General features: G+C 46.6%; 1 pseudogene across 1 annotated transcript; it reads right to left on the bottom strand.

Annotated features, from left to right (window-relative positions):
• Positions 1–1,055: 1,055 nt before the first annotated feature.
• Positions 1,056–28,725, bottom strand: LOC149461152 (mitochondrial mRNA pseudouridine synthase RPUSD3-like; annotated as a pseudogene). Its single transcript, XR_016312942.1, has 9 exons — positions 28,547–28,725; positions 24,828–24,988; positions 22,951–22,995; positions 19,942–20,038; positions 17,788–17,895; positions 15,497–15,581; positions 11,357–11,481; positions 8,566–8,705; positions 1,056–5,203 (listed from the first exon to the last, which is right to left on the bottom strand). The product of XR_016312942.1 is annotated as a mitochondrial mRNA pseudouridine synthase RPUSD3-like (transcript).
• Between the last annotated feature and the right edge of the window lie 43,364 nt (positions 28,726–72,089).

A 72,089-nucleotide genomic window follows, 5' to 3' on the forward strand; every position in this document is an offset into this window, starting at 1 on the left:
GCTCCAGGCTGGTTCCTTCATCGTGGCCGGCCGCTTCCTGAGCCTCAGAGAACCTGCTCTCATCCGGACGCCCAGACTCGCTGTGCTGCATATCGGCTCCTGGATCCTTCAGGACCCCGTACGAGGGTGACATGCCTTTTAACAACTTATGTCTAGTGAGTTGCTAATATTTTTAACCTTGCAATAAATTACTTCTAATGCTGCACTTAGATTGGCGCCCCTATTTTCTCTTTCCTTGGGATTTCAGTGCAGCAGAGGCAGCGGTGTCAGTTCACTAAAAGAAGTCATGAGCACACTGGATTTCGGACAGGGTCAACAGGTATTTTTTGGTACTTTTTTAAAGAGAAAGAAAATATAGGGAACTGTGCACATATTGAAGAGATGTACTGAATACTTTTTTTTTTATAACTTTGACCAGACATACGCCCTCAGAGACTATATGACCCGTGCTGTTTGTGAGGCCCCCTACAGGCTAAACATGGTGCATACACTCTGCTTTACTATTGCATACATGAGACTGTGATATATACTTTTTCTGTACTGATTGATGTAAAACTGTTTGGAAAATGAACAATCACTGCAGAAAAATGCACTCTTCTCTCACTATCTACCTTTATCTCCCTGGAGAAATGTGATGGTGCTGGTTGTCCCAGCTCTGTGCAAATAAAGTTTTATAACTGCTTATCATGTGTTTTCTTCTGGCTATTTCATTCATATTCCCTGTAAGGCCTCTGTCCTGGTTCAGACTTGAGTCGCACAGAATTGCATGATGATGGAAATCACATTGTTCTCAATGATGTCTATTTACATGAATGCAACTCAGCATGGAGCAATTTTGGAACTTTGATGCGATTCCAGAACAATTTTGGCCCCATAGAGTTCAAAGGAATCACACAGAAATTGCACGTATATTCGATTCTGATGCGATCTGGAAAGTGATTTCATGTTTTTTAACCTTCAACTCTCCATCCAGGTAAAGCAGCAACACCTTGACTACTAGGGATGAAACTGCATGAAATCCACAGGAGTAAAATCATGTCAAAATCACTCACAAGTTGCACTTCAAATTTATTTATTTCAGGTACTTATATAGCGCTATCAATTTACGCAGCGCTTTACATATATATTGTACATTCACATCGGTCCCTAACCCTCAAGGGGTGTACAATCTAAGGTCCCTAACTCACATTCATTCATACACATACTAGGGCGAATTTAGACAGGAGCCAATTAACCTACCAGCATGTCTTTGGAGTGTGGGAAGAAACCAGAGTACCCGGAAAAAACCCACGCAGGCACAGGGAGAACATGCAAACTCCAGGCAGGTGGTGCCGAGGTTGGCATACGAACCAATGACCCTAGTTCTGCCAGGTGGAAGTGCTAACCATTTAGGCACAATCTCCTCAAAAACGCATTGCACTTGTTTGAACCAGGCCTTAGAGTCCAGGATCGGGATCCTTGATCCAGCTGGTTACAGTCAGATCAGGAAACTTCATGGGGTTGATTTACTAAAGGTAAAGAGGCTGTTCATTTTGCCCATCAGTTGAATCAGTGCCACCTAACAGTGCAGCCTCATCAGTGACTCCTCATCAGTGCAGCCTATCTGTGCCAATCAGTGAAGGAGACAAATTAATTTTTTAAAAACTTTATAACAAAACTAAAAAAGCTAAAAAACTAAAACAATGTTTGGTCTTTTTTGGTTTGTTTAGCAAAAAATAAAAACCCCACTGGTGATTAAATACCACCAAAAGAAAGCTCTATTTATCTAAAAAAAAAAAAAAAAAAAAAAAAAAAGATAAAAATTTAGTTTGGGTACAATGTTGCATGACCGCACAATTGTCATTCAAAGTATAAGACTGCTGAAAGCTGAACATTGGTCTGGACAGGAAGGGGGTAAAAGTGCCCGGTAGGTTAAACCGGATACAGTGAAGGAAATGCGTTCAGCAGGATTTCTGGCTACCAGATGTCTTTTATACAGGTAGCAAGTTGAGATTAGAAGCAGTCTCTTAAAGGGAGTTCTGCTAATCTCATTTAATTACCTGTATAAAAGACACCTGTCCACAGGAGCAATCAAACAATCAGATTCCAAACTCTCCACCATGGCAAAGACCAAAGAGCAGTCCAAGGATGTCAGGGACAAGATTGTAGACCTACACAAGGCTGGACTGGGCTACCAAACTAACACCAAGCAGTTGGTGTAATCATTTGTGAAATGGAAGAAACGCAAAACAACTGTAAGTCTCCCTAGGTCTGTTGCACCATGCAAGATCTCACCTCGTGGAGTGTCAATGATCATGAGAACAGTGAGGAATCATCCCAGAACTACATGTGAGGATCTTGTCAATGATCTTCAGCCACCAAGAAAACAATTGGTAACACACTATGCTGACAAGGATTGAAATCCTGCAGTGCCCACAAGGTCCCTCTGCTCAAGAAAGCACATGTCTGAAGTTTGCCACTAAACATCTGAATGATGCAGAGGAGGACTGGTTGAAAGTGTTGTGGTCAGATTAGACCAAAATCGAGCTCTTTGGCATCAACTCAACAAATTTGGAGGAAGAGGAATGCTGCCTATAACCCCAAGAACACCATCCCAACTGTCAAACATGGTGGTGGAAACATTCTGCTTTGGGGGTGTTTTTTTTGCTAAGGGGACAGGATAACTGCACTGCATCAAAGGGATGATGGACGGGGCAATGTACCATCAAATCTTGGGTGAGAACCTTCTTCCCTCAGCCAGGGCATTGAAAATGGGTCTTGGATTGGTGTTCCAGCATGACAATGACCCAAAACACACAGCCAAGGCAACAAAGGAGTGGCTCAAGAAGAGTGGTCTAGCCAGTCTCCACCCCTTAATCCCATTGAAAATCTGTAGAGGGAGCTGAAAGTTTGAGTTGACAAACGTCAGCCACCAAACCTTAAGGACTTGGAGAAGATCTGCCAGGAGGAGTGGGCCAAAATCCCTCCTGAGATGTGTGCAAACCTGGTGGCCAACTACAGGAAACGTCTGACCTCTGTGATTGCCAACAAGGGATTTGCCACCAAGCACTAAGTCGTGTTTTGTGAAGGGGATCAAATACTTATTTCCCTCGTGAACATGCAAATCAGTGCATCATTTGTTAGCCATGCATTTCTTTCGAATTTTTTGTTACTATTCTCTCTCTCTCAGTGTTACAATACACCATTTGATTTTTAGACTGATCATTTCTTTGTGAGTGGGCAAACATTCAAAATCAGCAGGGGATCAAATTTCTATTTCCTTCACTGTATAACCAAAAATGATCATTTATTTTAATTATGTATAATTTATTATTTTTTAATATTTTTATTATTTTTTTTTTTAAATATACTGCTTGATGAAGATTTTTTTTTAATACACCATAAAGGCTGTAAAAGCAATCATTTCTCCTACTGCGAGAGCTGCAATTGGTCACAGCTTGTCACATGGTACAAGGCTGTTGTGAATAGCCTTGTAGCGTGTGATCTCTGTGATCATTCACAGATTTCACTAGTAGTAAGCAATGATGTCAGGAAGTGACATCTTGCTTACTACTATTCATGTGATCACTGAGGTCCCATACAGCGATCAGTGTTCCGCTGTGTCCGGACGACAAAGCAGACACCGGATTGCGGTGCTGCGCGCTCCCATGGAGCACAGACAGGCTCAAAATGCGGGCGCCATTTATGAACGGCAACCCGCTCCTGCACTGCTCCCGCCCGGCCGTTTATGGACATGTGCTGGACGGGAAGTGGTTAAAATGGTGACAACACTGTTCATTCTGCAGTGAAATCACACATGTAGACAGGGGATGGATATTGTCCATACCTCTGTTATTGCATGGTCCACGGTTCAGATTTTAGGTCCTTCTCAGCCCTGACAAAGGGGGACTCTTACAGCACCTGAAACACGTTGACTTTCCTATGAAGATTTTTAAATAAAATCCCATTCTGAACTTTTAGTGGAGGAGTGGTACTTCTATTACTTTATCTATATGGTATTGCACATCTTTTTATTTTATTTTGCCCACAGTCACATCAACCTATGCTTGGAAGCCAACATTAGAAAAGGTGATGTTTTATCATTACATGTGTTTATGTGTTAAAAAAACAATGAAGTCATAATTAAGAGCATGAAGTGACACTGTCATTTTAAGTTGCATTACAGTTAAAAAAAACAAAACAAAACAAAACAAAAAAACTATTTTGTAAATCCAGAAACGAGGCTACTTATTGTATGTGTTTTGGGATCACTCAAATTGTCCCCAAAAAATATATTCTGCAGGGAGCTACAGTTAAAAGTCCACAGTGAAATCATGATACAGTTGGAAATGGCTTAGACCAGGGGTGGGCAAACTTTTTGACTTGAGGGCCGCAATGGGTTCATATATTGGACCCGGGGGCCGGACCAAGAGTAGATGAATGATGTGTATGTGTCATCCATAGTAAGTATAGTAATATTCCCCCATAGTAAGCATAGTAATTCATCCCCCATATAGTAATTCATTCCCCATAGTAATTCATCCCCCATAGTAATTCATCCCCCATAGTAATTCATCCCCCATATAGTAATTCATCCCCCATAGTAATTTATCCCCCATATTAAGTCCCCAAGTCCCCCCTGTGTCAATTCACTTACCTTTGCTCCGCGCGTTCCTATCGCCGTATTCCCACGCCGTTCCGGTGTAGCATGAAAATCTGTCTCCTATGAGGATCTGTCCTCCTCAACGTATCTGTGCATGTGCCAGTTTCAGGCATTAGCAGCCGATCGGCGATCTCCGGCACATGCGCAGATACGTCGAGGGGGACAGATCCTCATAGGAGACAGATTTTCATGCTACACCGGTCTTCAGGGCGGACTGTGAGAGGAGCCTAGCGGGAGCCTAGCTCCGCGGGCCGGATTAAAAGGTCCGCCGGGCCGTATACGGCCCGCGGGCCGTAGTTTACCCATTGCTGGCTTAGACAATCCTGAAATCCATCTGCAGATGAAACCATGCTTAATGCAAGCAGGTTAATTTTGCATCCTAAGTCCCAAGAGTTCCATTGTCCGCTGGAAGAAGGGCAGGGGTGGAGCCTGGATATGTGCAGGGTACCTCCCTCGAGGATCCTTTGGCATGAACAGCTGGTGAAGGTGGAGGTGAAGAGGCATCCGATGCATCAGCTGGCTTGAAAAATGCATCTTACGAAGAATCCTCTCTTCTACCCGCTGGAGAAAACCAAGACAAACATGAATCGGTTTGTTACCACAATGTTCAGTAAACTTCTCTGGTGTTGGATAAATACAATGGATAGGTTTTCCTATTGAGATGATTTATTAGGATGGGAAATGTCTCCAATAGGGACACAAACAACAATACAATTTAAGCCGTGAAGAGGGGTTAGAACATCTGAAATGGTTTACTATCTGCGCCTTTCTGTCACGGTGATAATCCCTTTTATTTGGTGAACAGGAATTAAGGGGGAAGTCTATCAAACAGGTTCACAGGCAGAAATAAAAGCCTGACAGAAATGCAATTCTTCCTCAAGCCATCTAAAGCTAGAGATACATTTTGGTTGGAGTTTAAAGCCCAGGCTCACCCCTGCAGCCCGAGTTGTTTTGTTTACTTTTGCCCTGACTGGGTGACCATTTGCCTAGAGTTGAGCTTTCATTTTGGCTGTCTGAAGTGAAATTATGTCTCCAAATGAGTCTGGAATGCCAACAGGGTCTAAATGATTATCATCACTTTTTCCTCTTCAATGCCGTAGTTATTAAATAAAAATAAATTTTCTTGTGTTTATTTTTTATTATAGGTCTCGTCATAAACATAATTTTAAACAAATATTAAAGCAGAACTCTAGGCATATACCTACAGCTACAATACAGATGAGATGGTATCAAAAGATTTGGCGACTACCACTGTTTACAAGAAAGTACTTTATCTACGTTCACACACTTCCACCTTCAACATAGTCCCCTTGCACAGCAATACAGCGCTCCCAGTGTTCCGGTCACTTCTGGAATGTGTCCTGGAGGTCTTCTTTTCAAAGCGCATCAAGCACCTTCTGCTATTCTTGGATCTCTTCTTTACAAAGAGGGTAAAGTCTGCAGGAGCTAGATTTGGTGAGTGCAGAAGTGAGATAATTGCAGCCTGGGGTCGAACTTGGCAGCAACATGTTGTTGGGAATGCAACAGCATGTACTATAATGTACTATATATAGTGTTGTATGTTAATATCACTTGACCAGTAGATGGCACTGTACACTAAGGTTATTAGTTGTGCATATGTGTAAAACTTGTTGGTTCTCTATTCTTCTCTCTCATCTCAAACCAAGATGTCTGCTGTCACAGTTTGCTGAAATGTGTTCTGTATGTTTGTAACTTAAGCCACACAAGTAAAGGCAGAGTTCTGCCTCATCACAAGCTACCAGTGTCTTCTCTAACACATAACCAACACATGTCACATGTTCAAATCACACGAGGATAGCCTGGACTGCCTTCATGTTTCTTCAGGGGTGCCTTGGCCAAATGCCTAAAAATTGCCCAAAACTTGTATACAAGCCTGCCTTTTAGTTACACAAAGCCACAGGGTTTTCATTGTGCAACATTATGACCTTCTAGGTGCCAGCATCCTGACAACCAATGACATCATCAGTTGAAAAGCAGGATGTCAGCTGCCTGCACAGCATCCTAGTTTGACCCTTCCCTGCCCCCCTCCATCAGTGCTGGGGTCACATTAGCTCAGTGATGGAGAAAAACTGAGGGAGAGGAGAAACATGGGAATACTAGTCAGTACCAGTGTGCAAAAGTGTATTTGCTTTGGAAGAATGAATCCCCTCTAATGTTGGGTGTCCTACATGTGTGGATGTTGCTGCGTTATATAAAACATTTCACTTTTAGAATGGGGTGCCTCAAGACTGTCCATTTTAAAAGGGTGCCTCGGGATTGTCCATCATTTTTAAGGGTGCCTTGGGACTGTCCATCATTTTTAAGGGTGCCTAAACTGAAAAAAAGGTTGAGAAACACTGCCGTATGATATACCGACAATGGCAGCAATGTTGTGGATTGTTCTCCAATGATCATCATGCACAAATTGCCGATTGGTTTCGACATTTTCGAGGGTTGAGCTTGTTGAAGGTCTTCCTGATCTCTCCTCGTCTTCCAGTGATGTTCTTCTGCTCTTGAAGCACATGTGCTACTCAAAACACTTCAACCAACTCATTGCAGTATTGCCATAAACTTTCTGAATCATGTCAAATGTCTCTGTGGCAGATTTGTCCAGTTTCAAACAGAATTTCACGTTTGCCCTTTGTTTTTTTTATTGCAGTAGTTAATACTTACAGACCTTATTCCCCTACACCCCCCGTGACTGAAAAGTGAATAGAAAAGCAGTAGGTTTGATAGGCTGAACTCTGGCACTTCACTCTCTCCTCCTATCGGGATACGCCACAGCAAAAGGAAATGCAGCAAACATTACTGCCTCCTTTATGCTGTTTCTCTTACTCCCAGTCTGAGCTCTGCTGTTTGAGGAACTACAAGATGCTGATACTGAGTCACATTCAGGCACTTACACTGCTTACATTAACCTCTTGCCGTTCACGTAATGCAAAATGAGTGGGCTTTAGAACCCACACATCTCATATATGCGTCCGTGGAAGGCAGAGCTTTATGAATTGAAGGCGTGCTCACGTCGTATACCCAGCACAGTGACCAAGCTGTCAAAGACAGCCTTTGGTCTCTATAAGGGCTCATGTACACGGGGTGTTTGGAAAACTCTTCTGAACTATGGAAACTGACTGCTGTAAAACGTAGGTTAAAAAAACGTCAGTTTAGCTGCGTTTGCATACCGTGTTTATGCACGTTTGTGTTTAGAAGCATTTTTAAAAGATAACCTCAGGAGACCTTCCCAAACGCCCAGAATGCACTGAAAAACAGTAAAAAAGTGAAAACACTTTGCATGCATTTCTGATGATGAAAAAAGGCTCTGGACAGCATCTGGATATGGACCAGTTAAAAAAATGCTTCTAAACGCAAATGCTTATAAACGCAGTTAACCACGTTTACAAGCGTTTGAAACGCTGGTAAAATCTACTCCAGTTTGGTGCGTTTAAAAAAACAACTGTAAACTCAACTGCCTGTAAATGACTGTAAACGACTCTGTGTACATGGACACATAGGAAAACATAAAGGAGAGTTCAGGGGCTGCAGAAAAAAATGCCGAATGGCTCCTGAACGTCAGTTTATCAGCTGCAGTGTACATGAGCCCTTAATGATTGGAAGCTGGCAGGACTGGCTCACAATCACATAACCACTGATAGGCAATTGCAATGATCACACGATCGGCTGGTCCTTCCCACCCACCAGGCATAAAGACCCTGATACAGAGACCCTGGGCTGGGCTGGAAGGGGTTACAAAATACACGGAATGATAACAGAGCTGCATTCAATTGTGTCTTATATCTGCCTGGAGTTCACATTTCGGCAAAGAGCAGCAACGCTTCACGTTGTAAGATTTTGTATACTGGCTCTAGAACATTATTTATACTGGAAATGTGACAGGTACTCTTTAAGAAAATCAGCCAAGCATCTACCTGAGTTTGTGGAAGAGCCACATCAAAGGGGATATAGATGTCCTTTCCCAAAATCTTTGCTACCCGCATGCTGTACGTGTGATCGCCAAGTACTGGACAAAACTTCAGGGTGCATTGAACCAGCAGCTGGTCTTTAAAGACTGCAAATAAAAAGTAGTAAAAAATATAAAATAATGATAAATGCAAATAATCCTCCCCAAAAGGAGCAATTCCATTTTTAGGTCACTTAAGACAGTGGTCTCCCAACTGCGGCCCGGGGGCCAGATGTGGCCTTTTTCTTGGCTTTATCCGGCCCTTGGGACACTATTTCCCTTCACTGTCAGGAACAGTGGGGGATACTGTAGTTCCTGACAGACAACGGGACACCCACATTCTCCTCACTGACACCAATGATGGGACACTATTCTTCTCATTAACAATGACAGGGCACTACTCCTCCCGCTGACACCAATGACGGGGCACTACTCCTCCCGCTGACACCAATGACGGGGCAATACCCTTCCCGCTGGCACCAATGACGGGGCACTACTCCTCCCGCTGACACCAAAGACGGGGCACTACTCCTCCCGCTGGCACCAAAGACGGGGCACTACTCCTCCCGCTGGCACCAAAGACTGGGCACTACTCCTCCCGCTGGCACCAAAGACGGGGCACTACTCCTCCCGCTGGCACCAAAGACGGGGCACTACTCCTCCCGCTGGCACCAAAGACGGGGCACTACTCCTCCCGCTGGCACCAAAGACGGGGCACTACTCCTCCCGCTGGCACCAAAGACGGGGCACTACTCCTCCCGCTGGCACCAAAGACGGGGCACTACTCCTCCCGCTGGCACCAAAGACGGGGCACTACTCCTCCCGCTGGCACCAAAGACGGGGCACTACTCCTCCCGCTGGCACCAAAGACGGGGCACTACTCCTCCCGCTGGCACCAAAGACGGGGCACTACTCCTCCCGCTGGCACCAAAGACGGGGCACTACTCCTCCCGCTGGCACCAAAGACGGGGCACTACTCCTCCCGCTGACACCAATGACGGGGCACCCTTCCTCTCGCTGACACCAATAACGGGGCACTATTCCTCTCGCTGACACCAATGACGGGGCACTATTACTCTCGCTGACACCAATAACGGGGCACTATGTCTCCCGCTGACACCAATGACGGGGCACTATGCCTCCTGCTGACACCAATGACGGGGCACTATGCCTCCTGCTGACACCAATGACGGGGCACTATGCCTCCCGCTGACACCAAAGATGGGGCACTATTCCTCCTGCTGACACCAAAGATGGGACACTATTCCTCCCATTGACACCAAAGATGGGACACTATTCCTCCCATTGACACCAATGATGGGGCACTATTCCTCCCACTGATACCAATGATGGGGCACTATTCCTCCCACTGACACCAATGATGGGGCACTATTCCTCTCACTGATACCAATGATGGAGCACTATTCCCCCCACTGATACCAATGATGGGGCACTATTCCTCTCACTGATACCAATGATGGAGCACTATTCCCCCCACTGACACCAATGATGGGGCACTATTCCTCCCACTGATACCAATGATGGGGCACTATTCCTCCCATTGACACCAATGATGGGGCACCATTCCTCTCACTGATACCTCCGATGGGGCACTATTTCTCTTACGAATACCAATAATGAGGCACTATTGCTTCAACTGACACCAATGAAGGACCACTATTACTCTCCCAATACTAACAGTGTAGCATTTACTCCACTGACACCAGGACGCCTGTTTCTCCTACCGGCTACAGTCTAGCCCCCCTAAAGTCTGAAGGACAGTAATCTTGCCCTTTATTTAGAAATTTTGGACACCGCTGCTGTAAATTATGTTCAACACATTGGGGGGGGAATAAAAAAAAAAAAACAAAAGAAATGCACATCTTTTACCTGCTAAATAATGTGCATTTACTATTTTTTTGTAAACGTTAGTAAACTGGATAAAACAATCTTTATGTATCCTTTGTTACTTCTGATCTCCTGCAGCTTCTTCCTGTCTACATGCACTCCAGTGATGGCTGCATAACATTTCTCAGGGTGGGTTTCCTGATGACAGCAGTAGACCATGCCTGTGTGATGTGGGTTCAAACAGCCACTTGTAATCTCTGTAAGAGGTCGTGTTACAGTGTGACAACATAGGAGCACAACTGGTAGACAAAGACAGAGCGTTGTCGCCCTGTAACAGGAAGTGCCTGCACAAGTACATTCATGGCAGGATCAGCAGGAATTATTAGAATGAAAAGTTGCAGATTTGAAAAGCTTGTATGTGATTTTAGCAATTGGATTTACATTTAACCTCTTCATGCCGGCCGAACCCAAATGTCCGGCCTGCCGGCGTTTGGGCCTAGACGCCGAGCGGCCACACATTTGCGTTCTATTAAAAAAGAACATATGTGCTGAGAGTGCACGCCCTGCACGCTCCCAGGACACATGTCTGGTACTCACGGAAATGTCCCGATCTCCACTTTCGATCGAGACCTTTCCCGATCATGTGACCGCCGTGACAACGTGTCACGGCGGTCACATGATCCTAAACCCCGCCTCCCAGTTTTCTGAAACCCTTAAAAGGGCCGGGAGGCGCCAGCACCAAGAGGTTAGAGCACTACGCACTCATTGAAAATATACTGTACATGGCCTTCAACCACAGGTGCGCTGCCTTTGTCCTCTGTCCTTGTTACATAGAGCAGTACAGGGGTTCCAGGACATGCAAACGTCTCACCACTGACTATCATTGAGCCTACAGAGCATTTATGATGTACCTTTCATGGGCTGCAGCTGTAACAAAGAACAACCATCCACAGAGTCCAGAACCTTATAGAATGTACGTCTCCTTCAATTCTCTTCTCTCCAGGCTCCCTTTGGATAGGTCAGTCACTAGAATGACCTGTACAAAAATCATAAACTGCATCTACACAGAAAAATAACTCAACACATCTGCTTATTTCATACCTCCTTCCCCCAGCAACATGCTAATGACATTTTTAAATAAAATCTTTTCATTGCATACCTTATTTTAGACCCAGTGACACGATCACTGGGTGTCTGTGCTTCTCTATGCAGTGCAGGCAGATCATGGCTATTGTGAGGGGCCAACAAGGTGCTGTACATACAGTAGTTTCCTAAATACACCACAGCCCCCTGCTTCAGTACTCCTCTCAAGAGCCTTCAGTGCCTAAGAAAACAATGAGCTGGTTCTTGGGAGGAGTTATGCAAATATTAAAGTGTATTGATTAGTGGGAGCAGTGGGCATTCCGAGTCAGGCTTTATTTGTATGCAGACCCCCCTAGGTAACACCCCCAAGTGATCCTGAGCCTGCATGATTGGAAAAAACTGAAATCCAATGAATGAAAGGGTTGCGCCAGGGACAGTCAGGCTGGGGAGGAAAGGCCTAGAGCAGTGGTTCTCAACCTTTCTAACGCCGCGACCCCTTAATACAGTTCCTCATGTTGTGGTGACCCCCAACCATAAAATTATTTTCGTTGCTACTTCATAACTGTAATTTTGCAGGAGGAATAGTGCCCCGTCATAGGTGTCAGTGGGAGGAATGGTGCCCCGTCATTGGTGTCAGTGGGAGGAATGGCGCCCCGTCATTGGTGTCAGTGGGAGGAATGGCGCCCCGTCATTGGTGTCAGTGGGAGGAATGGCGCCCCGTCATTGGTGTCAGTGGGAGGAATGGCGCCCCGTCATTGGTGTCAGTGGGAGGAATAGCGCCCCGTCATTGGTGTCAGTGGGAGGAATAGCGCCCCGTCATTGGTGTCAGTGGGAGGAATAGCGCCCCGTCATTGGTGTCAGTGGGAGGAATAGCGCCCCGTCATTGGTGTCAGTGGGAGGAATAGCGCCCCGTCATTGGTGTCAGTGGGAGGAATAGCGCCCCGTCATTGGTGTCAGTGGGAGGAATAGCGCCCCGTCATTGGTGTCAGTGGGAGGAATAGCGCCCCGTCATTGGTGTCAGTGGGAGGAATAGCGCCCCGTCATTGGTGTCAGTGGGAGGAATAGCGCCCCGTCATTGGTGTCAGTGGGAGGAATAGCGCCCCGTCATTGGTGTCAGTGGGAGGAATAGCGCCCCGTCATTGGTGTCAGTGGGAGGAATAGCGCCCCGTCATTGGTGTCAGTGGGAGGAATAGCGCCCCGTCATTGGTGTCAGTGGGAGGAATAGCGCCCCGTCATTGGTGTCAGTGGGAGGAATAGCGCCCCGTCATTGGTGTCAGTGGGAGGAATAGCGCCCCGTCATTGGTGTCAGTGGGAGGAATAGCGCCCCGTCATTGGTGTCAGTGGGAGGAATAGCGCCCCGTCATTGGTGTCAGTGGGAGGAATAGCGCCCCGTCATTGGTGTCAGTGGGAGGAATAGCGCCCCGTCATTGGTATCAGTGGGAGGAATAGCGCCCCATCATTGGTATCAGTGGGGGGAGGAATAGTGTCCCATCATTGGTGTCAGTGGGGGGAGGAATAGTGCCCCATCATAGGTGTCAGTGGGGGGAGGAATAGTGCCCCATCCTTGGTGTCAGTGGGGGGAGGAATAGTGCCCCATCCTTGGTGTCAGTGGGGGGAGGAATAGTGCCCCATCCTTGGTGTCAGTGGGGGGAGGAATAGTGCCCCATCCTTGGTGTCAGTGGGGGGAGGAATAGTGCCCCATCCTTGGTGTCAGTGGGGGGAGGAATAGTGCCCCATCCTTGGTGTCAGTGGGGGGAGGAATAGTGCCCCATCCTTGGTGTCAGTGGGGGGAGGAATAGTGCCCCATCCTTGGTGTCAGTGGGGGGAGGAATAGTGCCCCATCCTTGGTGTCAGTGGGGGGAGGAATAGTGCCCCATCCTTGGTGTCAGTGGGGGGAGGAATAGTGCCCCATCCTTGGTGTCAGTGGGGGGAGGAATAGTGCCCCATCCTTGGTGTCAGTGGGGGGAGGAATAGTGCCCCATCCTTGGTGTCAGTGGGGGGAGGAATAGTGCCCCATCCTTGGTGTCAGTGGGGGGAGGAATAGTGCCCCATCCTTGGTGTCAGTGGGGGGAGGAATAGTGCCCCATCCTTGGTGTCAGTGGGGGGAGGAATAGTGCCCCATCCTTGGTGTCAGTGGGGGGAGGAATAGTGCCACATCCTTGGTGTCAGTGGGGGGAGGAATAGTGCCACATCCTTGGTGTCAGTGGGGGGAGGAATAGTGCCCCATCCTTGGTGTCAGTGGGGGGAGGAATAGTGCCCCATCCTTGGTGTCAGTGGGGGGAGGAATAGTGCCCCATCCTTGGTGTCAGTGGGGGGAAGGAATTGTGCCCCATCCTTGGTGTCAGTGGGGGAGGAATTGTACCCCATCCTTGGTGTCAGTGGGGGGAGGAATAGTGCCCCATCCTTGGTGTCAGTGGGGGGAGGAATAGTGCCCCATCCTTGGTGTCAGTGGGGGGAAGGAATCGTGCCCCATCCTTGGTGTCAGTGGGGGGAAGGAATCGTGCCCCATCCTTGGTGTCAGTGGGGGGAGGAATCGTGCCCCATCCTTGGTGTCATTTGGGGGAGGAATCGTGCCTCATCGTTGGTGTCAGTGGGGGGAGGAATAGTGCCCCATCGTTGGTGTCAGTAGGAGGAATAGTGCCCCATCATTGATGTCAGTGGGAGGAATAGTGTCCCATCGTTGGTGTCAGTGGGAGGAATAGTGCCCCATCATTGGTATTAGTGACACCAATGACGGGGCACTATTCCCACTGACACCAATGATACTTACCTTGCTGACCCCTGCTCCAGCCTGGGCTCGCTCGCTCCCTCCCTCTCCCATGGTACCGACACTTACCTGTCAGCTGTCTTACTTCTCCGGCCGCTCTCCTCCTCTTCACTCGCTCGATCTTCGCGGTGCCGCTCGGCTCCTCCTCTCCAAGCTCCACCTCCTCGCCGGTGATTGGCCGCCTGTGTGCCTCTCCTGAGCTACAGTTCCGGCGGCCAATCACAGGCGAGGATTGATCCCGGGGTGTGTCCAGATGACAGGGGCGGCATGTCATCCCGCCCACACCTGGAGACGGCTAGAGGAGCGGTGTCTCGGTTCCTAAGACCATCGGAAATATGTGTTTTCTGATGGTCTTAGGCGACCCCTGTGGAAGCGTCGTTCGACCCCCAAAGGGGTCGCGACCCCCAGGTTGAGAACCGCTGGCCTAGAGGGTGCTGAATGTCCTCCAGCCAGAAAACGAGACAGGCCCCATGTGACCTGCTTCTAATGAACAATGGGAGAAGCCAGGGGCTGGTGTCACCCGGTGCGGTAACACTTGGTGAGACCCCCTCCGACGATCCCCGCAGAATAGATCGGATCTGCAGATTGAGCATAATGGATCGGAGTACAATCCATTATGCTCAATCCGCAGATCCAATCCATCCTGCGGGGATCGTCAGCTTTCTTTACAACTTACCTTTTCTTGGAGCGGGTCCGGTACAACTGCGCATGTCCCGGTTTCAGGCACTTTCAATAGATGATAGCAGTAGCCCTATCATCGATTGATCGTGCCTGAAATCAGGACATGCGCAGTTGCTTTAGGGGGACATATCTACATGGGAGACACATCTTGCCAATACACCGGTGTCACCCCGCAGGATCGTCCGCATGCAACCTATACGGGGTGACACCGGACCCGCTCCAAGAAAAGGTAAGTTGTAAAGAAAGCTGACAATTGTCGGCTTGTTTTACAACTTACCTTTTTGTGGAGCGGGTCCGGTGTCACCCCTTGCAGTCGGTGTCACCCGGTGCGGACCGCACCCCCCGCACCTGCCTCGGGATGCCACTAGGAGAAGCTCACAGTGTGCAGTGAAATCAGAGTAAGCAATTACAGTACAGGAGAGGAGCTGTACAACAAGACTGAAGGGAAGACTGGAGTTCAGCTTCAATCCCCAAAGGGCCACAAGCTGCTCAAATCCAATGAGACATCAAATCAACTTACCAGCCTTAGATCTTTAATACTTTCCTCCTTCAGAGATACTTTTACATCCCCTTCCGCTGGGTCTGGCACTCCCAAAGTGATCACACTGAAAAATAAGAGGCCATTATTCATAAGAAGTCTTTATTCAAATCCCAGCCACGACACTAACTACATGGAGTATGCATGTTCTCCCTGTGCCTGCGTGGGTTTCCTCCGGGTACTCTGGTTTCCTCCCACACTCCAAAGACATGCTGGTAGGTTAATTGGATCCTGTTTAAATTGTCCCTAGTATGTGTATGTATGAATGTGAGTTAGAGACCTTAGATTGTACACCCCTTGAGGGTTAGGGACTGATGTGAATGTACAATATATATGTAAAGTGCTGCATAAATTGATGGCGCTATATAAGTACCTGAAATAATGAGCAGGATGTGTTAAACGATAACGATATTGCGAACAAAACATTTTGTCGTTTTGCATACGAATGGCCGATTTTCTATGCGGTGGTATGACGGTCGTACGAAGCAAATCAATCAAACGCTATCACGCATGAGCGGAAACAGAAGATGACCCGGATGTTTATGTCCAAGGAATCTTCGTAAACACCAAGGAAAAATCCAAATGTTAAAAGTAGATTGTCCTAATGAAATAATGAAACCAGAATTCTGCAGATTATATATTATGTATCACTATTTATGTATGTAGGTCATGTAATAAACAATATTATACTCATTGCTGGTAATTGTTGTGTATATCGCTCGTTCTGTCCGGAAGGGCGTGGCTACAAGGTCACACGCACACCGCATCACTTCCACTTGTACAGAAGACGTCAACAGTACGCATTGCCCGACGAACGATTTTTTTTAGATAATTAATGTGGGCCACGATTTCGACCAACGAACAAACGCCTCTTGGTCGTCGGATGACCGATCGGTCGATTTTCTAATCGTGTATTCCCACCTTAAGGCTCATCCTTGCCATTAACAGCAGCGTTGTCAGCCTGCTGTGTTCACTCCTTCAGATGGTCATTGGGTTGTCTAACAGTTCTATCAGATAAGCAGCCTAATGGCCAACTAAAGCCCAGTACACATGTACCAAAAGTTGGCCAGTTCAGCAGGAACCGGTCAACTTTCAGCATGTGTATTGCTGTCTTCAACAGAATCTGGGCTAACAAGAGTACACAGCATGCGGACAATGCTTCTGCTAACTGTGAGGAACCAAAAAAAAAATCTAAAACCTTAAAGAGATCCCATGCAAAGCAAAGCAACAGCTTCATCTAGCTGCCCCCTCAACTGTTCTATTTGGCTGCCAGAAACAAAGAAATGAAGCCCTGTGTTTGAGTCTAGAGCTTACACAGGGCTTAGACTCTCTGTCTGCCTCCATGTGACATCATTGGTGGCTGTGCGACCAATCACCATTGCTGCAGGTCACATGCTCCCTGTATCTGGAAATATTATTATAATACAGGATTTATGGTGCCAACAGTTTGCTTGGCGCTTTACAATATAAAGGGAGACAATACAGCAACAATACAGTTCAATACAAGAGGGTCCTGGGAGCAGGGGCGGACTGACCATTTGGAACCTCGGGCACTGCCCGAGGGCCCGGGGTCAGTAGGGGGCCCCATGAGATGCCCCTGGTACCTTTTTCATAGGCTTTTTTCAGTTTGTCCAAGGACACAGGGGCCCCATGATCCCCTATTGCCCAGGGGCCCCATGAGTTGTCACTCTACCCCTGCCTGGGAGCTTACAATCTAAGAGGTAGGTGTTATTTATGCTTCTTCGCAGAACGGCAGTACAAGACGCTGAGTAGACTGGCACAAAAACCTTCATTCAAATATATTCCTCAGTAGCAATGGACTATATAAAACCACTATGTGTACTAAATGCCAGATATTACTTTGTAAAAGTAGCAGTGACATCATCACTGTGCTGTGCAAATCCTATGCATAGAGCAGAGCTGTGGGAAGGGTCCAGCAGGCTCCACCCATTACAGACTGCCTGCAATAAACTACAGGAGGAGGCGGAGACAAGACCAGCCACCCTGCACAAGGAGAGAGCAGCAGTGACAGGTCTTTATTACAGGAAGCCAACGTTTCACACTGGAATACTGCAGAGATCTTGAAGAAATGCACAAAGCGCGCCAAAATACAAGGAAAAATAAACATGACGAATGTATTTAGGCAATATTTACTTATGCCCGAGTTCAGTTGTTGCTTTGCCCTATACGGGCTCACTTGGATTCTTTTGGCATCGTACATAATGCTCACACATCTTGGGTATAACTTACAGGACTTGAAGACACAAACTCACCAGAACGCTGTAAATGGTTTCTTTGCTTTCCGACACCGAGAATAAAAATCTTCAAAGTGCTTGGTTGTCACATGGCAGGTGGAGAGGAGGACGAGCCCGGAGCTCTCCCTACAGGACAGACAAGGAGAACCAGGGTGGATTTGATTTAAATCAAACTGATTTAAATCACGATTTAAATCACTAGTCAGTAAGGCTTGATTTAAATCCTAGTTTTCTACATAAAGACTAATTCTTGCTGGTATAACTTTAATATGCAAGTAGATGAAGATTTTTAGAATAACAACTTTTCATATTAGTTTTTTTATCCCCAGTTTAATAGGTTAATCTTTCATATTTGGACAACTTTTCTGTTGTACTTAGGAAGGAGAAATCATTACCTTAATAACAATTTAAATAGATTTATTCAACTGAAACAATAACATTCCAGCATATGTTATTTGCTTAAACAGACATCCATGTTTGTTAACTAATTTGGCTAAACAAAATATATATATTTTAAGAAACTTAGACTGTCAGCCCTTCCTCCTCACACTTAGTTTCACTTTCTTCTTGTGCAGATCTATTCCATTCCAAACAATCAGAAAAATATTGTTTCTATTCTATTCACTGAACTTCTTGAAACTTAGCACTGCAGGGGTTGATTCTGTATTCATAGGTTTGTAGAAGTTAGGATTGAGGTCTTTTTCTTAACTCTGTTCATGTTATAACATTTTTGCTGTGAAGAAGAGGCATGTGATCTCCGCTGAGTCAAATTCAGTTTTGAGAACTGCAAAAGTAAACCAAGCATCTGTGATAATATCTTGTAGGCAGAGAAACTGCCCAATAATCTTACAAAAACCTCTGGAAGAGCATGACATTGTGAATGGATTCATGGAATTTATTTACCAAAAAAATTAAACATATACAGCCTTATTCTACATAAATTAAAAACTAATCTTTATTTCATGATGGAATAACCTTTGGATGGTAATATATTTTCCTCAAAAAGCATTTTATTCAAAAAAATCCGATTCAAATCAAAAAAATCCAATTCAAATCAAAAAAATCCAATTCAAATCAAAAAAATCCAATTCAAATCAAAAAAATCTGATTTAAATAAAAAAAAAAAAAGCAGATTTTTTTTGATTTTTTAAAAAAAATCATTGATTTTTATCCACCCTGAGGAGAACAGATGACAGCCATCCTACAGAAGTGCACTCATATGGGTTACGTCTGGTGGGGTGGGACATAAAGATGGCCATACATCACTAGAATGCCTTTTGAAAATGTTATTTCTTTGGCACATTTGTTTCATTTTCTAATGGTTAGTGGAGTCAAGTCGATGTTCGTTTGTGACATTACTGATGAGAAACTTTGAAGGAGGCTCTTGGGAGGAGTTATGCAAATGTCAAAATACCTTGATGGGTGTTGCTAGGTGGGCTGTGTTTGCATGCAGATCGCCCTAGGTAATGCCTACATGTAATGCTGAGGCTCCATGATTGTAAAAACTGAATTCCTGAGATTGAAGGGGTGGGCCAGGAACAGTCAGGCTGGGGAGAAAAGTGCTAGATGATGCTGGATGTCCTCCACTCAGAAAATGAGGCAGGCTCTATTTGAATTGCTGCAGCTTCTAATGCACATTGTGAGACGCTCACAGTGTGCAGTGAAATCAGAAGAAGCGATTTCAGTCCAGACGAGGAGGTAATCTGGAGCCTAGGGCAGGGGTGTCAAACTGGCGGCCCTCCAGCTGTTGAGAAACTAAAAGTCCCATCATGCCTCTGCCTTTGGGAGTTATTCTTGTAATTGTCAATATTGCAATGCCTCCTGGGACTTGTAGTTTGGCAACAGCTGGAGGGCCACCAGTTTGACACCCGTCAAAAAAACATGGCAGGTGAAACATGCCAAACTGCACCCCCCCTCCAAGATGTATAACCATTATGTGTCAGCAAGAATCCCCCCCCCCAAAAAAAAAGTTAAAAAAAAAAAACTGAGCACTAATCTGCATGCTTACTAGCTATGCATGACCACAGTTCCCAGGGCAGCTGCCCCTCCTGCCCACCCCTTGTCCCGGCCCTGTATACAACTGTGCAAGACTGCATGGAAAGCCGGAGTTCTGGCTGGAGGCTGTAAGAATGTGACTACCATACACAGAAAATAATAATATCGCATATGTACTTAGGTGCTGCTTTCACAACATGCAGTTCAGGTTTGACCTCCAACAACTGCTGTAGATCCGGTAGTAGAGACACCAGAGAGATCTCCTCTGAAGTTCCTGCAGATAAAGGAAACATTGTTAACAGGAAATGAAACTAGATGACACCACCGCCATACAGGGAAGGATCTGATTGGCCAATACAGACACTGCTCTAACCCCAGTCTAACACTACAGAGCGAAATAAAAACGAGAAGCGCACAAACCTTGCGCATTACCTCAGTAAACACAAATTTATTAATCAGAAAGGTACTCACAAACAGCGAATAAAATCAGGCATGTCAGTCCTCACAGGGACTTCAGAGATAGAGAGCCAGCGCGAGTCCCATCGTGGGGGTAAGCACTCAGTTCAGCTGACGCGTTTCGAAGGCCAAACCTTCTTCATCAGAGCTCTCTATCTCTGAAGTCCCTGTGAGGACTGACATGCCTGATTTTATTCGCTGTTTGTGAGTACCTTTCTGATTAATAAATTTGTGTTTACTGAGGTAATGCGCAAGGTTTGTGCGCTTCTCGTTTTTATTTCGCTCTGTAGTGTTGGTCGGGCTTCCCCAGCCTTGTTTGGAGCTGCACAACCTTTGAAGCACTGGTGGTCGTTGTTTTTCCAGTTCTGGTTCCATCTATGTGCCACCCGTCTGGGTCCTAGAGCGCAGAAGAATTCGTGTTTGGTCTAACCCCAGTCTAATACATTGCTACATGCTGGATGACAGCTGACATCACACACGTCCCTTTGGGGAGATTTCTCTTCACTTCCTGTCCCAAGGAGACAAAGGAAGTAAGAGGAAATCACCTGGTGTCCCCATTGGAAGATGTCTTCACTATTCCTGTTTCGGTGACAGCTGTAAAAATTTCCCATTACTTTCTGTCCAAGTGTAGATGGTCATCAGGACAAATAGAGAGGGTGAATTTCCCCAGTATTCTGCACTCCATCTAAAAAAGGAAAACAAAACAAAAAAACCAAACAATTGGCTTTAGATCCTTTGAAGGTTTAGTTCAACTTCTCAGAAAAAAAAAAAAAGGGTGACCCAACACCCTACCTCCCGTTCCCCATTGTACTGATGAGCTGTCAGTACACACACAGCCGGTGTAGTGTTCCAGAGATTCTCCCTCTTCTCTCTGCAGGGCTTCCAGGATGGATGCTTTGTGCTGGTGCTGACCAATCAGAACCATTCTGATCCATCCTGGAAGTGATGCACAGAGAAGAGCAGAGATTTCAAATCACCAGACTGCTATACTGGCTGCCTGGGCACTGATGGCTCATCACACAAAGAGGTAAGTACAGAGGGGACCAGGGGGAAGGTGGGGAGGCTGTACGGTGTAAGTTCACCTTTTCATTGTCTCTTAAAAGGTTGAACTTACACTTTAGGCTCCGTTCACACTGGGAGTTTTGAGTCGCAGGCAGAATCAGCGTGATTCCGCCCATGATTTTCACAGCTCTCTGCTTAACTGACAATAACTATTCCCTTCGCACACATTCCTGGCAGTACGGCTCATCAATAGAGGGCGCTGTACTGACTGCCAGCTGGGACTGGAAACACCATAGGAAAACATACATATTCAGTGCATTATTGTTTAAAATAATTTATTAAAGAAACAAAAATAGGTATCATACTCACAAAGGTTGGCTCTGAGGAAGAGGTTGTGCCCTCGAAACACATTAGCCAGTTGGTCATCCAGGGCTCCATCGTGTTGTTTGGATCATACATCTTGTTCAGTTTGACATGCCTGTGTTATTATGTCCATTGTGAGTATGATACCTATTTTTGTTTCTTTAATAAATTATTTTAAACGATAATGCACTAGGTCGGTGCGCCCTTTTTCTGTTTCTCCATTTGTATCCAGTGTATTCGGACCCCGGTCTGTTGAGGGCAGCAAGCAGTGCATATTCCAGAAAATTCCAGAACATTCCTATTGGGTCTACTGAGTCCTTTCCCAGCGCAGGAGTAAAGTGTTTGCTGTGTTAAACGTACATATTCGCCAGCACAGCACGGATCTCGATATGGTCCAAAAAGGTTTTCATTCCAAAAAGATCACATCGCAAAGAAAAGTGCAACGTTTCGGAGTCGTTCAGGACCCCTTCGTCACCCCTTCAAATGCCTGATGAAGGGGTCCTGCTAGGCTCCGAAACGTTGCACTTCACTTTGTGACGTGATCTTTCTTTGTGATGCGATCTTTTAGATGCCATTCATTTTACTGGCACCCAAAAGCGTGGTGCGGTTCTGCCATAAATGTAGAGCAGAAATTCGCGCTACAATCACAGCGAAGCTTGTCGCCCAAAAGAAACTCCTTTTTGGGCAACGAGCTTTACGTGATGCAATTGCAGCACGATTTATTGCATGACAATCATCACAGAACCCCACTGCGTTTTTAGGTGCCTTTAAAATGAATGGCATCTGAAATTCGTGTTGTGCGATTTGTCATTTTAGCAGGGCGCTTTGAAATTGCAAAAACTCCCAGGCGTGAACGAAGCCTTAAAGTTGGCAGAAAAAATTTTTTTTTTTAATATATTCCTCAATAACCACATTGAATAAAAATCCATTTGTGTGCACCAAACGCCTTTAAAAACCGGGATATTACTGTGGAAATGTAGTGGTGACATCATCAGTGTGTTGTAGATAGCCCGTGTAGAGAGCAGAGCTGTGGGAGGGACCCAGAAAGCCCCATCCACTACAGGCTGCATGCAGAAAACAGGAGGGGGCGGAGTCGAGACCAGTCACCCTGCACAAGGAGAAAGAGCAGCAGTGACTGGTCTTTATTACAGGAAGCCAAAGTTTCACTCTGGAATACTGCACAAATGTGAAAAAAATACACAAAAGCACAGCAAGATTCCAGGAAGAATACACAGGGCGAACGTATTTAGACCATATTTGCTAATCCCGGAGTTCAGCTTTAAAGGTTCATGATCCGATCTCTGGTTTACATCAATGTGGAGTGGGGACAGGCTGTCATTACTGTTGTATACAATGGGTGTGTACCTGTGATCGACAGTCCTTGTGGTTTGTTAATGGCAAGGATCGGACCTAAAAAAACAGAATAATGCTGTAGTCAGTAAAATAAAAAGGGTATTCTAGATCTAAAATATTCAAAAGAGAAAAACTCAACACCTGGACTTTCAAAAAGGTGCCTCAAAGAGTAACACACAAGATGCCAATTGTAAAAATAGCAGGGGGGGGGGGGGGTTACCTCCCCAATTACTCTTTATTAATACTCTCCTAATCATTCTGCATCTTTATTCTAGATCTAAATAGAAGAACATTAAGGGCTGCTGGATCACACCAATCACGGTGTGGGAACATACGTGGAAGTGCGTGTTTTCCCACACTGCACAGGGACGTGCTGCTGGCTACAGATTTGCCCCCGTGCATCTTGGAAACGTGGGTGTATTCACAGCCACCAAAACACATGGTACCACAGTGATTTGGTGCGAAGCGATCTTAACCCCTTCCCGCCGGCACCTCCCGGCCCTTTAAGAGTTTCAGAAGACGGGAGGCGGGGCGTGTTTTAGGGATCATGTGACTGGCGTGACGCGTCGCCACGGCGGTCACATGATTAGGAAAGGTTCCGATCGAAAGAGCAGACCAGGACCTTTCCGTGAGTACCAGACGTGTGCTGAGAGCGTGCAGGGCTCACATTTGTGTGCGGCCGGAGTGAAGGGGTTAAAAGTCGCACCTGCCATACCTTTTTTTTTTTTTGCATGGAAACGTGCAGAACCATGGGAACCGGTCCTAAAGTCGAAGTTTAGTTAATCATTTGAGCACCGGAAGATTTTACCCCTTTCATGACCGGGCCATTTTTTTTTTCTGCTATTCAGCACTGTGCTAATTTAAACTGGCAATTGTGTCATCATGCAACACTGTACCCAGATAAAATTTATATAATTTTTGTTCACACAAATTGGGCTTTCTTTTGGTGGCATTTGATCACCACTGGGGTTTTTGATTATATAAACAAAAAAAGACAGACATTTAAGAAAAAAAAAAAAAAAAAAAAAAAAAAAAATAAATATATATATATATATATATATATATATACACACACACACACACACACACACACACAGTTGTGCTCAAAAGTTTGCATACCCTGGCAGAAATTGTGAAATTTTTGCATTGATATTGAAAATATGACTGATCATGCCAAAAAATGCCCTTTTACTGAAGGATGATGATCATATGAAGCTATTTATTATTGGCCTTGGTACAAACACACAAGGTGACACACACACGGGCTAAAATGCCAATTAGAGGTAATGTCCCACATCTGTGGCTTTTTAAATTGCAGTTAGTGTCAGTGTATAAATAGTCAATGAGTTTGTTAGCTCTTACGTGGAAGAACTGACTAGGCTAGATACTGAGCCATGGGGGATCAGAAAAGAACTGTTAAAAGTCCTGCGTAACAAGGTAATGGAACTTTATAAAGATGGAAAAGGACATATAAAAGATGTCTAAAGCCTTGACTATGCCAATCAGTACTGTTAAATCACCTATTAAGAAGGGGAAAGTTCGGGGATCTCTTGATACCAAGCTAAGGTCAGGTAGACCAAGAAAGATTGCAGCAATAACTGCCAGAAGAATTCTTCGGGATATAAAGAAAAACCCACAGGAAACCTCAAAGAAAAACAGGCTGCTCTGGAAAAATTAAAATTAAATTTAATCCTTAAAGCGGAACTTCCCCTTTTGGGTGGAGCTCCGCTTTAAGGCGGTTATCCTCCCACAGCGCTGGAAGTTCAGCAGCAGGAAGAGGACAGGGCAGCCCTGCACTGAAGACTTCGAAGGAATCCAGCAGCCTGCACATGGATGTCAGTGAGTGCTCCCAGGTCCGGTAGAGCGCCATCCTTTGTGGTTTGGTTTACCTTCCTTGTAGACAACATTCTGAGCCAGATGCTGGCACAGCTCCTCCTTGCTGTGTCTACTGACGGTGACGACCCCCGGGTTCCTCAGGATGCTTTGCCGGTCTCGGTCTTCCTTCTTAACCTTCTTTGTTTTATCCTGTGTTTGCAGAATCTCCTGGTATCTACCGCAAGGGAAACAACACCATGATACATATTTCCCAATGTAACCCTAGAACCTAATAGGGATGCACCAGTGCCGATACAGGTGTCAGTGCCGATACAGAGAACTCGTACTGGTGAAAATGCTCCCAATACCGGACACCAATACTTTGTGGCACAAAATTACTGAGTGCAAATCCCAATGCAAAGAACCGTATGCAATTTGAACAGGAATGCAATGCAATGCGATTCCTGTCCAAATCACATGCGGTTTCCCCACTGCTCCTGTGTGAAGCCAAGCTTGTCATAGTAACTTTGAGCTTGAGTTCACATAGGAGGGGTGGGGGAAACCTCCCTGCATGGCAGGTTCCACCAGCTCCTGATCTGACTGTTGACATCAGTGGCTGCGGCTTTGGCTTCTCCTGCCTCTCCCATGGCTCTCTCCCCAGCCTCCAACAGTTCCAGCCATCCACTGGACCTCCTCCTCATCCCCCCCCCCCCGGTCCGGCTGTACCAGATTGCCGATCCCTGCTGTCAGGAGCGGTGCGGGAAACCTCCCTGCACCGATCCCCGTTGTCACGCAACGAAAAGCTGCTTCACAGGTCTGGGGATTTGCAATCCCTGCAGCTTTCTCGCCTCTCCTTGCAGGGATGACTGTATGGGCTAGGTGGCTTCAGATTGGTCAGCACTGTCACATGGAGAGTGCTGACCAATCAGTAGCTGTCTAGCCTGTACTGTTATCCCTGCAAAGGGAGAAGAGAAACCCCCAAGGATAATCCCCAGACCTGTGAAGCAGCTTTTCGTTGAGTGATAGCGGGGATCAGTGCAGGGAGGTTTCCCCCACCCCTCCTATGTGAACTCAGGCTCAAAGTAACTATGACAAGCCTGGCTGTGTGGGAAACCGCATGCAGTTTGGACAAGGAATCGCACCACATTCCTGATCAAGTCACATGCGGTTCTTTGCAGTGCGATTTGCGCCCATTTATATTGTATGTATGCAAATCGCAGCGCAAAGTATCGGTATCTACCAATAAAAAAAAGAGGGTATCAGTGCGTCAATAGAACCTACCTGACCTATAGACGTCCTATGCAGTGATGGAGTCGGAGGGCCCGATGAGACCCCCGGGGCATAACAGGGATTCCAGGACAATCATCCATTTATAATTTCTTGTACACTTCCAGTTTCCAATAGGGTCAGTTGACGTTAATGTGATTTTGCAGTTGTAGGTGGAGCCTGGCGCTCAGAGTCATCCAATGGTTTCCTAAAGCTGACCATACACTGCACAATCTAATTGTACAATCTCCTTTACATTTACCATCAATTATGTAGTGCAATGGCCTGCCCGGATACAGAGCGATTGGTTTCATTCAGTGAGTGCTCATTATTCATGGTGTTGGGAAGTCTAATGACTGTATAGTCACATTGTAACCTGTATGGTGACCCTAAATGAGGTCATACAATCAGATTTCACAGTGCATGGCTAGCCTTTTACCTCCTGCATTGAGATCTCCCTACTATAGTGCCTAGCTTTGTCCCCGCCAACCTGGAACCCCTCATAATGGGCACAGCAGGTGTACAGACCCGGGAACTCAGCACAGGGATGGTGGGAACCCCTCATAATGGGCACAGCGGGTGTACAGACCCGGGAACTCAGCACAGAGACGGTGGGAACCCCTCATAATGGGCAGAGCAGGCGTACAGACCCGGGTACTCAGCACAGGGATGGTGGGAACCCCTCATAATGGGCACAGCGGGTGTACAGATCTGGGAACTCAGCACAGGGATGGTGGGAACCCCTCATAATGGGCACAGAGGGTGTACAGACCCGGGAACTCAGCACAGAGACGGTGGGAACCCCTCATAATGGGCACAGCAGGTGTACAGACCCGGGAACTCAGCACAGGGATGGTGGGAACCCCTCATAATGGGCACGGCGGGTGTACAGACCCGGGAACTCAGCACAGGGATGGTGGGAACCCCTCATAATGGGCACAGCAGGCATACAGACCCGAGAACTCCGCACAGGGATGGTGGGAACCCCTCATAATGGGCACAGAAGGTGTACAGACCCGGGAACTCAGCACAGAGACGGTGGGAACCCCTCATAATGGGCACAGCAGGTGTACAGACCTGGGAACTCAGCACAGGAGTGGTGTGAACCCCTTATAATGGGCACAGCAGGTGTACAGACCCGGGAACTCAGCACAGGGATGGTGGGAACTCCTCATAATGGGCACAGCGGGTGTACAGACCCGGGAACTCAGCACAGGGATGGTGGGAACCCCTCATAATGGGCACAGCGGGTGTACAGACCCGGGAACTCAGCACAGAGACGGTGGGAACCCCTCATAATGGACACAGCAGGTGTACAGACCCGGGAACTCAGCACAGGGGTGGTGGGAACCCCTCATAATGGGCACAGCGGGTGTACAGACCCGGGAACTCAGCACAGGGATGGTGGGAACCCCTCATAATGGGCAGAGCAGGCATACAGACCCGAGAACTCCGCACAGGGATGGTGGGAACCCCTCATAATGGGCACAAAAGGTGTACAGACCCGGGAACTCAGCACAGAGACGGTAGGAACCCCTCATAATGGGCACAGCAGGTGTACAGACCTGGGAACTCAGCACAGGAGTGGTGTGAACCCCTTATAATGGGCACAGCGGGTGTACAGACCCGGGAACTCAGCACAGGGATGGTGGGAACTCCTCATAATGGGCACAGCGGGTATACAGACCCGGGAACTCAGCACAGGGATGGTGGGAACCCCTCATAATGGGCACTGCGGGTGTACAGACCCGGGAACTCAGCACAGGGATGGTGGGAACCCCTCGTAATGGGCACAGCGGGTGTACAGAACCAGGAACTCAGCACAGGGATGGTGGGAACCCCTCATAATGGGCACAGCGGGTGTACAGACCCAGGAACTCAGCACAGGGATGGTGGGAACCCCTCATAATGGGCACAGCGGGTGTACAGACCCGGGAACTCAGCACGTAGATGGTGGGAACCCCTCATAATGGGCACAGCGGGTGTACAGACCCGGGAACTCAGCACGTAGATGGTGGGAACCCCTCATAATGGGCACAGCGGGTGTACAGACCCGGGAACTCAGCACGTGGATGGTGTGAACCCCTCATAATGGGCACAGCGGGTGTACAGACCCGGGAACTCAGCACGTGGATGGTGGGAACCCCTCATAATGGGCACAGCGGGTGTACAGACCCAGGAACTCAGCACAGGGATGGTGGGAACCCCTCATAATGGGCACAGCGGGTGTAGACCCAGGACCTCAGCACAGGGATGGTGGGAACCCCTCATAATGGGCACAGCGGGTGTACAGACCCAGGAACTCAGCACGTGAATGGTGTGAACCCCTCATAATGAGCACAGCAGGTGTACAGACCTGGGTACTCAACGTAGAGATCTCACTAATGTCTACCAAACTCTGAACTCTCAGTTTAGGGTGGAAGGACACATGCTTCACCTGCTATCCATGCAGGATTTACAGGCGGTGCACTCCCTGTCCTCTCATGTCACCTTCATGTCCCCATAATTATCTACATAAAGGACTCACCAGGGCACTGAGTGCCTCCTCCCTGCAGAGGGGATGTGGAGGCCAGTAATGTGACGGATCAGCCCACACACAGGCAGACAGGTCCTCTTCCAGGGCAGAGCCATCACCTCCCTCTACCCATCAGATGTCAGCACAGCCCTGCACATGCTGAGGGGGGTAGCTGCAGAACGGAACTCTGTTTTCTACAGGAAACACGTGACCTCCACTTTTTTTTTTTTTAAATGAACTTTAATGTAAACACTAGCAAAGTCTACAGCGTGGAGCTCCACTCGACAGAACACGGGTCCTCCACTTTTTTTGAATTTATTGAACTTTAATGTAACAAACAACTCATAGACACAAGGCAAGGAAGTGGAGGTCACGTGTTTCCTGTCACATCTTTCCTGTGTATATTTTTTAAAGGGGCCTAGCTGCAGACTGGAGCTCCACTCTGGACAGGAAACATGTGACCTCCACTCCAACTTTGTTTTAGTGGACTCCACCTTTATTCTTTATTTAATGAACTTTACCCACTTGCCCTGCAGATGATTTGCCCCCTTTCCTGACCAGGCCATTTATTGCGATACGGCGCTGCATTACTTTAACTGACAATTGTGCAGTCATGCAACGCTGCACCCAAATTAAATTTACGGCCTTTTTTCCCACAAATAGAGCTCTCTTTCGGTGGTATTTGATCTCCTCTGTGTTTTTTATTTTTTTGTGCTATAAACAAAGAAAGACCGTGAATTTTGAGAAAAAAGCAATATTTTTTACTTTTGGTTATTAACCGCTAGCCTACAGGGCACTTATACCCCCTTCCTGCCCAGGCCAATTTTCAGCTTTCAGCGGTGTCACACTTTGAATGTCAATTGCGCGGTCATGCAACACTGTACCCATATGAAATTTTTATAATTTTTTTGTGACAGAGCTTTATTTTGGTGACATTTAATCACCTCTGGGTTTTTTTTATTTTTTCTTAAACAAACCAAAAACCACTGAAAATTAAAAAAAAAAAGTTTTTCTTAGTTTTGTTATAAAATGTTGTAAATAAGTGATTTTTCTCCTTTACTGATGTGTGCTAATGAGGCTGCAGTGATGGGCACTGATAGGTGGCACTGACGGGGAGGCACTGGTAGGTGGCACTGATGGGCATTGACAGGCATCACTGATGGGCACTGAAAGGCAGCACTCATATAAGGCACTGATAGGCGGCACTGATAGGCGGCACTGACTGGCACTGTTAGGTGGCACTGACTGGCACTGTTAGGTGGCACTGATGCACACTGATAAGCGGCACTAACTGGCACTGATAGATGGCACTGATTGGCAGCACTTATAGGTGGCACTGATGCACTGATGGGTGACACTGAAAGGCAGCTCAGAATGGCACTGATATGTGGCATTGATGTGGCACTGACGGGCACTGGCAGGTGGCATGGATGAGCACTGACAGCTCACAGTGATGGACACTGACAGGTGGCACTGCTGGGGCTACACAGATCATCAGGGCACACTGATCATCAGTGCCTTGATGATCAGTGCACATGTCCCCTCCGAGGAATGCCGATTACCGGCTCTGTTCTCCTCTGGAGCTGTCAGCGTGACAGCTCGTGAGGAATGCCGATAACCGGCATTTCCCTATTTACATGCGATCAGCTGTGATTGGACACAGCTGATCACATGACCAAGCCGACATATACGGCTCTTTCCATTGATCGGTGATCTGCTGTGTCCGAAGGGACACAGCGCACCACCGATCGCCGCGCTGTGCGCTCCCAGAGCCGCGCATGCACAGTTAGAATGGGAGGACGTCATATGACGTCCTCCCTGAACGAGAGAACCGCCTTGCGCCCATCATTGTACTATATGGCAGGCGGGAGGCGGTTAAACATATCTAGTAAAACAAATTTAAAAATCAAATTTCGGCATAAATTTAGGCCAAAATGTATACTGCTCCATATTTTTGCTGGAGAAAAAATCCCATTACGTGTAAATTAATTGGTTTATGTGAAAGTTCTAGCGTTTAGATACAGGTCTCTCCCCAGTCAGTGTTCCTCAGCGATCGCTGGGTCCCGGCAGGGAATCACTGGCTGGGACCCAATGATCAACAGCTGTCAATGCACGTGTGCCCCCTACCCGGAAGTGCAAAATCATGTATATATACGTGATTTTGCACAGCCTTGCCGCCCTGTAGCTGTATTTCTACTATAGGGCGGCGGAAAAGTGCTTAATATAACAAACAACCAATAGACACAACTCAAGGAAGTGGAGGTCACGTTTCCTGTGTAAATGTTTACAAAAACACTGTGGTCTGTATTTTGGCAAACACCCAGAAGTGCGTTTCAATATACAGGACACTGCAAAGGTAAGTATAGTGCCTGTCCTATTACAGTGCTGTTTATTTTTTGCAAGCTAACCTGTGGTGACAGATCACTTTAATCGGCTCAATACCCTGCCGTATTGTAAAAAAAAAAATGGTGGGGAGATGGACGCTATTTTCTAATGGGCTGGAATAAATGGCTCTTCAAAAAACACACATGGGTGGCCAGCGCTTCCATAAATGGCTGCCATTGAACAGCTCAGATCACATGCACAATGTACAGAACCAATCAGAGTGGCTCAGTACCTTGTGATCACTGTGAACTAATCAAAGTCATCACAGGTGTAAATACTGCTAGTGTTTACAAACATTCAGCCAATTCACAGTTGCTGAAGGAGAGTAAAGGGAGCACTAAATATTTGTAAACACAGTAGGAAGAAGGATCAGCAGATGGAAGGTGAAGGTAGGGGGTCTTAAAGTGTTAAAGTGCTACTGACCACCAATGATGGTGGAATTTGTTTCTCCAGGGTCAGAGCTGGGGTTAAAGTGCTACTAATCGGCAACGATTTTGGGATTGTTTTGGGGGTTTAAAGCGCCATTGGCCACTGATGAATAGGGACCATGCTGCATGTTGCACACTAAATATACATGGTCTAAGGCAGGCCATACATTTACCATGGGTTGAAGGAAAGGAAATTGCTTGATTTCTCTATCAACACAGTCTGTGTTGGGGGAATCCCTCCCACTGTGCTATTGTATTCTGATGGCGGAAGGTTTCACCGCTGTCAGAATACATTGATCAATGCTGGTGCCTATAGTGATCGAACAACAGAAAAAAAAAAAAAAGAAAAAACACAGTCTGGTTGCACTGAAGTCAATCAATAGATAGCTCGACTTCAGTTCTACCAGTCTGATCATAGAAGGATTGAAATTCGTCCGGTTCCTGCTGAATCAGCCAGGTTTAGATTTGTCTATGGCTGGCTTAAATGCGGCCTATAAACTGTTCAGAGGTCATGACAGTGTCTCAGTCTATAATTATATAAATTTTAAAACTAAAAAAAAAACCCTTGTGTATGGACTTGTAACCGATACCAAAGTAAAAAAGAAAAACGACTGGGAATTTTAGGGACGGTTCACACCTGAATCGCACACATTCCTACGCCATTCAGAACGGTGCGAGTTTCAGCCCATTCATTTGAATAGGCTGCACTTGCACTAGATTGCACATAAAGTGGGTTTTGGATGCGGTGCGAGAAACGTGCACGGAACGAGAAAGCAAGGGGCTTTATGAGGAGAAAGAGGAAAACGGACAGCTAGGAGACCCAGATTATGGACCTGTCAGCATACCCATCAACTTGAGTGTATGGTTGTACCTACACTGTGTCAAACAAAACACCCAAGATTCTGGGTCAGAGCAGCTGACGTCTAGTAAATTCCTGCAAGCTAGAGGCGTAACTACAACCTTCAGGGCCCTGGTGCAAAAAACCATGAAGGATCCCCCTGATCCGAGCCTGGGGCCCTTTATTATGGTACTGCAGAGGGGCCCTCTCACATGTTCTGCAGCGTGCCCCCTTCCTGTCATTACATTAGAATCCCCTCATACATCAGAGTTCCCAGCCTTCCCAGAGACCCCTTTACATCAGAGTTCCCCTTTACAGTACATCAGAGTCTACAGGATTTGCCTTATAGTGCAAGGAGAAACTCTACGGACCCCGATGTAAAGGGAACTCTGCAGACCCTGATGTAAAGGGGAACTCTCTGGACCCTGATGTAAAGGGGAGCTCTCCGGACTCTGATGTAAAGGGGAACTCTCTGGACCCTGATGTAAAGAGGAGCTCTCCAGACCCTGATGTAAAGGGAACTCTCTGGACCCTGATGTAAAGGGGAACTCTCTGGACCCTGATGTAAAGGGGAACTCTCTGGACTCTGATGTAAAGGGGAACTCTGCAGACCCTGATGTAAAGGGGAACTCTCCGGACCCTGATGTAAAGGGGAACTCTCTGGACCCTGATGTAAAGGGGAACTCTCTGGACCCTGATGTAAAGGGGAACTCTCTGGACCCTGATGTAAAGGGGAACTCTACAGACCCTGATGTAAAGGGGAACTCTCCGGACCCTGATGTAAAGGGGAACTCTCCGGACCCTGATGTAAAGGGGAACTCTCTGGACCCTGATGTAAAGGGGAATGTTACTGACTTGGTGTAAAGGGGAACTCTGGTGTAAGAGGTTCCCTGGTCACTAGAGACCCCCCCTTACATAAGAGTTTGCAGAGTTCCTCCTTACCTCAGAGTCTGTAGGGCTCCCCTTTACATCAGTGTCCACAGATTTCCCCTAAAGCAGGGGTCTCCGAACCTTTCAGTATGATGGCTATATTGGTTATTTTACAAATATTTGTGGGCCAAAACAAAAAAAATTTAATAAAGAAATGAGTCCACTTTTACATCAGAATCCCCCCTTACATCACAGTCCCCCTTACATTAGAGTATCCACTTATATCAGGGTCCCCCTTTCATCTGGGTTCCCATCAGAGTCCCCTCTTACATCAAGTCAAAGCAGAGACCATAGGCAGCCTCTGTTGGGCTGAAACCCAGGTCTGTGCACATTAAGGATAAGTCACTGCCACTAGTCGTTGGCTGGAAAAAATCTTGCAGTAGGCCGGTTATGGTGACCCCATTCTAGACAAACATTTCTGGAAAAATAGAGGAAATGTTAACTACAACTCATGTCTCAATCTTTATTGCAATCTTGATTCAAATTGCAAAAAATCTTAATTTAGATATAAGATTCAGGCATGTAGATAGATCAGATAGGGAGCTGGGTTATCACTGAGAGAGAATGTGATGGGAAATCTTAGAAAAGGAAGGCCCAATCCTGTGAGCACCCAGGCAAATTGCTAAATGTAGTGTTCCCTCTAAAGCTGGGAGAACAATGCATCTAGTAGGGGTGGTGAGGAGATTACAGGAAGGTCTAAACCAGGCTTTTTCTATCGTAAATCCTCTAACAGTATAAAAAAAAAAATAATTTTCAGGTTTTCGGGAACCTTTACTTACGAGTTTAATCAGGGTCAATTGCAAAAGTGTCCCTCACATTGGTGGTCAGTAGGAAGAATGCACCCCTTACCTAATGTCATGCTGTAGTCTGGTGTCACACATGAAACTAACCAGGCACCATCAAATAGGAGGTCAATTAGAGGAAAATCTGGGGGTTCTCAAAAAACAAACATCCATACTCCCCGCCACAATGCAGCATCAGTCTGAGATGTATTGGGGTACTAAAAAAAACAAACATACTTACCCACTTCTATGCTGCAGCATCACTGTGATGCTGCAGCTGTCCGCAACCAACTCTAAGACAGAGAACTGAGTGATCACATGACTGTTGATTGCTTAGTTCTCGGTCTCCTCAAAGCAGACAGCAGTTTCAGCCGTGTGCTGAGAGCTGAAGCCAGCTGTCAATAGGCAGCTGGGCATTTCCCAACAATAAGGTTGGGATCCTTCCACAGCTTGGAGCAGCTCTGTGACATCAGCCCACGGAGGACCTTTAGCCCACTTTTGGCTGATTCTGGGTCACAGGGGAACACAAGTGCACTCTTGTGACCCAGAAGAGAAGTATGTCCAAAAGAGCTTCTGGTTCTTAAAGTGGTTGTAAAGACAGAAGGTTTATTACTTTGATGCATTCTCTGCATTAAGGTAAAAAATCTTCTGTGATCAGCTCCCCCCAGACCCCCCTAAATACTTACCTGCGCCTGATCTCGATCCAGCGCTGTGCCTGAGAGCAGCAGTGCTACTCTCTCTCTCCTCACTGGATATGGAAGCAGCAGCTGGAGCCATTGGCTCCTGTTTCTGTCACTCAAGGGAGCAGGGGCGAGGCTGAACTGCAGTGTGTGTATCAATAGACGCACACAGCTCAGCTCGGGATCAAACCCGTGCGAGTGCCCCCATAGCAAGCAGCTTGTTGTGGTGGCACTTGGAAGGGAGGAGGAGCCAGGAGTGCTGGCGGGGGACCCCAGAAGAGGAGGATCCTGGGCTGCTGTGCCAGAACAGGTAAGTATAACATGTTTATTATATGAAAAAAATAATCAAACCTTTATAATCACTTTAATTGTATCAGAGAAAAGCCCATCTAGACCGTGTTGTGCTGTGTGTGGGAGCTGTGTAACTATCACCAGTGTACGGACAGAAGCACAAATCCTTTGGCAGGTAAGACGGCTCCCTTGTATGGATCTCATTTGTGGATTTAGCCGTGTTCCTGTAGGTCACTTTTAAATAACTGAAGTAAATCCATGAGTAGCCCATCAATTCTTACCTCTGTGCAGTACGCTGGAATGTTGATTACAGATGAAGTATTATTCTGTAAAGGCGATTTATCGATCTGGCCCCTTACTATGTGCTCTGCTGGGAGCTTCACTGGGATACCTGTTTAAAAAATACTTTTAGTAACATTTTTCAAACACAATATATTGGTTAAAAAAGGCATCTTCATTTTTAGGTTTACAGCTGAACTCCGAGCACAAACACTTTAAAATATATAATTCCTAATAGCCACAAAGGATGTCCACTTTGGGAGCACCATATGCCTTTGCAAACCCAGATATTATCTTGTACACGTAGCAGTGACATCTTCACTGTTCTGTACATAGCCTGTGCAGAGAGCAGAGCTGTGGGCGGGACCAGGCAGGACCCATCCATCGCAAGCTGCCTTCAGAAAACCACCAGAGGGGCAGAGACAAGACCAGTCACCCTGTGCAAAGAGAGAGAGAGCAGCAGTGAGCGGTCTTTATTACAGGAAGCTCCTGCACAGAGGGAAAAGTTCACACTGGATTACTACGCAGATCTGGAAGAAATAAACCAAACACATTGAGATTCATGAAGAATACACAGGACTCTTGTATTTAGACAATATTTGCTTATCCTGGGATTCACCTCTAAACCTTCACAGAACAGCTGCCCCATCTGAGTACCCCCATAGATCAGGTGCTCCCATCTGAGTACCCCCATAGATCAGGTGCTCCCATCTGAGTACCCCCATAGATCAGGTGCTCCCATCTGAGTACCCCCATAGATCAGGTGCTCCCATCTGAGTACCCCAATAGATCAGGTGCTCTCATTAGAGTATCCCATAGATCAGAGTACCCCCACAGATCAGTTGCCCCCACCAGAGAACCCCCATAGATGAGGTGCCCAAATCAGAGTACTCCCATAGATCAGAGTACCCCCACAGATCAGGTACCTCAGAGTAACCCCATAGATTAGAGTGTCCCCATAGATTCAGTTGCCTTCATCAGAATACCATCATAGATCAGAGTGCCCCCATAGATCAGAGTACTCCCACAGATCAGGTGCCTGAGAGTACCCCCATAGATAAGAGTGCCCCCCATAGATTCAAGTACCCCCACAGATCAGTTGCTGTAATCAGAGTATACCCATAGATCAGAGTTCCCTCATAGATCAGAGTAGACCCACAGATCAGGTGCCCCAATCAGAGTACCCCCATAGATAAGAGTGCCTACATACATCACAGTAGAACTAAGTAAAAAGTGCAGCGCTAGAAAAAATAAAAAAATACAATAAAAAAAGGAAAATAAGTAGTCAATGTGCTTAATAGGTACTCCAAAGTCAATATAAAGTCCCAAAACGGAATGATGTGTATACTGTGGTAAAGGTGCAGTTGAAGATGGGTAGATGTGATCCCCGGATCAATGAAGATCCCCAGGTCTAAGAAGCATACGTTCCCGAGATAAATAAGGAAGCAGTCACAGCTACACCAGAGAGAACCACCACTCCTTCACTTTGCATCCTCGGTATCTAAGAGGAGAAACTCCTCACAAAGAGAAATGCCCATAGTAAGGTATAATATAAAACATTTATTTAGAGTAAAAGACAGGATGCATCCAGATTGGATAAAACGTATCAGTAACACCGCCAACAAATATTAGTATCAGCAGCCAAAGCAAACAGGACTAGTCCTCTAAATAAATGTTTTATATTATACCTTACTATGGGCATTTCTCTTTGTGAGGAGTTTCTCCTCTTAGATACCGAGGATGCAAAGTGAAGGAGTGGTGGTTCTCTCTGGTGTAGCTGTGACTGCTTCCTTATTTATCTCGGGAACGTATGCTTCTTAGACCTGGGGATCTTCATTGATCCGGGGATCACATCTACCCATCTTCAACTGCACCTTTACCACAGTATACACATCATTCCGTTTTGGGACTTTATATTGACTTTGGAGTACCTATTAAGCACATTGACTACTTATTTTCCTTTTTTTATTGTATTTTTTTATTTTTTCTAGCGCTGCACTTTTTACTTAGTTCTATGTGAGGATTTTTTGGTTGTCCTGTGTGTTCTAGCTGCTCGTTTTTAGAAAGCGCTCACTTTCATTTATTGTTTCATACATCACAGTACCCCCACAGATCAGTTGCAGTCATCAGAATACCCCTCATAGATCAGAGTTCCCTCATAGATCAGTAGAGCCCATCACAGTGCCCAGTGCCTATCCAATATGTCGTGAAGAATGGCAGACAGGAGACGGAAACGGGGAGGAGGTGTGCTACAGGGGACAAGGCATACACATGACATCATTGGTTGCTAAGAAGTTGCTAAGTACGCTGGCGTTCCTAGCAATCATTGACTGCTGCTCAGTGGGGATCCAGCACTGCACACTGGCGGGCTGACGATCCAGGTCTGCCATTTCCTGAAGAGCTTTCAGTAAGTTTGAAGGATTACAGAGCCTGAGTAAGAGGTGGAGCCAAGGATGAGAGGTGAAGCCAAGGATGAGAGGTGGAGCCAAGGATGGGAGGTGGAGCGAAGGATGGGAGGTGGAGCTGAGCACTCCAGCGGTCATCTTTTTTATGGTAAAGTGACCCTTTCACTCCAATGTCTGGTGTTGGCAGCAGGGAATGTAGTGCAGATCAGTAATAGCTGCAATACACCCCAGAGGGACCCCTGATGGCTGTTGCCATCATCCATACACATCCATACATCCATGAATAGCAGTTTTGGTACAAAGCTGTGATAATCTGCCAGCCCAGCACAATGTTGCGGGGTGGAGCCGAGCGCTCAGAGCTCTTTGTTCTGGTAAAAGAATGACTTCCTTTATCATCTTTTGTAAGCTATAAAGTACATTCCATGAACGCATGCAAAATCGCATTCATTTCAGTAGGCGGCCCTACACATGACACACGTGCCAAAGTAGCATTAAGCTTTGTGCGTTTTGACACGTCTGCCAAGTGGAACAACACATGTGTGCTTGCTGTGTTTGTGATGTCATTAACAATGAATGGCACCACAACGTTTCATAAATGCACATAAAAACTTACGATTTTGCTGCGCTCACGAAACAGTCAGGTGTTTTGGTACATCATTAAGGGGCCGCTGTCTCTCCCGAGTTCTTGTAGCCATCCCCCTGATGGCACGCATTGGCCAAAGTGCAGCATCATGGCTACAGCTGCAAGAATCAGGAAGAGACTGCCAGAGCCCTGATGATGCACAGCAGCGCATGCGTTGTACAGGACCCCGAGGCTTCCTGGGATGCATGACATCAGTATTCCAGGAGGATGTCGGAGAGTCCTGCCAGTGGTGGGAGGGGACAAGGAAAATGGTATTACAAAAATTAATAAAGAAATACAAAAAAGGCGAATAATCCATAAAAGAAATACAAAGAAATGTCCATCAGTGACAGTGAGGGGGAGGAGTGCAATGATACAAAGTGTGCAGGGGGGGGGGGGGGGGGAGGGTCACTTTAAAAGAAAACTGACAAACAAAAGTAGCAAAGTGTCCATAGAAAGCAGAGTATGATGTCATGATCACCTGTAAATGTGAGGGGACAAGAAAAAAAGATATTACAGCAATAAACAAATTTAAGTAAAAATGCCAAAAAAAGTAGAATAATAAATAGAATAATGAAATAAAATGTCCATCTGTGACAGCGGAGGGGGAGGAGTGCAATGATACAAAGTGTGGGGGGAGGGGGAAGGGTCACTTTATATAAAACCTCTGACAACAAAGTAGTGAAGTGTCCATAGAAAGCAGAGTGTGATGTCATGATCACCTGTACATGAGATGACAGACATTTCTATAGCAATGCTTGTGTATACAGAGCTAGATCCCCTCTGAGGTCCCCCATAGATCACAGTCCCCCTCCCCATAGCTCAATACAGCTCCTATCACAACCCCCATTATACCTGACAAGTTCCAGAAGTCAGCCAATCAGGGAGAGGGAAGTGGGAGGAGTCAGGCACAGCAGGGGGCGGAGCAAACCTCGGTTGCTAAGTACTCTGGAGTCCCTAGCAACTATTCATTTGCTGCCTTCTCGTCGAGAGGAGTGGACTGCTGGGCTGAAGCTCCACCTCCGTCAGTTATGAAGAGACCACAGACTGGGCCATATGAGAGGAGGAGCCAAGGAGAGGCGGAGACGAGTACTATGATGGCATCTTTGTTAAGGTACAGTGACCTGTTCTCCTCTATATACAGTGTGGGCAGCCGTGAATGTCATTCAGAGTAGTAATCACCACAGTACACTCTGGAGGGGCAGTTCATGCATTTTTTAATGTTTGTACATGTTTGAATGCCGATTTTGATTCAAGTTTCAAAGCCGTCATTAGTTGCTAACCCAACATCTGTGTTAGTGGAACTGAGGACTTCAACGGCCATCTTTGTTATGGTAAAAGAACTCATTCCTTTCTATGTACAGTGTGGGCAGCCGGGAATGTAATTCAGAGCAGAAATAGTACCCGCACACCCCAGAGTGACATCTCATGGCTTTTGGGCTGATTATTTATGTACCAATGCTGATTTTGTTTCCTGTTTTAAAGCTGTCATTACTTGCTAAGTAGCTAAATGGGGCGGAGCTGAGGACTACGGCGGCCATGTTTGTTACGGGGAAGGGACCTATTCCCTTCTAGGTGCAGTGTGGGCAGCTGGGGATGTAATTCAGAGCAGTAGTAGCCACAGAACAGCCCAGAGGGGCAGCCAATGGCTTCTGGGCTGATAATACATGTATGAATGGCGATTTTGGGTGCAGTTTCAAAACTGTCATTAGCAGCTAAGCCAGCATGTGAGTGGGCGGAGCTGAGCAGTCCACATCTCTTTATCCTGGTAAAGTGCCCCCTTCCTGCCATGTATGGTGTGGGCAGCTGGGACTGTAGTACAGACAAATAATGACACATACTACACCCCAAAGGCCACCACCATAATTGTAAAAGATTTTTTTCCTTTGTAATTTTTTTTATCCTGTATCTATAAACTGCATTTTGTGGACGCAGGTAAAAAGAGCACTTTTTTTGTGTGTATTTGTGTACTACACGCATAGGGCAGCCCATTCATTTCAATGGGCTTCCCTACGCACAACACACGCGCCAAAGTAGTGCATGTAGCTTTTTCAGCATTGAACTTTGTGCGTTTTGACACGATTTTTGTGCACTTTTCCACATGCAGAAACATGTCTGCTTACTGCGTTTGAGGTGCCATTACCAGTGAATGGCACCACAAGCGTCACATGCATGTTATGCGCATTTTGTAAATGCATGTACATACTTGGGATTTTCTGTGCGTTTACAAAACGCTCAGGTGTGAATGGGGCCTACTGAATATGCTGGATACTGAAGATCCTAATGGCTCTGTAACCCTGGAAGAGAGTGGTGATTCCACTCCATCATAAGTATAATACATAGATTTTAACCCCTTGCCTACCGGGCACTTATACCCCCTTCCTGCCCAGGCCAATTTTCAGCTTTCAGCGCTGTCGCACTTTGAATGACAACTGCGCAGTCATGCAACATTGTACCCATATGAAATTTGTATCATTTTTTTCACACAAATAGAGCTTTCTTTTGGTGGTATTTAATCACCACTGGGTGTTTTATTTTTTGTGCTATAAACAAAAAAAGAGTACAAATTTTGGAAAAAAAAGTTTTTCTTTGTTTCTATTATACAATTTTGCAAACAGGTAATTGTTCTCCTTCACTAATGTGCGTTGATGAGGCTGCACTGATAGGCAGCACTGATAGGTGGCACTGATAGGCAGCACTGATGGGCACTGATAAGCAGCACTGATATGCGGCACTGATGAGGCGGCACTGTTATGCAACAATGATGGGCACAGATAGGCGGCACTAATGAGCAGCACTGACTGGCAGCACTGATGGGCACATGTGGGTGGTACTGCTAGGCACAGGTGGGTGGCACTGCTAGGCACAGGTGGGTGGCACTGATGGACACTGATCATCAGGGCACTGATGATCAGTGCTGATCCATCCTCTGACAATTGCCAGTTATCGGCAGTACTTTCCTCACACAACTGCATTTACCGGTGATCTGCTGTGTCATTGGACACGGCTAATCTGGTAAAAGGCCACTGTGATTGACCTTTTACCACATCACGTGATCAGCTGTGTCCATAGGACGCCCTCCCAGAACTGGCCGGCCGCAGTGAAGCCATCATTTGGCTATCTGCGGTCGGCGAGTGGTTAAACAGAAACTTTCTGTGTGTTTCTGTGCGTCATATTTGGGCAGCCCATTCTGTATCGGCTGCCACGAGTGAATCTAGTTTGAGATTGTAGATCGCCGGGTGCGCGCCCCTGGGGGCGTGCGGGAGGGCACGTTCTGAGAGGACGTCATATGACGCCCTCCCAGAACTGGCCGGCCGCAGTCTGCATGTCATGTTTGGGCAGCCCATTCATTTCAATGGACTGCGCTATGCACAAGAAATGTACAAATTAATTCCCCGGCCTCTATTAAAAATCGCACCACATTAAAATGTAATAAAGTACCATATGTTTTGGCACACATGAATGTACACGCATTAGCGTGGCGCATGAAGGTGCCATTAAAAATTATTAGTAATGCTGTGCACCTGATAAAGGGCTGCAAAGTGCGCAATTGTGCACGTGTTCCCACAATGGACAAGTGAGAACAGAGCCTTTGGATATATGAACACATTTGGACTGCAGGCTTCCCATTTGCACTTGGGAGTAATACATAGATTTCTGTATCGGTTGCCATGAGTGAATCTGGTTTACCTATACAGAGAACTGACATTACTTGTTGAACCATAACTAACAGAGACCCAACCAGATTCGCTGCAATTATTGATGCATGCGATGGCTACTGCCCAGCCGCTGCAGCTCCAAGACACTTGATGCAGATTGCCATAGAGCCTGCTCTTTACACTGCAGAGGGGTTTTCTAATTATACCGCCTCTCCAGCTGCAATCCGCTGCAAGCTGTTCACCATGCCTCCATCTTGTTTACTTACATCGAGGGGCCGCTGTGTCTTCCGGATTCTTGTAGCCCTCCCCCTGATGGCATGCACGTGCCACAGTGTAACATAAGGGATACAGCTGCAAGAACCAGGAAGAGACAGCCAGAGCCCCGATGATGCACAGCAGCGCATGCGTTGTACAGGACCCCAAGGCTTCCTGGAATGCTCCTGGCAGTGGCGGGAAAGGACAAGAAAAAAGGTATTACCACAAAAAATTTTCATACAAAATGCCAAAAAAGTAGAATAAGAAATTAAAAAATATTCAATTGTGACAGTGGAGGGGGTAGGAGTGCAATTATACAAAGTGGGTGGGGAGGGTGAAGGTTCCCTTTAAACAGAACTTTTTTTAAAAAAACGTTACAAACTGTCCATAGAAAGCAGAGTTTATTATCATTATCACTTGTAAATGTACATTTCTATAGGAATGCTTGTGCATACAGAGCTAGATTCCCTCTGAGTTCCCCCATAGATCAGAGTCCCCCTCCCCATAGATCAGCACAGCTCCTATCACGGCACCCATTATACCTGACAAGTCCTTGTAGCCAGCCAGGCAGGGGCAGGAACTAGAGGAGAGAAGCATGCCGCAGGGGGTGGAGCAAATGGGGCTTCATCAATTGCTAAAGAAACCCCTAGCAACCATTCACTGCTGCTTAACGGGAATCCGGTGCTGCTGATTGGCAGGCTGACAGTCTAGGTCTGCCCTTTATTGAAGAATCTTCAGGAAATGTATTGGTCAACGGAGCCTGAGTGACAGGTGGAGCCAAGGACAACTTACGAGTTTAATCAGGGTCAATTGCAAAAGTGTCCCTCACATTGGTGGTCAGTAGGAAGAATGCACCCCTTACCTAATGTCATGCTGTAGTCTGGTGTCACACATGGAACTAACTAGGCACCATCAAGTAGGAGGTCAATTAAAGGAGAACTTTGGGGTTCTCAAAAAACAAACATTTATACTCCCCGCCACACTGCAGCATCAGTCTGAGATGTATGGGGGTACTAAAAAAAAACATACCCCCCTCTATGCTGCAGAATTGCAGGTGCCCCATTCAGAGCACCTCCATAGATCAGAGTACCCCCATAGATCAGGTGCCCCAATCAGAGTACCCCCACAGATCAGGTGCCCCAATCAGAGTACCGCCATAGAGTGCCTCTACAGATCAGAGTACCCCCACAAATCAGAGTACCCACAAAGATCAGTTGCCCTCATCAGAGTACCCCCATAGATCAGGTGCTCCAATCAGAGAACCCCATAGAGTGCATCTACAGATCAGAGTACCCCCACAAATCAGGTACCCCAGTCAGAGTATCCCCATAGATTAGAGTGCCCACATACATCAGAGTACCCCCACAGATCATTTGCATCATCAGAATACCCCCCATAGATCAGAGTTCCCTCATAGATCAAAGTAGCCCCATAGATCAGTAGAGCCCATCACAGTGCCCAGTGCCTGACCAATATGGCCCTGAAGAAGGGCAGACAGGAGACGGGAACTGGGAGGAAGTGTGCTGCAGGGGACAAGGCATATACAAGACACCATTGGTTGTTAAGAAGTTGCTAAGTACGCTGGCGTTCCTAGCAATCATTGACCGCTGCTCAGTGGGGATCCAGCGCTGCAGATTGGCGGGCTGACAGTCCAGGTCTGCCATTTTCTGAAGAGCTTTCAGTAAGTTTGAAGGATTATATAGCCTGAGTGAGAGGTGGAGCCAAGGATGAGAGGTGAAGCCAAGGATGAGAGGTGAAGCCAAGGATGAGAGGTGGAGCCAAGGATGGGAGGTGGAGCCAAGGATGGGAGGTGGAGCCAAGGATGGGAGGTGGAGCTGAGCACTCCAGCGGCCATCTCTTTTATGGTAAAGTGACCCTTTCACTCCAATGTCTGGTGTTGGCAGCAGGGAATGTGGTGCAGATCAGTAATAGCTGCAATACACCCCAGAGGGACCCCTGATGGCTGTTGCCATCATCCATACACATCCATACATCCATGAATAGCAGTTTTAGTACAAAGCTGTGATAATCTGCCAGCCCAGCACAATGTTGCGGGGTGGAGCCGAGCGCTCAGAGCTCTTTGTTCTGGTAAAAGAATGACTTCCTTTATCATTTTTTGTAAGCTATAAAGTACATTCCATGAACGCATGCAAAATCGCATTCATTTCAGTAGGCGGCCCTACACATGACACACGTGCCAAAGTAGCATGAAGCTTTGTGCGTTTTGACACGTCTGCCAAGTGGAACAACACGTGTGTGCTTGCTGTGTTTGTGATGTCATTAACAATGAATGGCACCACAACGTTTCATAAATACACATAAAAAGTTACAATTTTGCTGCGCTCATGAAACAGTCAGGTGTTTTGGTACATCATCAAGGGGCCGCTGTCTCTCCCGGGTTCTTGTAGCCGTCCCCCTGCTGGCACGCATTGGACAAAGTGCAGCATCATGGCTACAGCTGCAAGAATCAGGAAGAGACTGCCAGAGCCCTGATGATGCACAGCAGCGCATGCGTTGTACAGGACCCCGAGGCTTCCTGGGATGCATGACATCAGTATTCCAGGAGGATGTCGGAGAGTCCTGCCAGTGGTGGGAGGGGACAAGGAAAATGGTATTACAAAAATTAATAAAGAAATACAAAAAAGGCGAATAATCCATAAAAGAAATACAAAGAAATGTCCATCTGTGACAGTGAGGGGGAGGAGTACAATGATACAAAGTGTGCGGGGGGGGGGAGGGTCACTTTAAAAGAAAACTGACAAACAAAAGTAGCAAAGTGTCCATAGAAAGCAGAGTATGATGTCATGATCACCTGTAAATGTGAGGGGACAAGAAAAAAAGATATTACAGCAATAAACAAATTTAAGAAAAAATGCCAAAAAAAGTAGAATAATAAATAGAATAATGAAATAAAATGTCCATCTGTGACAGCGGAGGGGGAGGAGTGCAATGATACAAAGTGTGGGGGGAGGGGGAAGGGTCACTTTATATAAAACCTCTGACAACAAAGTAGTGAAGTGTCCATAGAACGCAGAGTGTGATGTCATGATCACCTGTACATGAGATGACAGACATTTCTATAGCAATGCTTGTGTATACAGAGCTAGATCCCCTCTGAGGTCCCCCATAGATCACAGTCCCCCTCCCCATAGCTCAATACAGCTCCTATCACAACCCCCATTACACCTGACAAGTTCCAGAAGTCAGCCAATCAGGGAGAGGGAAGTGGGAGGAGTCAGGCACAGCAGGGGGCGGAGCAAACCTCGGTTGCTAAGTACTCTGGAGTCCCTAGCAACTATTCATTTGCTGCCTTCTCATCGAGAGGAGTGGACTGCTGGGCTGAAGCTCCACCTCCGTCAGTTATGAAGACACCACAGACTGGGCCATATGAGAGGAGGAGCCAAGGAGAGGCGGAGACGAGTACTACGATGGCCATCTTTGTTAAGGTACAGTGACCTATTCTCCTCTATATACATATATACATATACATATGTGGGCAGCCGTGAATGTCATTCAGAGTAGTAATCGCCACAGTACACTCTGGAGGGGCAGTTCATGCATTTTGTAATGTTTGTACATGTTTGAATGCCACTTTTTATTCAAGTTTCAAAGCTGTCATTAGTTGCTAACCCAGCATCTGTGTGGTTTGAACTGAGGACTTCGGTGGCCATCTTTGTTATGGTAAAAGAACTCATTCCTTTCTATGTACAGTGTGGGCACACCCCAGTGGGACATCTCATGGCTTTTGGGCTGATTATTTATGTACCAATGTTGATTTTGTTTCCTTTTTTAAAGCTGTCATTACTTGCTAAGTAGCTAAATGGGGCGGAGCTGAGGACTCTGGCGGCCATGTTTGTTATGGGGAAGGGACCTATTCCCTTCTAGGTGCAGTGTGGGCAGCTGGGGATGTAATTCAGAGCAGTAGTAGCCACAGAACAGCCCAGAGGGGCAGCCAATGGCTTCTGGGCTGATAATACATGTATGAATGGCGATTTTGGGTGCAGTTTCAAAACTGTCATTAGCAGCTAAGCCAGCATGTGAGTGGGCGGAGCTGAGCAGTCCACATCTCTTTATCCTGGTAAAGTGCCCCCTTCCTGCCATGTATGGTGTGGGCAGCTGGGACTGTAGTACAGACAAATAATGACACATACTACACCCCAAAGGCCACCACCATAATTGTAAAAGATTTTTTTCCTTTGTAATTTTTTTTATCCTGTATCTATAAACTGCATTTTGTGGACGCATGTAAAAAGAGCACTTTTTTTGTGTGTATTTGTGTACTACACGCATAGGGCAGCCCATTCATTTCAATGGGCTTCCCTATGCACAACACACGCGCCAAAGTAGTGCATGTAGCTTTTTCAGCATTGAACTTTGTGCGTTTTGACACGATTTTTGTGCACTTTTCCACATGCAGAAACATGTCTGCTTACTGCGTTTGAGGTGCCATTACCAGTGAATGGCACCACAAGCGTCACATGCATGTTATGCGCATTTTGTAAATGCATGTACATACTTGGGATTTTCTGTGCGTTTACAAAACGCTCAGGTGTGAATGGGGCCTACTGAATATGCTGGATACTGAAGATCCTAATGGCTCTGTAACCCTGGAAGAGAGTGGTGATTCCACTCCATCATAAGTATAATACATAGATTTTAACCCCTTGCCTACCGGGCACTTATACCCCCTTCCTGCCCAGGCCAATTTTCAGCTTTCAGCGCTGTCGCACTTTGAATGACAACTGTGCTTTCTTTTGGTGGTATTTAATTGTCATTGGGTGTTTTATTTTTTGTGCTATAAACAAAAAAAGAGTAAATATTTTGGAAAAAAAAGTTTTTCTTTGTTTCTATTATACAATTTTGCAAACAGGTAATTGTTCTCCTTCACTAATGTGCATTGATGAGGCTGCACTAATAGGCAGCACTGATAGGTGGCACTGATAGGCAGCACTGATGGGCACTGATAAGCAGCACTGATATGCGGCACTGATGAGGCGGCACTGTTATGCAACAATGATGGGCACAGATAGGCGGCACTAATGAGCAGCACTGACTGGCAGCACTGATGGGCACAGGTGGGTGGCACTGCTAGGCACAGGTGGGTGGCACTGCTAGGCACAGGTGGGTGGCACTGATGGACACTGATCATCAGGGCACTGATGATCAGTGCTGATCCATCCTCTGACAATTGCCAGTTATCGGCAGTACTTTCCTCACACAACTGCATTTACCGGTGATCTGCTGTGTCATTGGACACGGCTAATCTGGTAAAAGGCCACTGTGATTGACCTTTTACCACATCACGTGATCAGCTGTGTCCATAGGACGCCCTCCCAGAACTGGCCGGCCGCAGTGAAGCCATCATTTGGCTATCTGCGGTCGGCGAGTGGTTAAACAGAAACTTTCTGTGTGTTTCTGTGCGTCATATTTGGGCAGCCCATTCTGTATCGGTTGCCACGAGTGAATCTAGTTTGAGATTGTAGATCGCTGGGTGCGCGCCCCTGGGGGCGTGCGGGAGGGCACGTTCTGAGAGGACGTCATATGACACCCTCCCAGAACTGGCCGGCCGCAGTCTGAGTGTCATGTTTGGGCAGCCCATTCATTTCAATGGACTGCGCTATGCACAAGAAATGTACAAAATAATTCCCAGGCCTCTATTAAAAATCGCACCACATTAAAATGTAATAAAGTACCATATGTTTTGGCGCACATGAATGTACACGCATTAGCGTGGCGCATGAAGGTGCCATTAAAAATTATTAGTAATGCTGTGCACCTGATAAAGGGCTGCAAAGTGCGCAATTGTGCATGTGTTCCCACAATGGACAAGTGAGAACAGAGCCTTTGGATATATGAACACATTTGGACTGCAGGCTTCCCATTTGCACTTGGGAGTAATACATAGATTTCTGTATCGGTTGCCATGAGTGAATCTGGTTTACCTATACAGAGAACTGACATTACTTGTTGAACCATAACTAACAGAGACCCAACCAGATTCGCTGCAATTATTGATGCATGCGATGGCTACTGCCCAGCCGCTGCAGCTCCAAGACACTTGATGCAGATTGCCATAGAGCCTGCTCTTTACACTGCAGAGGGGTTTTCTAATTATACCGCCTCTCCAGCTGCAATCCGCTGCAAGCTGTTCACCATGCCTCCATCTTGTTTACTTACATCGAGGGGCCGCTGTGTCTTCCGGATTCTTGTAGCCCTCCCCCTGATGGCATGCACGTGCCACAGTGTAACATAAGGGATACAGCTGCAAGAACCAGGAAGAGACAGCCAGAGCCCCGATGATGCACAGCAGCGCATGCGTTGTACAGGACCCCAAGGCTTCCTGGAATGCTCCTGGCAGTGGCGGGAAAGGACAAGAAAAAAGGTATTACCACAAAAAATTTTCATACAAAATGCCAAAAAAGTAGAATAAGAAATTAAAAAATATTCAATTGTGACAGTGGAGGGGGTAGGAGTGCAATTATACAAAGTGGGTGGGGAGGGTGAAGGTTCCCTTTAAACAGAACTTTTTTAAAAAAACGTTACAAACTGTCCATAGAAAGCAGAGTTTATTATCATTATCACTTGTAAATGTACATTTCTATAGGAATGCTTGTGCATACAGAGCTAGATTCCCTCTGAGTTCCCCCATAGATCAGAGTCCCCCTCCCCATAGATCAGCACAGCTCCTATCACGGCACCCATTATACCTGACAAGTCCTTGTAGCCAGCCAGGCAGGGGCAGGAACTAGAGGAGAGAAGCATGCCGCAGGGGGTGGAGCAAATGGGGCTTCATCAATTGCTAAAGAAACCCCTAGCAACCATTCACTGCTGCTTAACGGGAATCCGGTGCTGCTGATTGGCAGGCTGACAGTCTAGGTCTGCCCTTTATTGAAGAATCTTCAGGAAATGTATTGGTCAACGGAGCCTGAGTGACAGGTGGAGCCAAGGACAACTTACGAGTTTAATCAGGGTCAATTGCAAAAGTGTCCCTCACATTGGTGGTCAGTAGGAAGAATGCACCCCTTACCTAATGTCATGCTGTAGTCTGGTGTCACACATGGAACTAACTAGGCACCATCAAGTAGGAGGTCAATTAAAGGAGAACTTTGGGGTTCTCAAAAAACAAACATTTATACTCCCCGCCACACTGCAGCATCAGTCTGAGATGTATGGGGGTACTAAAAAAAAACATACCCCCCTCTATGCTGCAGAATTGCAGGTGCCCCATTCAGAGCACCTCCATAGATCAGAGTACCCCCATAGATCAGGTGCCCCAATCAGAGTACCCCCACAGATCAGGTGCCCCAATCAGAGTACCGCCATAGAGTGCCTCTACAGATCAGAGTACCCCCACAAATCAGAGTACCCACAAAGATCAGTTGCCCTCATCAGAGTACCCCCATAGATCAGGTGCTCCAATCAGAGAACCCCATAGAGTGCATCTACAGATCAGAGTACCCCCACAAATCAGGTACCCCAGTCAGAGTATCCCCATAGATTAGAGTGCCCACATACATCAGAGTACCCCCACAGATCATTTGCATCATCAGAATACCCCCCATAGATCAGAGTTCCCTCATAGATCAAAGTAGCCCCATAGATCAGTAGAGCCCATCACAGTGCCCAGTGCCTGACCAATATGGCCCTGAAGAAGGGCAGACAGGAGACGGGAACTGGGAGGAAGTGTGCTGCAGGGGACAAGGCATATACAAGACACCATTGGTTGTTAAGAAGTTGCTAAGTACGCTGGCGTTCCTAGCAATCATTGACCGCTGCTCAGTGGGGATCCAGCGCTGCAGATTGGCGGGCTGACAGTCCAGGTCTGCCATTTTCTGAAGAGCTTTCAGTAAGTTTGAAGGATTATATAGCCTGAGTGAGAGGTGGAGCCAAGGATGAGAGGTGAAGCCAAGGATGAGAGGTGAAGCCAAGGATGAGAGGTGGAGCCAAGGATGGGAGGTGGAGCCAAGGATGGGAGGTGGAGCCAAGGATGGGAGGTGGAGCTGAGCACTCCAGCGGCCATCTCTTTTATGGTAAAGTGACCCTTTCACTCCAATGTCTGGTGTTGGCAGCAGGGAATGTGGTGCAGATCAGTAATAGCTGCAATACACCCCAGAGGGACCCCTGATGGCTGTTGCCATCATCCATACACATCCATACATCCATGAATAGCAGTTTTAGTACAAAGCTGTGATAATCTGCCAGCCCAGCACAATGTTGCGGGGTGGAGCCGAGCGCTCAGAGCTCTTTGTTCTGGTAAAAGAATGACTTCCTTTATCATTTTTTGTAAGCTATAAAGTACATTCCATGAACGCATGCAAAATCGCATTCATTTCAGTAGGCGGCCCTACACATGACACACGTGCCAAAGTAGCATGAAGCTTTGTGCGTTTTGACACGTCTGCCAAGTGGAACAACACGTGTGTGCTTGCTGTGTTTGTGATGTCATTAACAATGAATGACACCACAACGTTTCATAAATACACATAAAAAGTTACAATTTTGCTGCGCTCATGAAACAGTCAGGTGTTTTGGTACATCATCAAGGGGCCGCTGTCTCTCCCGGGTTCTTGTAGCCGTCCCCCTGCTGGCACGCATTGGACAAAGTGCAGCATCATGGCTACAGCTGCAAGAATCAGGAAGAGACTGCCAGAGCCCTGATGATGCACAGCAGCGCATGCGTTGTACAGGACCCCGAGGCTTCCTGGGATGCATGACATCAGTATTCCAGGAGGATGTCGGAGAGTCCTGCCAGTGGTGGGAGGGGACAAGGAAAATGGTATTACAAAAATTAATAAAGAAATACAAAAAAGGCGAATAATCCATAAAAGAAATACAAAGAAATGTCCATCTGTGACAGTGAGGGGGAGGAGTACAATGATACAAAGTGTGCGGGGGGGGGGGAGGGTCACTTTAAAAGAAAACTGACAAACAAAAGTAGCAAAGTGTCCATAGAAAGCAGAGTATGATGTCATGATCACCTGTAAATGTGAGGGGACAAGAAAAAAAGATATTACAGCAATAAACAAATTTAAGAAAAAATGCCAAAAAAAGTAGAATAATAAATAGAATAATGAAATAAAATGTCCATCTGTGACAGCGGAGGGGGAGGAGTGCAATGATACAAAGTGTGGGGGGAGGGGGAAGGGTCACTTTATATAAAACCTCTGACAACAAAGTAGTGAAGTGTCCATAGAACGCAGAGTGTGATGTCATGATCACCTGTACATGAGATGACAGACATTTCTATAGCAATGCTTGTGTATACAGAGCTAGATCCCCTCTGAGGTCCCCCATAGATCACAGTCCCCCTCCCCATAGCTCAATACAGCTCCTATCACAACCCCCATTACACCTGACAAGTTCCAGAAGTCAGCCAATCAGGAAGAGGGAAGTGGGAGGAGTCAGGCACAGCAGGGGGCGGAGCAAACCTCGGTTGCTAAGTACTCTGGAGTCCCTAGCAACTATTCATTTGCTGCCTTCTCATCGAGAGGAGTGGACTGCTGGGCTGAAGCTCCACCTCCGTCAGTTATGAAGACACCACAGACTGGGCCATATGAGAGGAGGAGCCAAGGAGAGGCGGAGACGAGTACTACGATGGCCATCTTTGTTAAGGTACAGTGACCTATTCTCCTCTATATACATATATACATATACATATGTGGGCAGCCGTGAATGTCATTCAGAGTAGTAATCGCCACAGTACACTCTGGAGGGGCAGTTCATGCATTTTGTAATGTTTGTACATGTTTGAATGCCACTTTTTATTCAAGTTTCAAAGCTGTCATTAGTTGCTAACCCAGCATCTGTGTGGTTTGAACTGAGGACTTCGGTGGCCATCTTTGTTATGGTAAAAGAACTCATTCCTTTCTATGTACAGTGTGGGCACACCCCAGTGGGACATCTCATGGCTTTTGGGCTGATTATTTATGTACCAATGTTGATTTTGTTTCCTTTTTTAAAGCTGTCATTACTTGCTAAGTAGCTAAATGGGGCGGAGCTGAGGACTCTGGCGGCCATGTTTGTTATGGGGAAGGGACCTATTCCCTTCTAGGTGCAGTGTGGGCAGCTGGGGATGTAATTCAGAGCAGTAGTAGCCACAGAACAGCCCAGAGGGGCAGCCAATGGCTTCTGGGCTGATAATACATGTATGAATGGCGATTTTGGGTGCAGTTTCAAAACTGTCATTAGCAGCTAAGCCAGCATGTGAGTGGGCGGAGCTGAGCAGTCCACATCTCTTTATCCTGGTAAAGTGCCCCCTTCCTGCCATGTATGGTGTGGGCAGCTGGGACTGTAGTACAGACAAATAATGACACATACTACACCCCAAAGGCCACCACCATAATTGTAAAAGATTTTTTTCCTTTGTAATTTTTTTTATCCTGTATCTATAAACTGCATTTTGTGGACGCATGTAAAAAGAGCACTTTTTTTGTGTGTATTTGTGTACTACACGCATAGGGCAGCCCATTCATTTCAATGGGCTTCCCTATGCACAACACACGCGCCAAAGTAGTGCATGTAGCTTTTTCAGCATTGAACTTTGTGCGTTTTGACACGATTTTTGTGCACTTTTCCACATGCAGAAACATGTCTGCTTACTGCGTTTGAGGTGCCATTACCAGTGAATGGCACCACAAGCGTCACATGCATGTTATGCGCATTTTGTAAATGCATGTACATACTTGGGATTTTCTGTGCGTTTACAAAACGCTCAGGTGTGAATGGGGCCTACTGAATATGCTGGATACTGAAGATCCTAATGGCTCTGTAACCCTGGAAGAGAGTGGTGATTCCACTCCATCATAAGTATAATACATAGATTTTAACCCCTTGCCTACCGGGCACTTATACCCCCTTCCTGCCCAGGCCAATTTTCAGCTTTCAGCGCTGTCGCACTTTGAATGACAACTGCGCAGTCATGCAACATTGTACCCATATGAAATTTGTATCATTTTTTTCACACAAATAGAGCTTTCTTTTGGTGGTATTTAATCACCACTGGGTGTTTTATTTTTTGTGCTATAAACAAAAAAAGAGTACAAATTTTGGAAAAAAAAGTTTTTCTTTGTTTCTATTATACAATTTTGCAAACAGGTAATTGTTCTCCTTCACTAATGTGCGTTGATGAGGCTGCACTGATAGGCAGCACTGATAGGTGGCACTGATAGGCAGCACTGATGGGCACTGATAAGCAGCACTGATATGCGGCACTGATGAGGCGGCACTGTTATGCAACAATGATGGGCACAGATAGGCGGCACTAATGAGCAGCACTGACTGGCAGCACTGATGGGCACATGTGGGTGGTACTGCTAGGCACAGGTGGGTGGCACTGCTAGGCACAGGTGGGTGGCACTGATGGACACTGATCATCAGGGCACTGATGATCAGTGCTGATCCATCCTCTGACAATTGCCAGTTATCGGCAGTACTTTCCTCACACAACTGCATTTACCGGTGATCTGCTGTGTCATTGGACACGGCTAATCTGGTAAAAGGCCACTGTGATTGACCTTTTACCACATCACGTGATCAGCTGTGTCCATAGGACGCCCTCCCAGAACTGGCCGGCCGCAGTGAAGCCATCATTTGGCTATCTGCGGTCGGCGAGTGGTTAAACAGAAACTTTCTGTGTGTTTCTGTGCGTCATATTTGGGCAGCCCATTCTGTATCGGCTGCCACGAGTGAATCTAGTTTGAGATTGTAGATCGCCGGGTGCGCGCCCCTGGGGGCGTGCGGGAGGGCACGTTCTGAGAGGACGTCATATGACGCCCTCCCAGAACTGGCCGGCCGCAGTCTGCATGTCATGTTTGGGCAGCCCATTCATTTCAATGGACTGCGCTATGCACAAGAAATGTACAAATTAATTCCCCGGCCTCTATTAAAAATCGCACCACATTAAAATGTAATAAAGTACCATATGTTTTGGCACACATGAATGTACACGCATTAGCGTGGCGCATGAAGGTGCCATTAAAAATTATTAGTAATGCTGTGCACCTGATAAAGGGCTGCAAAGTGCGCAATTGTGCATGTGTTCCCACAATGGACAAGTGAGAACAGAGCCTTTGGATATATGAACACATTTGGACTGCAGGCTTCCCATTTGCACTTGGGAGTAATACATAGATTTCTGTATCGGTTGCCATGAGTGAATCTGGTTTACCTATACAGAGAACTGACATTACTTGTTGAACCATAACTAACAGAGACCCAACCAGATTCGCTGCAATTATTGATGCATGCGATGGCTACTGCCCAGCCGCTGCAGCTCCAAGACACTTGATGCAGATTGCCATAGAGCCTGCTCTTTACACTGCAGAGGGGTTTTCTAATTATACCGCCTCTCCAGCTGCAATCCGCTGCAAGCTGTTCACCATGCCTCCATCTTGTTTACTTACATCGAGGGGCCGCTGTGTCTTCCGGATTCTTGTAGCCCTCCCCCTGATGGCATGCACGTGCCACAGTGTAACATAAGGGATACAGCTGCAAGAACCAGGAAGAGACAGCCAGAGCCCCGATGATGCACAGCAGCGCATGCGTTGTACAGGACCCCAAGGCTTCCTGGAATGCTCCTGGCAGTGGCGGGAAAGGACAAGAAAAAAGGTATTACCACAAAAAATTTTCATACAAAATGCCAAAAAAGTAGAATAAGAAATTAAAAAATATTCAATTGTGACAGTGGAGGGGGTAGGAGTGCAATTATACAAAGTGGGTGGGGAGGGTGAAGGTTCCCTTTAAACAGAACTTTTTTTAAAAAAACGTTACAAACTGTCCATAGAAAGCAGAGTTTATTATCATTATCACTTGTAAATGTACATTTCTATAGGAATGCTTGTGCATACAGAGCTAGATTCCCTCTGAGTTCCCCCATAGATCAGAGTCCCCCTCCCCATAGATCAGCACAGCTCCTATCACGGCACCCATTATACCTGACAAGTCCTTGTAGCCAGCCAGGCAGGGGCAGGAACTAGAGGAGAGAAGCATGCCGCAGGGGGTGGAGCAAATGGGGCTTCATCAATTGCTAAAGAAACCCCTAGCAACCATTCACTGCTGCTTAACGGGAATCCGGTGCTGCTGATTGGCAGGCTGACAGTCTAGGTCTGCCCTTTATTGAAGAATCTTCAGGAAATGTATTGGTCAACGGAGCCTGAGTGACAGGTGGAGCCAAGGACAACTTACGAGTTTAATCAGGGTCAATTGCAAAAGTGTCCCTCACATTGGTGGTCAGTAGGAAGAATGCACCCCTTACCTAATGTCATGCTGTAGTCTGGTGTCACACATGGAACTAACTAGGCACCATCAAGTAGGAGGTCAATTAAAGGAGAACTTTGGGGTTCTCAAAAAACAAACATTTATACTCCCCGCCACACTGCAGCATCAGTCTGAGATGTATGGGGGTACTAAAAAAAAACATACCCCCCTCTATGCTGCAGAATTGCAGGTGCCCCATTCAGAGCACCTCCATAGATCAGAGTACCCCCATAGATCAGGTGCCCCAATCAGAGTACCCCCACAGATCAGGTGCCCCAATCAGAGTACCGCCATAGAGTGCCTCTACAGATCAGAGTACCCCCACAAATCAGAGTACCCACAAAGATCAGTTGCCCTCATCAGAGTACCCCCATAGATCAGGTGCTCCAATCAGAGAACCCCATAGAGTGCATCTACAGATCAGAGTACCCCCACAAATCAGGTACCCCAGTCAGAGTATCCCCATAGATTAGAGTGCCCACATACATCAGAGTACCCCCACAGATCATTTGCATCATCAGAATACCCCCCATAGATCAGAGTTCCCTCATAGATCAAAGTAGCCCCATAGATCAGTAGAGCCCATCACAGTGCCCAGTGCCTGACCAATATGGCCCTGAAGAAGGGCAGACAGGAGACGGGAACTGGGAGGAAGTGTGCTGCAGGGGACAAGGCATATACAAGACACCATTGGTTGTTAAGAAGTTGCTAAGTACGCTGGCGTTCCTAGCAATCATTGACCGCTGCTCAGTGGGGATCCAGCGCTGCAGATTGGCGGGCTGACAGTCCAGGTCTGCCATTTTCTGAAGAGCTTTCAGTAAGTTTGAAGGATTATATAGCCTGAGTGAGAGGTGGAGCCAAGGATGAGAGGTGAAGCCAAGGATGAGAGGTGAAGCCAAGGATGAGAGGTGGAGCCAAGGATGGGAGGTGGAGCCAAGGATGGGAGGTGGAGCCAAGGATGGGAGGTGGAGCTGAGCACTCCAGCGGCCATCTCTTTTATGGTAAAGTGACCCTTTCACTCCAATGTCTGGTGTTGGCAGCAGGGAATGTGGTGCAGATCAGTAATAGCTGCAATACACCCCAGAGGGACCCCTGATGGCTGTTGCCATCATCCATACACATCCATACATCCATGAATAGCAGTTTTAGTACAAAGCTGTGATAATCTGCCAGCCCAGCACAATGTTGCGGGGTGGAGCCGAGCGCTCAGAGCTCTTTGTTCTGGTAAAAGAATGACTTCCTTTATCATTTTTTGTAAGCTATAAAGTACATTCCATGAACGCATGCAAAATCGCATTCATTTCAGTAGGCGGCCCTACACATGACACACGTGCCAAAGTAGCATGAAGCTTTGTGCGTTTTGACACGTCTGCCAAGTGGAACAACACGTGTGTGCTTGCTGTGTTTGTGATGTCATTAACAATGAATGGCACCACAACGTTTCATAAATACACATAAAAAGTTACAATTTTGCTGCGCTCATGAAACAGTCAGGTGTTTTGGTACATCATCAAGGGGCCGCTGTCTCTCCCGGGTTCTTGTAGCCGTCCCCCTGCTGGCACGCATTGGACAAAGTGCAGCATCATGGCTACAGCTGCAAGAATCAGGAAGAGACTGCCAGAGCCCTGATGATGCACAGCAGCGCATGCGTTGTACAGGACCCCGAGGCTTCCTGGGATGCATGACATCAGTATTCCAGGAGGATGTCGGAGAGTCCTGCCAGTGGTGGGAGGGGACAAGGAAAATGGTATTACAAAAATTAATAAAGAAATACAAAAAAGGCGAATAATCCATAAAAGAAATACAAAGAAATGTCCATCTGTGACAGTGAGGGGGAGGAGTACAATGATACAAAGTGTGCGGGGGGGGGGAGGGTCACTTTAAAAGAAAACTGACAAACAAAAGTAGCAAAGTGTCCATAGAAAGCAGAGTATGATGTCATGATCACCTGTAAATGTGAGGGGACAAGAAAAAAAGATATTACAGCAATAAACAAATTTAAGAAAAAATGCCAAAAAAAGTAGAATAATAAATAGAATAATGAAATAAAATGTCCATCTGTGACAGCGGAGGGGGAGGAGTGCAATGATACAAAGTGTGGGGGGAGGGGGAAGGGTCACTTTATATAAAACCTCTGACAACAAAGTAGTGAAGTGTCCATAGAACGCAGAGTGTGATGTCATGATCACCTGTACATGAGATGACAGACATTTCTATAGCAATGCTTGTGTATACAGAGCTAGATCCCCTCTGAGGTCCCCCATAGATCACAGTCCCCCTCCCCATAGCTCAATACAGCTCCTATCACAACCCCCATTACACCTGACAAGTTCCAGAAGTCAGCCAATCAGGGAGAGGGAAGTGGGAGGAGTCAGGCACAGCAGGGGGCGGAGCAAACCTCGGTTGCTAAGTACTCTGGAGTCCCTAGCAACTATTCATTTGCTGCCTTCTCATCGAGAGGAGTGGACTGCTGGGCTGAAGCTCCACCTCCGTCAGTTATGAAGACACCACAGACTGGGCCATATGAGAGGAGGAGCCAAGGAGAGGCGGAGACGAGTACTACGATGGCCATCTTTGTTAAGGTACAGTGACCTATTCTCCTCTATATACATATATACATATACATATGTGGGCAGCCGTGAATGTCATTCAGAGTAGTAATCGCCACAGTACACTCTGGAGGGGCAGTTCATGCATTTTGTAATGTTTGTACATGTTTGAATGCCACTTTTTATTCAAGTTTCAAAGCTGTCATTAGTTGCTAACCCAGCATCTGTGTGGTTTGAACTGAGGACTTCGGTGGCCATCTTTGTTATGGTAAAAGAACTCATTCCTTTCTATGTACAGTGTGGGCACACCCCAGTGGGACATCTCATGGCTTTTGGGCTGATTATTTATGTACCAATGTTGATTTTGTTTCCTTTTTTAAAGCTGTCATTACTTGCTAAGTAGCTAAATGGGGCGGAGCTGAGGACTCTGGCGGCCATGTTTGTTATGGGGAAGGGACCTATTCCCTTCTAGGTGCAGTGTGGGCAGCTGGGGATGTAATTCAGAGCAGTAGTAGCCACAGAACAGCCCAGAGGGGCAGCCAATGGCTTCTGGGCTGATAATACATGTATGAATGGCGATTTTGGGTGCAGTTTCAAAACTGTCATTAGCAGCTAAGCCAGCATGTGAGTGGGCGGAGCTGAGCAGTCCACATCTCTTTATCCTGGTAAAGTGCCCCCTTCCTGCCATGTATGGTGTGGGCAGCTGGGACTGTAGTACAGACAAATAATGACACATACTACACCCCAAAGGCCACCACCATAATTGTAAAAGATTTTTTTCCTTTGTAATTTTTTTTATCCTGTATCTATAAACTGCATTTTGTGGACGCATGTAAAAAGAGCACTTTTTTTGTGTGTATTTGTGTACTACACGCATAGGGCAGCCCATTCATTTCAATGGGCTTCCCTATGCACAACACACGCGCCAAAGTAGTGCATGTAGCTTTTTCAGCATTGAACTTTGTGCGTTTTGACACGATTTTTGTGCACTTTTCCACATGCAGAAACATGTCTGCTTACTGCGTTTGAGGTGCCATTACCAGTGAATGGCACCACAAGCGTCACATGCATGTTATGCGCATTTTGTAAATGCATGTACATACTTGGGATTTTCTGTGCGTTTACAAAACGCTCAGGTGTGAATGGGGCCTACTGAATATGCTGGATACTGAAGATCCTAATGGCTCTGTAACCCTGGAAGAGAGTGGTGATTCCACTCCATCATAAGTATAATACATAGATTTTAACCCCTTGCCTACCGGGCACTTATACCCCCTTCCTGCCCAGGCCAATTTTCAGCTTTCAGCGCTGTCGCACTTTGAATGACAACTGTGCTTTCTTTTGGTGGTATTTAATTGTCATTGGGTGTTTTATTTTTTGTGCTATAAACAAAAAAAGAGTAAATATTTTGGAAAAAAAAGTTTTTCTTTGTTTCTATTATACAATTTTGCAAACAGGTAATTGTTCTCCTTCACTAATGTGCATTGATGAGGCTGCACTAATAGGCAGCACTGATAGGTGGCACTGATAGGCAGCACTGATGGGCACTGATAAGCAGCACTGATATGCGGCACTGATGAGGCGGCACTGTTATGCAACAATGATGGGCACAGATAGGCGGCACTAATGAGCAGCACTGACTGGCAGCACTGATGGGCACAGGTGGGTGGCACTGCTAGGCACAGGTGGGTGGCACTGCTAGGCACAGGTGGGTGGCACTGATGGACACTGATCATCAGGGCACTGATGATCAGTGCTGATCCATCCTCTGACAATTGCCAGTTATCGGCAGTACTTTCCTCACACAACTGCATTTACCGGTGATCTGCTGTGTCATTGGACACGGCTAATCTGGTAAAAGGCCACTGTGATTGACCTTTTACCACATCACGTGATCAGCTGTGTCCATAGGACGCCCTCCCAGAACTGGCCGGCCGCAGTGAAGCCATCATTTGGCTATCTGCGGTCGGCGAGTGGTTAAACAGAAACTTTCTGTGTGTTTCTGTGCGTCATATTTGGGCAGCCCATTCTGTATCGGTTGCCACGAGTGAATCTAGTTTGAGATTGTAGATCGCTGGGTGCGCGCCCCTGGGGGCGTGCGGGAGGGCACGTTCTGAGAGGACGTCATATGACACCCTCCCAGAACTGGCCGGCCGCAGTCTGAGTGTCATGTTTGGGCAGCCCATTCATTTCAATGGACTGCGCTATGCACAAGAAATGTACAAAATAATTCCCAGGCCTCTATTAAAAATCGCACCACATTAAAATGTAATAAAGTACCATATGTTTTGGCGCACATGAATGTACACGCATTAGCGTGGCGCATGGAGGTGCCATTAAAAATTATTAGTAATGCTGTGCACCTGATAAAGGGCTGCAAAGTGCGCAATTGTGCATGTGTTCCCACAATGGACAAGTGAGAACAGAGCCTTTGGATATATGAACACATTTGGACTGCAGGCTTCCCATTTGCACTTGGGAGTAATACATAGATTTCTGTATCGGTTGCCATGAGTGAATCTGGTTTACCTATACAGAGAACTGACATTACTTGTTGAACCATAACTAACAGAGACCCAACCAGATTCGCTGCAATTATTGATGCATGCGATGGCTACTGCCCAGCCGCTGCAGCTCCAAGACACTTGATGCAGATTGCCATAGAGCCTGCTCTTTACACTGCAGAGGGGTTTTCTAATTATACCGCCTCTCCAGCTGCAATCCGCTGCAAGCTGTTCACCATGCCTCCATCTTGTTTACTTACATCGAGGGGCCGCTGTGTCTTCCGGATTCTTGTAGCCCTCCCCCTGATGGCATGCACGTGCCACAGTGTAACATAAGGGATACAGCTGCAAGAACCAGGAAGAGACAGTCAGAGCCCCGATGATGCACAGCAGCGCATGCGTTGTACAGGACCCCAAGGCTTCCTGGAATGCTCCTGGCAGTGGCGGGAAAGGACAAGAAAAAAGGTATTACCACAAAAAATTTTCATACAAAATGCCAAAAAAGTAGAATAAGAAATTAAAAAATATTCAATTGTGACAGTGGAGGGGGTAGGAGTGCAATTATACAAAGTGGGTGGGGAGGGTGAAGGTTCCCTTTAAACAGAACTTTTTTAAAAAAACGTTACAAACTGTCCATAGAAAGCAGAGTTTATTATCATTATCACTTGTAAATGTACATTTCTATAGGAATGCTTGTGCATACAGAGCTAGATTCCCTCTGAGTTCCCCCATAGATCAGAGTCCCCCTCCCCATAGATCAGCACAGCTCCTATCACGGCACCCATTATACCTGACAAGTCCTTGTAGCCAGCCAGGCAGGGGCAGGAACTAGAGGAGAGAAGCATGCCGCAGGGGGTGGAGCAAATGGGGCTTCATCAATTGCTAAAGAAACCCCTAGCAACCATTCACTGCTGCTTAACGGGAATCCGGTGCTGCTGATTGGCAGGCTGACAGTCTAGGTCTGCCCTTTATTGAAGAATCTTCAGGAAATGTATTGGTCAACGGAGCCTGAGTGACAGGTGGAGCCAAGGACAACTTACGAGTTTAATCAGGGTCAATTGCAAAAGTGTCCCTCACATTGGTGGTCAGTAGGAAGAATGCACCCCTTACCTAATGTCATGCTGTAGTCTGGTGTCACACATGGAACTAACTAGGCACCATCAAGTAGGAGGTCAATTAAAGGAGAACTTTGGGGTTCTCAAAAAACAAACATTTATACTCCCCGCCACACTGCAGCATCAGTCTGAGATGTATGGGGGTACTAAAAAAAAACATACCCCCCTCTATGCTGCAGAATTGCAGGTGCCCCATTCAGAGCACCTCCATAGATCAGAGTACCCCCATAGATCAGGTGCCCCAATCAGAGTACCCCCACAGATCAGGTGCCCCAATCAGAGTACCGCCATAGAGTGCCTCTACAGATCAGAGTACCCCCACAAATCAGAGTACCCACAAAGATCAGTTGCCCTCATCAGAGTACCCCCATAGATCAGGTGCTCCAATCAGAGAACCCCATAGAGTGCATCTACAGATCAGAGTACCCCCACAAATCAGGTACCCCAGTCAGAGTATCCCCATAGATTAGAGTGCCCACATACATCAGAGTACCCCCACAGATCATTTGCATCATCAGAATACCCCCCATAGATCAGAGTTCCCTCATAGATCAAAGTAGCCCCATAGATCAGTAGAGCCCATCACAGTGCCCAGTGCCTGACCAATATGGCCCTGAAGAAGGGCAGACAGGAGACGGGAACTGGGAGGAAGTGTGCTGCAGGGGACAAGGCATATACAAGACACCATTGGTTGTTAAGAAGTTGCTAAGTACGCTGGCGTTCCTAGCAATCATTGACCGCTGCTCAGTGGGGATCCAGCGCTGCAGATTGGCGGGCTGACAGTCCAGGTCTGCCATTTTCTGAAGAGCTTTCAGTAAGTTTGAAGGATTATATAGCCTGAGTGAGAGGTGGAGCCAAGGATGAGAGGTGAAGCCAAGGATGAGAGGTGAAGCCAAGGATGAGAGGTGGAGCCAAGGATGGGAGGTGGAGCCAAGGATGGGAGGTGGAGCCAAGGATGGGAGGTGGAGCTGAGCACTCCAGCGGCCATCTCTTTTATGGTAAAGTGACCCTTTCACTCCAATGTCTGGTGTTGGCAGCAGGGAATGTGGTGCAGATCAGTAATAGCTGCAATACACCCCAGAGGGACCCCTGATGGCTGTTGCCATCATCCATACACATCCATACATCCATGAATAGCAGTTTTAGTACAAAGCTGTGATAATCTGCCAGCCCAGCACAATGTTGCGGGGTGGAGCCGAGCGCTCAGAGCTCTTTGTTCTGGTAAAAGAATGACTTCCTTTATCATTTTTTGTAAGCTATAAAGTACATTCCATGAACGCATGCAAAATCGCATTCATTTCAGTAGGCGGCCCTACACATGACACACGTGCCAAAGTAGCATGAAGCTTTGTGCGTTTTGACACGTCTGCCAAGTGGAACAACACGTGTGTGCTTGCTGTGTTTGTGATGTCATTAACAATGAATGACACCACAACGTTTCATAAATACACATAAAAAGTTACAATTTTGCTGCGCTCATGAAACAGTCAGGTGTTTTGGTACATCATCAAGGGGCCGCTGTCTCTCCCGGGTTCTTGTAGCCGTCCCCCTGCTGGCACGCATTGGACAAAGTGCAGCATCATGGCTACAGCTGCAAGAATCAGGAAGAGACTGCCAGAGCCCTGATGATGCACAGCAGCGCATGCGTTGTACAGGACCCCGAGGCTTCCTGGGATGCATGACATCAGTATTCCAGGAGGATGTCGGAGAGTCCTGCCAGTGGTGGGAGGGGACAAGGAAAATGGTATTACAAAAATTAATAAAGAAATACAAAAAAGGCGAATAATCCATAAAAGAAATACAAAGAAATGTCCATCTGTGACAGTGAGGGGGAGGAGTACAATGATACAAAGTGTGCGGGGGGGGGGGAGGGTCACTTTAAAAGAAAACTGACAAACAAAAGTAGCAAAGTGTCCATAGAAAGCAGAGTATGATGTCATGATCACCTGTAAATGTGAGGGGACAAGAAAAAAAGATATTACAGCAATAAACAAATTTAAGAAAAAATGCCAAAAAAAGTAGAATAATAAATAGAATAATGAAATAAAATGTCCATCTGTGACAGCGGAGGGGGAGGAGTGCAATGATACAAAGTGTGGGGGGAGGGGGAAGGGTCACTTTATATAAAACCTCTGACAACAAAGTAGTGAAGTGTCCATAGAACGCAGAGTGTGATGTCATGATCACCTGTACATGAGATGACAGACATTTCTATAGCAATGCTTGTGTATACAGAGCTAGATCCCCTCTGAGGTCCCCCATAGATCACAGTCCCCCTCCCCATAGCTCAATACAGCTCCTATCACAACCCCCATTACACCTGACAAGTTCCAGAAGTCAGCCAATCAGGAAGAGGGAAGTGGGAGGAGTCAGGCACAGCAGGGGGCGGAGCAAACCTCGGTTGCTAAGTACTCTGGAGTCCCTAGCAACTATTCATTTGCTGCCTTCTCATCGAGAGGAGTGGACTGCTGGGCTGAAGCTCCACCTCCGTCAGTTATGAAGACACCACAGACTGGGCCATATGAGAGGAGGAGCCAAGGAGAGGCGGAGACGAGTACTACGATGGCCATCTTTGTTAAGGTACAGTGACCTATTCTCCTCTATATACATATATACATATACATATGTGGGCAGCCGTGAATGTCATTCAGAGTAGTAATCGCCACAGTACACTCTGGAGGGGCAGTTCATGCATTTTGTAATGTTTGTACATGTTTGAATGCCACTTTTTATTCAAGTTTCAAAGCTGTCATTAGTTGCTAACCCAGCATCTGTGTGGTTTGAACTGAGGACTTCGGTGGCCATCTTTGTTATGGTAAAAGAACTCATTCCTTTCTATGTACAGTGTGGGCACACCCCAGTGGGACATCTCATGGCTTTTGGGCTGATTATTTATGTACCAATGTTGATTTTGTTTCCTTTTTTAAAGCTGTCATTACTTGCTAAGTAGCTAAATGGGGCGGAGCTGAGGACTCTGGCGGCCATGTTTGTTATGGGGAAGGGACCTATTCCCTTCTAGGTGCAGTGTGGGCAGCTGGGGATGTAATTCAGAGCAGTAGTAGCCACAGAACAGCCCAGAGGGGCAGCCAATGGCTTCTGGGCTGATAATACATGTATGAATGGCGATTTTGGGTGCAGTTTCAAAACTGTCATTAGCAGCTAAGCCAGCATGTGAGTGGGCGGAGCTGAGCAGTCCACATCTCTTTATCCTGGTAAAGTGCCCCCTTCCTGCCATGTATGGTGTGGGCAGCTGGGACTGTAGTACAGACAAATAATGACACATACTACACCCCAAAGGCCACCACCATAATTGTAAAAGATTTTTTTCCTTTGTAATTTTTTTTATCCTGTATCTATAAACTGCATTTTGTGGACGCATGTAAAAAGAGCACTTTTTTTGTGTGTATTTGTGTACTACACGCATAGGGCAGCCCATTCATTTCAATGGGCTTCCCTATGCACAACACACGCGCCAAAGTAGTGCATGTAGCTTTTTCAGCATTGAACTTTGTGCGTTTTGACACGATTTTTGTGCACTTTTCCACATGCAGAAACATGTCTGCTTACTGCGTTTGAGGTGCCATTACCAGTGAATGGCACCACAAGCGTCACATGCATGTTATGCGCATTTTGTAAATGCATGTACATACTTGGGATTTTCTGTGCGTTTACAAAACGCTCAGGTGTGAATGGGGCCTACTGAATATGCTGGATACTGAAGATCCTAATGGCTCTGTAACCCTGGAAGAGAGTGGTGATTCCACTCCATCATAAGTATAATACATAGATTTTAACCCCTTGCCTACCGGGCACTTATACCCCCTTCCTGCCCAGGCCAATTTTCAGCTTTCAGCGCTGTCGCACTTTGAATGACAACTGCGCAGTCATGCAACATTGTACCCATATGAAATTTGTATCATTTTTTTCACACAAATAGAGCTTTCTTTTGGTGGTATTTAATCACCACTGGGTGTTTTATTTTTTGTGCTATAAACAAAAAAAGAGTACAAATTTTGGAAAAAAAAGTTTTTCTTTGTTTCTATTATACAATTTTGCAAACAGGTAATTGTTCTCCTTCACTAATGTGCGTTGATGAGGCTGCACTGATAGGCAGCACTGATAGGTGGCACTGATAGGCAGCACTGATGGGCACTGATAAGCAGCACTGATATGCGGCACTGATGAGGCGGCACTGTTATGCAACAATGATGGGCACAGATAGGCGGCACTAATGAGCAGCACTGACTGGCAGCACTGATGGGCACATGTGGGTGGTACTGCTAGGCACAGGTGGGTGGCACTGCTAGGCACAGGTGGGTGGCACTGATGGACACTGATCATCAGGGCACTGATGATCAGTGCTGATCCATCCTCTGACAATTGCCAGTTATCGGCAGTACTTTCCTCACACAACTGCATTTACCGGTGATCTGCTGTGTCATTGGACACGGCTAATCTGGTAAAAGGCCACTGTGATTGACCTTTTACCACATCACGTGATCAGCTGTGTCCATAGGACGCCCTCCCAGAACTGGCCGGCCGCAGTGAAGCCATCATTTGGCTATCTGCGGTCGGCGAGTGGTTAAACAGAAACTTTCTGTGTGTTTCTGTGCGTCATATTTGGGCAGCCCATTCTGTATCGGCTGCCACGAGTGAATCTAGTTTGAGATTGTAGATCGCCGGGTGCGCGCCCCTGGGGGCGTGCGGGAGGGCACGTTCTGAGAGGACGTCATATGACGCCCTCCCAGAACTGGCCGGCCGCAGTCTGCATGTCATGTTTGGGCAGCCCATTCATTTCAATGGACTGCGCTATGCACAAGAAATGTACAAATTAATTCCCCGGCCTCTATTAAAAATCGCACCACATTAAAATGTAATAAAGTACCATATGTTTTGGCACACATGAATGTACACGCATTAGCGTGGCGCATGAAGGTGCCATTAAAAATTATTAGTAATGCTGTGCACCTGATAAAGGGCTGCAAAGTGCGCAATTGTGCATGTGTTCCCACAATGGACAAGTGAGAACAGAGCCTTTGGATATATGAACACATTTGGACTGCAGGCTTCCCATTTGCACTTGGGAGTAATACATAGATTTCTGTATCGGTTGCCATGAGTGAATCTGGTTTACCTATACAGAGAACTGACATTACTTGTTGAACCATAACTAACAGAGACCCAACCAGATTCGCTGCAATTATTGATGCATGCGATGGCTACTGCCCAGCCGCTGCAGCTCCAAGACACTTGATGCAGATTGCCATAGAGCCTGCTCTTTACACTGCAGAGGGGTTTTCTAATTATACCGCCTCTCCAGCTGCAATCCGCTGCAAGCTGTTCACCATGCCTCCATCTTGTTTACTTACATCGAGGGGCCGCTGTGTCTTCCGGATTCTTGTAGCCCTCCCCCTGATGGCATGCACGTGCCACAGTGTAACATAAGGGATACAGCTGCAAGAACCAGGAAGAGACAGCCAGAGCCCCGATGATGCACAGCAGCGCATGCGTTGTACAGGACCCCAAGGCTTCCTGGAATGCTCCTGGCAGTGGCGGGAAAGGACAAGAAAAAAGGTATTACCACAAAAAATTTTCATACAAAATGCCAAAAAAGTAGAATAAGAAATTAAAAAATATTCAATTGTGACAGTGGAGGGGGTAGGAGTGCAATTATACAAAGTGGGTGGGGAGGGTGAAGGTTCCCTTTAAACAGAACTTTTTTTAAAAAAACGTTACAAACTGTCCATAGAAAGCAGAGTTTATTATCATTATCACTTGTAAATGTACATTTCTATAGGAATGCTTGTGCATACAGAGCTAGATTCCCTCTGAGTTCCCCCATAGATCAGAGTCCCCCTCCCCATAGATCAGCACAGCTCCTATCACGGCACCCATTATACCTGACAAGTCCTTGTAGCCAGCCAGGCAGGGGCAGGAACTAGAGGAGAGAAGCATGCCGCAGGGGGTGGAGCAAATGGGGCTTCATCAATTGCTAAAGAAACCCCTAGCAACCATTCACTGCTGCTTAACGGGAATCCGGTGCTGCTGATTGGCAGGCTGACAGTCTAGGTCTGCCCTTTATTGAAGAATCTTCAGGAAATGTATTGGTCAACGGAGCCTGAGTGACAGGTGGAGCCAAGGACAACTTACGAGTTTAATCAGGGTCAATTGCAAAAGTGTCCCTCACATTGGTGGTCAGTAGGAAGAATGCACCCCTTACCTAATGTCATGCTGTAGTCTGGTGTCACACATGGAACTAACTAGGCACCATCAAGTAGGAGGTCAATTAAAGGAGAACTTTGGGGTTCTCAAAAAACAAACATTTATACTCCCCGCCACACTGCAGCATCAGTCTGAGATGTATGGGGGTACTAAAAAAAAACATACCCCCCTCTATGCTGCAGAATTGCAGGTGCCCCATTCAGAGCACCTCCATAGATCAGAGTACCCCCATAGATCAGGTGCCCCAATCAGAGTACCCCCACAGATCAGGTGCCCCAATCAGAGTACCGCCATAGAGTGCCTCTACAGATCAGAGTACCCCCACAAATCAGAGTACCCACAAAGATCAGTTGCCCTCATCAGAGTACCCCCATAGATCAGGTGCTCCAATCAGAGAACCCCATAGAGTGCATCTACAGATCAGAGTACCCCCACAAATCAGGTACCCCAGTCAGAGTATCCCCATAGATTAGAGTGCCCACATACATCAGAGTACCCCCACAGATCATTTGCATCATCAGAATACCCCCCATAGATCAGAGTTCCCTCATAGATCAAAGTAGCCCCATAGATCAGTAGAGCCCATCACAGTGCCCAGTGCCTGACCAATATGGCCCTGAAGAAGGGCAGACAGGAGACGGGAACTGGGAGGAAGTGTGCTGCAGGGGACAAGGCATATACAAGACACCATTGGTTGTTAAGAAGTTGCTAAGTACGCTGGCGTTCCTAGCAATCATTGACCGCTGCTCAGTGGGGATCCAGCGCTGCAGATTGGCGGGCTGACAGTCCAGGTCTGCCATTTTCTGAAGAGCTTTCAGTAAGTTTGAAGGATTATATAGCCTGAGTGAGAGGTGGAGCCAAGGATGAGAGGTGAAGCCAAGGATGAGAGGTGAAGCCAAGGATGAGAGGTGGAGCCAAGGATGGGAGGTGGAGCCAAGGATGGGAGGTGGAGCCAAGGATGGGAGGTGGAGCTGAGCACTCCAGCGGCCATCTCTTTTATGGTAAAGTGACCCTTTCACTCCAATGTCTGGTGTTGGCAGCAGGGAATGTGGTGCAGATCAGTAATAGCTGCAATACACCCCAGAGGGACCCCTGATGGCTGTTGCCATCATCCATACACATCCATACATCCATGAATAGCAGTTTTAGTACAAAGCTGTGATAATCTGCCAGCCCAGCACAATGTTGCGGGGTGGAGCCGAGCGCTCAGAGCTCTTTGTTCTGGTAAAAGAATGACTTCCTTTATCATTTTTTGTAAGCTATAAAGTACATTCCATGAACGCATGCAAAATCGCATTCATTTCAGTAGGCGGCCCTACACATGACACACGTGCCAAAGTAGCATGAAGCTTTGTGCGTTTTGACACGTCTGCCAAGTGGAACAACACGTGTGTGCTTGCTGTGTTTGTGATGTCATTAACAATGAATGGCACCACAACGTTTCATAAATACACATAAAAAGTTACAATTTTGCTGCGCTCATGAAACAGTCAGGTGTTTTGGTACATCATCAAGGGGCCGCTGTCTCTCCCGGGTTCTTGTAGCCGTCCCCCTGCTGGCACGCATTGGACAAAGTGCAGCATCATGGCTACAGCTGCAAGAATCAGGAAGAGACTGCCAGAGCCCTGATGATGCACAGCAGCGCATGCGTTGTACAGGACCCCGAGGCTTCCTGGGATGCATGACATCAGTATTCCAGGAGGATGTCGGAGAGTCCTGCCAGTGGTGGGAGGGGACAAGGAAAATGGTATTACAAAAATTAATAAAGAAATACAAAAAAGGCGAATAATCCATAAAAGAAATACAAAGAAATGTCCATCTGTGACAGTGAGGGGGAGGAGTACAATGATACAAAGTGTGCGGGGGGGGGGAGGGTCACTTTAAAAGAAAACTGACAAACAAAAGTAGCAAAGTGTCCATAGAAAGCAGAGTATGATGTCATGATCACCTGTAAATGTGAGGGGACAAGAAAAAAAGATATTACAGCAATAAACAAATTTAAGAAAAAATGCCAAAAAAAGTAGAATAATAAATAGAATAATGAAATAAAATGTCCATCTGTGACAGCGGAGGGGGAGGAGTGCAATGATACAAAGTGTGGGGGGAGGGGGAAGGGTCACTTTATATAAAACCTCTGACAACAAAGTAGTGAAGTGTCCATAGAACGCAGAGTGTGATGTCATGATCACCTGTACATGAGATGACAGACATTTCTATAGCAATGCTTGTGTATACAGAGCTAGATCCCCTCTGAGGTCCCCCATAGATCACAGTCCCCCTCCCCATAGCTCAATACAGCTCCTATCACAACCCCCATTACACCTGACAAGTTCCAGAAGTCAGCCAATCAGGGAGAGGGAAGTGGGAGGAGTCAGGCACAGCAGGGGGCGGAGCAAACCTCGGTTGCTAAGTACTCTGGAGTCCCTAGCAACTATTCATTTGCTGCCTTCTCATCGAGAGGAGTGGACTGCTGGGCTGAAGCTCCACCTCCGTCAGTTATGAAGACACCACAGACTGGGCCATATGAGAGGAGGAGCCAAGGAGAGGCGGAGACGAGTACTACGATGGCCATCTTTGTTAAGGTACAGTGACCTATTCTCCTCTATATACATATATACATATACATATGTGGGCAGCCGTGAATGTCATTCAGAGTAGTAATCGCCACAGTACACTCTGGAGGGGCAGTTCATGCATTTTGTAATGTTTGTACATGTTTGAATGCCACTTTTTATTCAAGTTTCAAAGCTGTCATTAGTTGCTAACCCAGCATCTGTGTGGTTTGAACTGAGGACTTCGGTGGCCATCTTTGTTATGGTAAAAGAACTCATTCCTTTCTATGTACAGTGTGGGCACACCCCAGTGGGACATCTCATGGCTTTTGGGCTGATTATTTATGTACCAATGTTGATTTTGTTTCCTTTTTTAAAGCTGTCATTACTTGCTAAGTAGCTAAATGGGGCGGAGCTGAGGACTCTGGCGGCCATGTTTGTTATGGGGAAGGGACCTATTCCCTTCTAGGTGCAGTGTGGGCAGCTGGGGATGTAATTCAGAGCAGTAGTAGCCACAGAACAGCCCAGAGGGGCAGCCAATGGCTTCTGGGCTGATAATACATGTATGAATGGCGATTTTGGGTGCAGTTTCAAAACTGTCATTAGCAGCTAAGCCAGCATGTGAGTGGGCGGAGCTGAGCAGTCCACATCTCTTTATCCTGGTAAAGTGCCCCCTTCCTGCCATGTATGGTGTGGGCAGCTGGGACTGTAGTACAGACAAATAATGACACATACTACACCCCAAAGGCCACCACCATAATTGTAAAAGATTTTTTTCCTTTGTAATTTTTTTTATCCTGTATCTATAAACTGCATTTTGTGGACGCATGTAAAAAGAGCACTTTTTTTGTGTGTATTTGTGTACTACACGCATAGGGCAGCCCATTCATTTCAATGGGCTTCCCTATGCACAACACACGCGCCAAAGTAGTGCATGTAGCTTTTTCAGCATTTAACTTTGTGCGTTTTGACACGATTTTTGTGCACTTTTCCACATGCAGAAACATGTCTGCTTACTGCGTTTGAGGTGCCATTACCAGTGAATGGCACCACAAGCGTCACATGCATGTTATGCGCATTTTGTAAATGCATGTACATACTTGGGATTTTCTGTGCGTTTACAAAACGCTCAGGTGTGAATGGGGCCTACTGAATATGCTGGATACTGAAGATCCTAATGGCTCTGTAACCCTGGAAGAGAGTGGTGATTCCACTCCATCATAAGTATAATACATAGATTTTAACCCCTTGCCTACCGGGCACTTATACCCCCTTCCTGCCCAGGCCAATTTTCAGCTTTCAGCGCTGTCGCACTTTGAATGACAACTGTGCTTTCTTTTGGTGGTATTTAATTGTCATTGGGTGTTTTATTTTTTGTGCTATAAACAAAAAAAGAGTAAATATTTTGGAAAAAAAAGTTTTTCTTTGTTTCTATTATACAATTTTGCAAACAGGTAATTGTTCTCCTTCACTAATGTGCATTGATGAGGCTGCACTAATAGGCAGCACTGATAGGTGGCACTGATAGGCAGCACTGATGGGCACTGATAAGCAGCACTGATATGCGGCACTGATGAGGCGGCACTGTTATGCAACAATGATGGGCACAGATAGGCGGCACTAATGAGCAGCACTGACTGGCAGCACTGATGGGCACAGGTGGGTGGCACTGCTAGGCACAGGTGGGTGGCACTGCTAGGCACAGGTGGGTGGCACTGATGGACACTGATCATCAGGGCACTGATGATCAGTGCTGATCCATCCTCTGACAATTGCCAGTTATCGGCAGTACTTTCCTCACACAA

Source organism: Staurois parvus, unplaced genomic scaffold (genome assembly GCF_062004578.1).
Source record: "Staurois parvus isolate SC_StPar_1 unplaced genomic scaffold, SC_StPar_1.0 ptg000209l, whole genome shotgun sequence".
Lineage (NCBI taxonomy): Eukaryota > Metazoa > Chordata > Amphibia > Anura > Ranidae > Staurois > Staurois parvus.